General features: G+C 42.9%; 3 protein-coding genes and 1 long non-coding RNA gene across 8 annotated transcripts; 3 read left to right on the plus strand and 1 right to left on the minus strand.

Moving 5' to 3' along the window:
• The first annotated feature begins 31,124 nt into the window (after positions 1 to 31,124).
• LOC125518747 (zinc finger CCCH domain-containing protein 13) lies at positions 31,125 to 37,410 on the plus strand. 4 transcript variants are annotated; one of them, XM_048683600.2, is made up of 11 exons: positions 31,143 to 31,431; positions 32,364 to 33,039; positions 33,263 to 33,394; positions 33,543 to 33,576; positions 33,707 to 33,842; positions 33,934 to 33,990; positions 34,584 to 34,681; positions 34,806 to 34,877; positions 34,999 to 35,207; positions 35,676 to 35,854; positions 36,917 to 37,410. In XM_048683600.2, the coding sequence occupies exons 2-11, from the start codon at positions 33,012 to 33,014 to the stop codon at positions 36,953 to 36,955; spliced, it is 984 nt and encodes a 327-aa protein (XP_048539557.1). In that variant the 5' UTR covers positions 31,143 to 31,431; positions 32,364 to 33,011; the 3' UTR covers positions 36,956 to 37,410. The 4 variants fall into 4 exon arrangements, with proteins under 4 accessions (XP_048539555.1, XP_048539557.1, XP_048539556.1 ...); XM_048683598.2 differs by lacking the exon at positions 32,364 to 33,039 and having other exon boundaries at positions 31,125 to 31,431; XM_048683599.2 differs by lacking the exon at positions 31,143 to 31,431 and having other exon boundaries at positions 31,458 to 33,039.
• A 1,259-nt stretch (positions 37,411 to 38,669) lies between these two features.
• On the plus strand, positions 38,670 to 44,395 carry LOC125520100 (SWAP (Suppressor-of-White-APricot)/surp RNA-binding domain-containing protein). The gene is made up of 3 exons (XM_048684924.2): positions 38,670 to 39,668; positions 42,547 to 42,812; positions 43,349 to 44,395. Exons 1-3 carry the CDS (start codon positions 38,752 to 38,754, stop codon positions 44,056 to 44,058), a joined length of 1,893 nt encoding a protein of 630 aa, XP_048540881.1. The 5' UTR covers positions 38,670 to 38,751; the 3' UTR covers positions 44,059 to 44,395.
• A 2,018-nt stretch (positions 44,396 to 46,413) lies between these two features.
• Positions 46,414 to 47,934, plus strand: LOC125521531 (putative glycosyltransferase 4). Its single transcript, XM_048686586.2, has one exon. It carries the CDS (start codon positions 46,492 to 46,494, stop codon positions 47,797 to 47,799), a length of 1,308 nt encoding a protein of 435 aa, XP_048542543.2. The 5' UTR covers positions 46,414 to 46,491; the 3' UTR covers positions 47,800 to 47,934.
• A 15,336-nt stretch (positions 47,935 to 63,270) lies between these two features.
• On the minus strand, positions 63,271 to 67,676 carry LOC147961030 (uncharacterized). 2 transcript variants are annotated; one of them, XR_015611031.1, is made up of 4 exons: positions 66,776 to 67,676; positions 66,568 to 66,660; positions 66,269 to 66,441; positions 63,271 to 66,192 (listed from the first exon to the last, which is right to left on the minus strand). It is a non-coding gene; the product is annotated as an uncharacterized LOC147961030 (long non-coding RNA). The 2 variants fall into 2 exon arrangements; XR_015611030.1 differs by having other exon boundaries at positions 66,269 to 66,660.
• Positions 67,677 to 72,089: the final 4,413 nt, after the last annotated feature.

Genomic DNA, 72,089 nt, shown 5'->3' on the forward strand with positions numbered 1-72,089 from the left:
AAAACACATATCATGTGGTGAATAAAAATATAGCTCCAAGTAAAGTTACCGATAGGAGTAGACGAAAGAGGGGATGCCTTCCGGGGCATCCCCAAGCTTTGGCTTTTAGGTGTCCTTAGATTATCTTGGGGGTTCCATGGGCATCCCCAAGCTTAGGCTCTTGCCACTCCTTGTTCCATAATCCATCAAATCTTTACCCAAAACTTGAAAACTTCACAACACAAAACTTAAAGTAGAAAATCTCGTGAGCTCCGTTAGCGAAAGAAAACAAAAGAACACTTCAAGGTACTGTAATGAACTCATTCTTTATTTATATTGGTGTTAAACCTACTGTATTCCAACTTCTCTATGGATTATAAACAATTTTACTAGCCATAGATTCATCAAAGTAAGCAAACAACACACGAAAAACAGAATCTGTCAAAAACAGAACAGTCTGTAGTAATCTGTAGCTAGCGCAAGATCTGGAACCCCTAAAATTCTAAAATAAATTGCTGGACGTGAGGAATTTATCTATTAATCATCTACAAAAATAATTAACTAAATATCACTTTCCAAATAAAAATGACAGCAGTTCTCGTGAGCGCTAAAGTTTCTGTTTTTTACAGCAAGTTCAACAAGACTTTCCCCAAGTCTTCCCAACGGTTCTACTTGGCACAAACACTAATTAAACACAAAAAACACAACCAAAACAGAGGCTAGATAAATTATTTATTACTAAACAGGAGCAAAAAGCAAGGAATAAAAATAAAATTGGGTTGCCTCCCAACAAGCGCTATCGTTTAAGGCCCCTAGCTAGGCATAACAAGCAAGAATAGATCTAGGTATTGCCATAATAGTAAGATAGATTATTAAAACTCATTTCATATTCTCTACGTTCGGCAGAAAGTTTTCTTTGAGGCAAGCAAAATTAATCAAAAGGGCCAAATTTAACGAGACAAAAGTCCCCAAGATCAACCTTGGGAGGTATAGGTTCCTCCTTTGGTCCTTCATAATGCACAACCAATTCATCATTATAAGCATTCTTTTGACAGAACTTTGTGAGCCTATATTCAAGAGAATATCCTAGTTCATTATTTCGAATAGCCAAATCATCATTAAGTTCAGAAATTCTATCAACTAAAACATTGGTAGGAACCCTTTTTCTAAGATTTTCATTGAAAGCAACATAGTCTAGAGATTGAAAACGCATTATTTCTTCTTGATCAAAGAGGATAGCCTCTATGGGAGGACGGCAAGCGTCCACCCTATAATGCGCAAAGATTTCTTTGGCTTCTTTTATTATGAATCTAAACTCATGAGCCAAAAAGATAGTAGTGGCACGCTTAACAGAAGAATGCTCAATATTAGAAAATTCCAGAAAAATCCTTTGTATGGAAGGATGCATGTGCATGAATTGTCTTTCAAGTTCAACTACAAGCATGGCAATAGCGTCCGCAAGAATACTAGTTCTGTGAAGGATAGAACTACCCATAGAAGGTAAAGCACCAGCACAAGTAAAGAAATCTTGAATAACTCCTTTTCCAATAATATTACCACTACCAACACGGAATTTTTTTGTATGAAAGATGGTAGGTTCTTTAGCAGCAGCATCAGAATTTTTCATGATATTATTATTGTCCATATCAACAATAATTTCCCCAATTTCATACATAGAGGCAGAAGGTAAAGGACTTGACATAACGACAAGCTAGCAAACTAACACACGAGCAAACAAAAAGCAAACGGGCAAAAAGAGGCAAATAGAGAAAGAGAGGGAGGATAGAGAGAGAGGGCGAATAAAACGGCAAGGGTGAAGTGGGGGAGAGGAAAACGAGAGGCAAATGGCAAATAATGTAATGCGGGAGATAGGGATTGTGATGGGTACTTGGTATGTTGACCAATCATACATAAAAGAATTCAGAGAAGATTCAAATATTATTCATAGATAGACTTGATCATAAACCCACAATTCATCGGTCTCAACAAACACACCGCAAAAAGAAGATTACATCGAATAGATCTCCACAAGAGAGGGGGAGAAAATTGTATTGAGATCCAAAAAGAGAGAAGAAGCCATCTAGCTACTAACTATGGACCCGTAGGTCTAAAGTAAACTACTCACACTTCATCGGAGGGGCTTGGATGATGATGTAGAAGCCCTCCGTGATCGATGCCCCTTCCGGCGGAGCTCCGGAACAGGCCCCAAGATGGGATCTCGTGGATACAGAAAGTTGCGGCGGTGGAATTAGGTTTTTGGCTCCGTCCCCGATCGTTCGGGGGTACGTAGGTATATATAGGAGGAAGGAGTACGTCGGTGGAGCTTCGAGGGGCCCACGAGGTAGGGAGTGTGCCCTAGGGGGGCGCCCTCCACCCTCGTGTCCGCCTCGTGGATTTCTTGACAAAGGGTCCAAGTCTCCTGGATCTTATCTGATGAGAAAATCATGTTTCCGAAGGTTTCATTCCGTTTGGACTCCGTTTGATATTCTGTTTCTCCGAAACACTGAAATAGGCAAAAAAACAGCAATTCTGGGCTGGGCCTCCGGTTAATATGTTAGTCCCAAAAATAATATAAATGTGGAAAATAAAGCCCAATATTGTCCAAAACAGTAGATAATATAGCATGGAGCAATCAAAAATTATAGATACGTTGGAGACGTATCACAGAACAGGATTACCATACCACTCTGGTGCGGATCTCACTCTGGTTTACCTACGAGGTTCGGTAGTAACTTGATCTGAAGTTACATGATCATCATCATTAGCTTCCTCACTAATTGGTGTAGTAGTCACAGGAACAGATTTCTATGATGAACTACTTTCCAATAAGGGAGCAGGTACAGTTACCTCATCAAGTTCTACTTTCCTCCCACTCACTTCTTTCGACAGAAACTCCTTCTCTAGAAAGGATCCATTCTCAGCAATGAATATCTTGCCTTCGGATATGTGATAGAAGGTGTACCCAACATTTTCTTTTGGGTATCCTATGAAGACGCACTTCTCCGATTTGGGTTTGAGCTTATCAGGTTGTAACTTTTTCACATAAGCATTGCAACCTCAAACTTTAAGAAACGACATCTTAGGTTTCTTGCCAAACCATAGTTCATACGATGTCGTCTCAACGGATTTAGATGGTGCCCTATTTAACGTGAATGTAGCTATCTCTAATGCATAACCCCAAAACGATAGTGGTAAATCGGTAAGAGACATCATAGATTGCACCATATCTAATAAAGTACGGTTACGATGTTCGGACACACCATTACACTATGGTGTTCCAAGTGGCGTGAGTAGTGAAACTATTTCACATTGTTTTAACTGAAGGCCAAACTCGTAACTCGAATATTTTACTTCTGCGATCATATCGTAGAAACTTTTATTTTTGTTACGATGATTCTCCACTTTACTCTGAAATTCTTTGAACTTTTAAAATGTTTCAGACTTGTGTTTCATCAAGTAGATATACTCATATCTGCTCAAATCATCTATGAAGATCAGAAAATAATGATACCTGCCGCGAGCCTCAATATTCATCGGACCACATACATCAGTATGTATTATATCCAACAAATCTGTTGCTCGCTCCATTGTTCCGGAGAACGGAGTCTTAGTCATCTTGCCCATGAGGCATGGTTCGCAAGCATCAACTGATTCATAATCAAGTGATTCCAAAAGCCCATCAGCATGAATTTTCTTCATGCGCTTTACGCCAATATGACCTAAACGATAGTGCCACAAATAAGTTGCACTATCATTATTAACTTTGCATCTTTTGGATTCAATATTATGAAAATGTGTATCACCGCGATCGAGATCTAACAAACCATTTTCATTGGGTGTATGACCATAGAAGGTTTTATTCATGTAAACAGAACAACAATTATTCTCTAACTTACATGAATAACTGTATTGCAATAAACATGATCCAATCATATTCATGCTCAACGCAAACACTAAATAACATTTATTTTAGGTTTAACACTAATCCCGAAAGTATAGGGAGTGTGCGATGATGATTATATCAATCTTGGAACCATTTCCAATACACATCGTCACTTCACCCTTAACTAGTCTCTGTTCATTCTGCAACTCCCCTTTCGAGTTACTATTCTTAGCAACTGAACTAGTATCAAATACTGAGGGGTTGCTATAAACACTAGTAAAGTACACATCAATAACATGTATATCAAATATACATATGTTCACTTTGCCATCCTTCTTATCCGCCAATTACTTGGGGTAGTTCCGCTTCCAGTGATCAGTCCCTTTGCAGTAGAAGCACTTAGTTTAAGGCTTTAGTCTAGCTTTGGGCTTCTTCACAAAAGTAACAACATGCTTGCCATTCTACATGAAGTTCCCTTTCTTTCCCTTTGCCCTTTTTATTGAAACTAGTGGTCTTGTTAATCATCAACACTTGATGCTCTTTCTTGATTTCTACCTTCATCGATTTCATCATCATGAAAAAGCTCAGGAATCATTTTCGTCATCCCTTGCATACTATAGTTCATCACGAAGTTCTATCAACTTGGTGATGGTGACTAGAGAATTCTGTCAATCACTATTTTATCTGGAAGATTAACTCCCACTTGATTCAAGCGATTGTAGTACCCAGACAATCTGAGCACATGCTCACTACTTGAGCTATTCTCCTCCATCTTTTAGCTATAGAACTTGTTGGAGACTTCATATCTCTCAACTCGGGTATTTGCTTGAAATATTAACTTCAACTCCTGGAACATCTCATATGGTCCATGACGTTCAAAACATCTTTGAAGTCCCAATTCTAAGTCGTTTAAGCATGGTGCACTAAACTATCAAGTAGTCATCATATTGAGCTAGCCAAACGTTCATAACATCTGCATCTGCTCCTGCAATAGGTTTGTCACATAGCGGTGCATCAAGGACATAATTCTTCTATGCAGCAATGAGGATAAACCTCAGATCACGGATCCAATCCGCATCATTGCTACTAACATCTTTCAACTTAGTTTTCTCTAGGAACATATCAAAAATAAAACAGGGGAGCTAAACGTGAGCTATTGATCTACAACATAGATATGCTAATACTGCCAGGACTAAGTTCATGATAAATTAAAGTTCAATTAATCATATTACTTAAGAACTCCCACTTAGATAGACATCCCTCTAATCATCTAAGTGATCACGTGATCCAAATCAACTAAACCATAACCGATCATCACGTGAAATGGAGTAGTTTTCAATGGTGAACATCACTATGTTGATCATATCTACTATATGATTCACGCTCGACCTTTTGGTCTCGGTGTTCCGAGGCCATATCTGCATATGCTAGGCTCGTCAAGTTTAACCTGAGTATTCTGCATGTGCAAAACTGGCTTGCACCCGTTGTAGATGGACGTAGAGCTTATCACACCCGATCATCACGTGGTGTCTGGGCACGACGAACTTTGGCAACGGTGCATACTCAGGGAGAACACTTTTATCTTGAAATTTAGTGAGAGATCATCTTATAATGCTACTGTCAATCAAAGCAAGATAAGATGCATAAAAGATAAACATCACATGCAATCAATGTAAGTGATATTATATGGCCATCATCATCTTGTGCTTGTGATCTCCATCTCCGAAGCACCGTCATGATCACCATCGTCACCGGCGCGACACCTTGATCTCCATCGTAGCATCGTTGTCGTCTTGCCAATCTTATGCTTCTACGACTATCGCTACCGCTTAGTGATAAAGTAAAGCATTATAGGGCGATTGCATTGCATACAATAAAGCGACAACCATATGGCTCCTGCCAGTTGCCGATAACTCAGTTACAAAACATGATCATCTCATACAGTAAAATTCAGCATCATGCTTTGACCATATCACATCACAACATGCCCTGCAAAAACAAGATAGACGTCCTCTACTTTGTTTGTTGCAAGTTTTACGTGGCTGCTACAGGTTGAGCAAGAACAGTTCTTACCTACGCATCAAAACCACAATGATGGTTTGTCAAGTTGCTGTTGTTTTAACCTTCGCAAGGACCGGGCGTAGCCACATTCGGTTCAACTAAAGTTGGAGAAACTGACACCCGCCAGCCACCTGTGTGCAAAGCACGTCTGTAGAACCAGTCTCGCGTAAGCGTACGCGTAATGTCGGTACGGGCCGCTTCATCCAACAATACCGCCGAACCAAAGTATGACATGCTGGTAAACAGTATGACTTATATCGCCCACAACTCACTTGTGTTCTACTCGTGCATATGACATCTACGCATAAAACCAGGCTCAGATGCCACTGTTGGGGAACGTAGTAATTTCAAAAAAATTCCTACGCACACGCAGAATCATGGTGATGCATAGCAACGAGAGGGGAGAGCGTGTCCATGTACCCTCGTAGACCGAAAGCGGAAGCGTTAGCACAATGCGGTTGATGTAGTCGTACGTTTTCACGATCCGGCCGATCAAGCACCGAACGCACGACACCTCCGAGTTCTGCACACGTTCAACTCGATGACGTCCCTCGAACTCCGATCCAGCCGAGCTTTGAGGGAGAGTTCCATCAGCACGGCGGCGTGGTGACGATGATGATGTTCTACCGACGCAGGGCTTCGCCTAAGCACCGCTACGATATGACCGAGGTGGATTATGGTGGAGGGGGGCACCGCACACGGCTAAGAGATCCAAGGGATCAATTGTTGTGTCTATGGGGTGCCCCCTAGCCACGTATATAAAGGAGTGGAGGAGGGGAGGGACCGGCCCTCTCTATGGCGCGCCCTAGGGGAGTCCTACTCCCACCGGGAGTAGGATTCCCCCTTTCCTAGTAGAACTAGGAGCCCTTCCAAGTAGTAGGAGTAGGAGAGAAGGAAAGGGAAAAGAAAAGAGAAGGAAGGAGGGGGTGCAGCCCTTCCCCCTAGTCCAATTCGGACTAGGCCTTGGGGGGCGTGCGGCCTGCCTCTCTCTCTTTCCCCTAAAGCCCAATAAGGCCCATACACTCCCCGGCGAATTCCCGTAACTCTCCGGTACTCCCGAAAATACCCGAATCACTCGGAACCTTTCCGATGTCCGAATATAGTCGTCCAATATATCGATCTTTACATCTCGACCATTTTGAGACTCCTCGTCATGTCCCCGATCTCATCCGGGACTCCGAACTCCTTCGGTACATCAAAAACACATAAACTCATAATATAACCGTCATCGAACTTTAAGCGTGTGGACCCTACGGGTTCAAGAACTATGTAGACATGACCGAGACACGTCTCCAGTCAATAACCAATAGCGGAACCTGGATGCTCATATTGGCTCCTACATATTCTACGAAGATCTTTATCGGTTAAACCACAAAACAACATACGTTGTTCCCTTTGTCATCGGTATGTTACTTTCCCGAGATTCGATCGTCGGTATCTCAATACCTAGTTCAATCTCGTTACCGGCAAGTCTCTTTACTTGTTCCGTAACACATCATCTCGCAACTAACTCATTAGTTGCAATGCTTGCAAGGCCTATAGTGATGTGCATTACCGAGTGGGCCCAGAGATACCTCTCCGAAAATCGGAGTGACAAATCCTAATCTCGAAATACGCCAACCCAACAAGTACCTTCGGAGACACCTGTAGAGCACCTTTATAATCACCCAGTTACGTTGTGACGTTTGGTAGCACACAAAGTGTTCCTCCGGTAAACGGGAGTTGCATAATCTCATAGTCATAGGAACATGTATAAGTCATGAAGAAAGCAATAGCAACATACTAAACGATCGATTGCTAAGCTAACGAAATGGGTCAAGTCAATCACATCATTCTCCTAATGATGGAATGGGTCAAGTCAATCACATCATTCTCCTAATGATGTGATCCCATTAATCAAATGACAACTCTTTGTCTATGGCTAGGAAACATAACCATCTTTGATTAACGAGCTAGTCAAGTAGAGGCATACTAGTGACACTCAGTTTGTCTATGTATTCACACATGTATCATGTTTCCAGTTAATACAATTCTAGCATGAATAATAAACATGTATCATGATATAAGGAAATAAATAATAACTTTATTATTGCCTCTAGGGCATATTTCCTTCAGATAATACTTAGATCTATCCTTGCTTTTATGCCTAGCTAGGGGCGTTAAATGATAGCACTTGTTGGGAGGCAACCCAATTTTATTTTTAGTCCGTGCTTTTTGTTCCTGTTTAGTAATAAATAATTTATATAGCCTCTGTTTTGGTTGGGTTTCTTGTGTTTAATTAGTGTTTGTGCCAAGTAGAACCGTTGGGAAGACTTGGGGAAAGTCTTTTTGATCTTGCTGTAAAAAATAGAAACTTTAGCGCTCATGAGAATTGCTGCCATTGTTTTACTGGAGAGTGATATTTAGTTAATTCTTTTTGCAGCTGATTAGTAGATAAATTCCTCACGTCCAGAAATTTATTTTAGAATTTTTGGGGTTCCAGAAGTATGCAAAACCTACATATTACTACAAACTATTCTGTTTTTGACAGATTTTATTTTTCATGTGTTGTTTGCTTATTTTGATGAATCTATGGCTAGTAATAGAGTTTATGAACCATAGAGAAGTTGGAATAGAGTAGGTTTAACACCAATATAAATAAAGAATGAGTTCATTACAGTACCTTGAAGTGGTGGTTTGTTTTGTTTTACTAACGGAGCTCACGAAGATTTTCTTTTAAGTTTTGTGTTGTGAAGTTTTCAAGTTTTGGGTAAAGATTTGATGGATTATGGAACAAGGAGTGGCAAGAGCATAAGCTTGGGGATGCCCAAGGCACCCCAATTAAAATCCAAGGACAACCAAAAGCCTAAGCTTGGGGATGCCCCGGAAGGCATCCCCTCTTTCGTCTTCGTCCATTGGTAACTTTACTTGGACCTATATTTTTATTCGCCACATGATATGCGTTTTGCTTGGAGCATCTTGTATGATTTGAGTCTTTGCTTTTTAGTTTATCATAATCATCCTTGTTGTACTACCTTTTGGGAGAGACACACATGAATTGGAATTTATTAGAATACTTTATGTGCTTCACTTATATCTTTTGAGTTGGATAATTTTTGCTCTAGTGCTTCGCTTATGTCTTTTAGAGCATGGCGGTGGTTCTATTTTATAAAAATAATTGAACTCTCATGCTTCACTTATATCATTTTGAGAGTCCTTTAGAACAGCATGGTAATTCACTTTGGCTATAAATTTTAAATGCTAAGAGAAGTTGGATGCTTGATAGATGGTTTTGAGATATAAAGGTGGTAATATTAGCGGTGTGCTAGTTGAGTAATTGTGAAATTGATGAATACTTGTGTTGAAGTTGGTAAGTCCCGTAGCATGCACGTATGGCAAACGTTATGTGACAAATTTGAAGCATGGGGTGTTCTTTGATTGCTTTCGTTATGAGTGGCGGTCGGGGACGAGCGATGGTCTTTTCCTACCAACCTATCCCCCTAGGAGCATGCGCGTAGTGCTTGGTTTTGATGACTTGTAGATTTTTGCAATAAGTATGTGAGTTCTTTATGACTAATGTTGAGTCCATGGATTATACGCACTCTCACCCTTCCATCATTGCTAGCCTCTTTGGTACCGTGCATTGCCCTTTCTCACATTGAGAGTTGGTGCAAACTTCGCCGGTGCATCCAAACCCCGTGATATGATACGCTCTATCACACATAAGCCTCCTTATATCTTCCTCAAAACAGCCACCATACCTACCTATTATGGCATTTCCATAGCCATTCCGAGATATATTGCCATGCAACTTTCCACCGTTCCATTTATTATGACACGCATCATCATTGTCATATTGCTTTGCATGATCATGTAGTTGACATCGTATTTGTGGCAAAGCCACCATTCATAATTTTTCATACATGTCACTCTTGATTCATCGCAATCCCGGTACACCGCCGGAGGCATTCACGTAGTCATATTTTGTTCTAAGTATTGAGTTGTAAGTAAAAAGAAGTGTGATGATCATCATTATTAGAGCATTGTCCGAGTGAGGAAAGGATGATGGCGACTATGATTCCCCACAAGTCGGGATGAGACTCCAGATGAAAAAAGAAGAGAAAAGAGGCCAAAAGAAAAAAAAAGGCCCAAATAAAAAAGTAATAATAATAAAGAGATAAAAAGAGAGAAGGGACAATGTTACTATCCTTTTTCCACACTTGTGCTTCAAAGTAGCACCATGATCTTCATGATAGAGAGTCTCTTATTTTGTCACTTTCATATACTAGTGGGAATTTTTCATTAAAGAACTTGGCTTGTATATTCCAATGATGGGCTTCCTCAAATGCCCTAGGTCTTCGTGAGCAAGCGAGTTGGATGCACACCCACTTAGTTTCTTTGATGAGCTTTCATACATTTATAGCTCTAGTGCATCCGTTGCATGGCAATCCCTACTCCTTGCATTGACATCAATCGGTGGGCATCTCCATAGCCCATTGATTAGCCTCGTCAATGTGAGACTTTCTCCCTTTTTGTCTTCTCACACAACCTCAATCATCATATTCTATTCCACCCATAGTGCTATGTCCATGGCTCGCGCTCATATATTGCGTAAAAGTTGAAAGAGTTTGAAAAGGCTAAGTATGAAACAATTGCTTGGCTTGTCATCGGGGTTGTGCATGATGAGAGCATTTTGTGTGACGAAAATGAAGCATGGCCAAACTATATGACTTTGTAGGGATAAGTTTTCTTTGTCTATGGTATTTTGATAAGACATAATTTCTTGATTAGCATACTTGGAGTATTACTATTTTTATGTCAACAATAAACTTTTATCTTGAATCTTTCGGGTCTGAACATTCATGCCACTGCTACCTCTTGAGCACTGTGTTGGATTTCCTTGAATAGGAAAGGATGATGCAACAAAGTAGCGTAAGTATTTCCCTCAGTTTTTGAGAACCAAGGTATCAATCTAGTAGGAGCTACGTGCGAGTCCCTCGTACCTGCACAAAGCAAATAACTCCTCGCAACCAACGCGATAAGGGGTTGTCAATCCCTTCACGGTCACTTACGAGAGTGAGATCTGATAGATATGATAGGATAATATTTTTGGAATTTTTGTGATAAAGATGCAAAGTAAAATAAAAGCAAAGTAAAAGGCAAAGGAAATAACTAAGTATTGGAAGATTAATATGATGAAGATAGACCCGGGGGCATAGGTTTCACTAGTGGCTTCTCTCAAGAGCATAAGTATTTTACGGTGGGTGAACGAATTACTGTTGAGCAATTGACAGAATTGAGCATAGTTATGAGAATATCTAGGTATGATCATGTATATAGGCATCACGTATGAGACAAGTAGACCGACTCCTGCCTGCATCTACTACTATTACTCCACTCATCGACCGCTATCCAGCATGCATCTAGAGTATTAAGTTCATGAAAACAGAGTAACGCCTTACGCAAGATGACATGATGTAGAGGGATAAATGTTGGGGAACGTAGTAATTTCAAAATTTTCCTACGCACACGCAAGATCATGGTGATGCATAGCAACAAGAGGGGAGAGTGTTGTCCATGTACTCTCGTAGACCGAAAGCAGAAGCGTTATAACAACGCGGTTGATGTAGTCGTACGTCTTCATGATCCGACCGATCCAAGTACCGAACGCACGGCACCTCCGAGTTCAGCACACGTTCACCTTGATGACGTCCCGCGAACTCAGATCCAGCAGAGCTTCACGGGAGAGTTCCGTCAGCACGACGGCGTGATGACGGTGATGATGTTGCTACCGACGCAGGGCTTCGCCTAAGCACCGCTACGATATGACCGAGGTGGAATATGGTGTAGGGGGGCACCGCACACGGCTAAGAGATCAAGAGATCAATTGTTGTGTCTTTGGGGTGCCCCTGCCCCCGTATATAAAGGAGTGGAGGAGGGGGAGGGCCGGCCCTCTCTATGGCGCGCCCAAGGGGAGTCCTACTCCCACCGGGAGTAGGATTACCCCTTTCCTAGTAGAACTAGGAGCCCTTCCAAATATTAGGAGTAGGAGGGAAGGAAAGGGAAGGGAAAAGGAGAAGGAAGGAAGGGGGCGCCCCACCTCCCTAGTCCAATTCGGACCAGCCCATGGGGAGTGGTGCGGCCACCCTTTGAGGCGTTTCTCTCCTTTCCCGTATGGCCCATTAAGGCCCAATACGAATTCCCGTAAGTCTCCGGTACTCCCGAAAATACCCGAATCACTCGGAACCTTTCTGATGTCCGAATATAGTCATCCAATATATCAATCTTTACGTCTCGACCATTTCGAGACTCCTCGTCATGTCCCCGATCTCATCTGGGACTCCGAACTCCTTCGGTACATCAAAACACATAAACTCATAATATAACCGTCATCGAACTTTAAGCGTGTGGACCCTACGGGTTCGAGAACTATGTAGACATGACCGAGACACATCTCCGGTCAATAACCAATAGCGGAACCTGGATGCTCATATTGGCTCCTACATATTCTACAAAGATCTTTATCGGTCAAACCGCAGAACAACATACGTTGTTCCCTTTGTCATCGGTATGTTACTTGCCTGAGATTCGATCGTCGGTATCTCAATACCTAGTTCAATCTCGTTACCGTCAAGTCTCTTTACTCGTTCCGTAACACATCATCTCGCAACTAACTCATTAGTTGCAATGCTTGCAAGGCTTATAGTGATGTGCATTACCGAGTGGGCCCAGAGATACCTCTCCGACAATCGGAGTGACAAATCCTAATCTCGAAATACGCCAACCCAAAAAGTACCTTCGGAGACACCTGTAGAGCACCTTTATAATCACCCAGTTACGTTGTGATGTTTGGTAGCACACAAAGTGTTCCTCCGGTAAACGGGAGTTGCATAATCTCATAGTCATAGGAACATGTATAAGTCATGAAGAAAGAAATAGCAACAAACTAAACGATCAAGTGCTATGCTAACGGAATGGGTCAAGTCAATCACATCATTCTCTAATGATGTGACCCCGTTAATCAAATGACAACTCATGTCTATGGCTAGGAAAATTAACCATCTTTGATTCAATGAGCTAGTCAAGTAGAGGCATACTAGAGACACTCTGTTTGTCTATGTATTCACACATGTATTATGTTTCCGGTTAATACAATTCTAGCATGAATAACAAACATTTATCATGAAATAAGGAAATAAATAATAACTTTATTATTGCCTCTAGGGCATATTTCCTTCAATAAATTCATGCAATATGATAAAAAAACCATCTTGTTATCCTCGATGGCAACAATACAATACGTGCCTTGCTGTCCCTACTGTCACTAGGAAAGGACACCGCAAGATTGAACCCAAAGCTAAGCACTTCTCCCATTGCAAGAAAGATCAATCTAGTAGGCCAAACCAAACTGATAATTCGAAGAGACTTGCAAAGATAACCAATCATACATAAAAGAATTCAGAGAAGATTTAAATATTGTTCATAGATAATCTTGATCATAAACCCACAATCGGTCTCAACAAACACACCGCAAAAAGAAGATTACATCGAATAGATCTCCACAAGAGAGGGGGAGAACATTGTATTGAGATCCAAAAAGAGAGAAGAAGCCATCTAGCTAATAACTATGGACCCGAAGGTCTGAGGTAAACTACTCACACTTCATCGGAGGGGCTATGGTGTTGATGTAGAAGCCCTCCATGATGGATGCCCCCTCCGGCGGAGCTCTAGAACAGGCCCCAAGATGGGATCTCGTGGATACAAAAAGTTACGTTGGTGGAATTAGGGTTTTGGCTCTGTATCTGATTGTTTGGGGGTACGTAGGTATATATAGGAGGAAGGAGTACGTCGGTGGAGCAACAGGGGCCCACGAGGGTGGAGGGCGCGCCTAGGGGGTAGGCGCGCCCCCTACCTTGTGGCCTCCTCCTTTATTTCTTGACGTAGGGTCCAAGTCTCCTGGATCATGTTCGGTGAGAAAATCACGTTCCCGAAGGTTTCATTCCGTTTGGACTCCGTTTGATATCCCTTTTCTTTGAAACCCTAAAATAGGCAAAAAAACAGCAATTCTGGGCTATGCCTCCGGTTAATAGGTTAGTCCCAAAAATAATATAAAAGTGGATAATAAAGCCCAATAATGTCCAAAATAGTAGATAATATAGCATGGAGCAATCAAAAATTATAGATACGTTGGAGACGTATCAAGCATCCCCAAGCTTAATTCCTGCTCGTCCTCGAGTAGGTAAATGATAAAAACAGAATTTTTGATGTGGAATGCTACTTGGCATAATTGTAATGTAATTCTTCTTGACATAAAAATAATAATACTTCAAGCATACTTACTAAGCAATTATGTCTTCTCAAAATAACATGGCCAAAGAAAGTTCATCCCTACAAAATCATATAGTTTAGTCATGCTCCATTTTCGTCACACAAGAATGTTCTCATCATGCACAACCCCGATGACAAGCCAAGCAATTGTTTCATACTTTAGTAATCTCAAACCTAAAAACTTTCACGCAATATATGAGTGTGAGCCATGGACATAGCACTATGGGTGGAATAGAATATGATGATGGGGGTTATGTGGAGAAGACAAAAAGGAGAAAGTCTCACATCAACAAGGCTAATCAATGGGCTATGGAGATGCCCATCGATTGATGTTAATGCAAGGAGTAGGGATTGCCATGCAACGGATGCACTAGAGCTATAAATGTATGAAAGCTCAACAAAAGAAACTAAGTGGGTGTGCATCCAACTTTCTTGCTCACGGAGACCTAGGGCACTTGACGAGGCCCATTATTGGAATATACAAGCCAAGTTCTATAATGAAAAATTCCCACTAGTATATGAAAGTGACAAAACAAAAGACTCTTTATCATGAAGATTATGTTGCTACTTTGAAGCACAAGTGTGGCAAAGGATGGAAACATTGTCCCTTCTCTCTTTTTCTCCCCCTTTTTTTGGGCCTTCTCTTCCTTTTTTATGGCCTTTCTCTCCTTTTGGGGGGGGGGCTTCTCTTCTTTTTTATGGACTTTCTCGCCTTTTTTAATTCCTCACTTGGGACAATGCTCTAGAAAATGATGATCATCACACTTCTATTTATTTACAACTCAATGATTACAACTCGATGCTAGAACAAAATATCACTCTACATGAATGCCTCCGGCGGTGTACCGGGATATGCAATGAACCAAGTGTGACATGTATGAAAGGATTATGAACGGTGGCTTTGCCACAAATACTATGTCAACTACATGATCATGCTAAGCAATATGACAATGATGAATGTGTCATGATAAACGGAATGGTGGAAAGTTGCATGGCAATATATCTCGGAATGGCTATGGAAATGCCATAATAGGTAGGTATGGTGGATGTTTTGAGGAAGATATAAGGAGGTTTATGTGTGAAAGAGCATATCATATCACGGGGTTTGGATGCACCGGCGAAGTTTGCACCAACTCTCAATGTGAGAAAGGGCAATGCACGGTACCGAAGAGGCTAGCAATGATGGAAGGGTGAGAGTGCGTATAATCCATGGACTCAACATTAGTCATAAAGAACTCACATACTTATTGCAAAAATCTACAAGTCATCAAAAACCAAGCACTACGTGCATGCTCCTAGGGGGGTAGATTGGTAGGAAAAGACCATCGCTCGTCCCCGACCACCACTCAGAAGGAGGACAATCAAAGAACACCTCATGTTTCAAATTTGTTGCATAACGTTTACCATACGTGCATGCTACGGGACTTGCAAACTTCAACACAAGCATTTCTCAAATTCACAACTACTCAACTAGCACAACTTTGATATTATTACCTCCATAACTCAAAACAATCATCAAGCATCAAACTTCTCTTAATATTCAAAACACTCATAAGAAATTTTTTACTAATCTTGAATACCTAGCATATTAGGATTATTTAAGAAAATTACCATGCTATTTAAAACTCTCAAAATAATCTAAGTGAAGCATGAGAGATCAATAGTTTCTATAAAACAAATCCACCACCGTGCTCTAAAAGATATAAGTGAAGTACTAGAGCAAAACTATATAACTCAAAAGATAGAAGTGAAGCACATAGAGTATTCTAACAAATTCCAAATCATGTATGGCTCTCTCAAAAGGTGTGTACAGCAAGGATGATTGTGGTAAACTAAAAAGCAAATACTCAAATCATACAAGACGCTCCAAGCAAAACACATATCATGTGGTGAATAAAAATATAGCTCCAAGTAAAGTTACCGATGGAAGTAGACGAAAGAGGGGATGCCTTCCGGGGCATCCCCAAGCTTTGGCTTTTAGGTGTCCTTAAATTATCTTGGGGGTGCCATGGGTATCCCCAAGCTTAGGCTCTTGCCACTCCTTGTTCCATAATCCATCAAATCTTTACCCAAAACTTAAAAACTTCACAACACAAAACTTAAAGTAGAAAATCTCGTGAGCTCCGTTAGCGAAAGAAAACAAAAGACCACTTCAAGGTACTGTAATGAACTCATTCTTTATTTATATTGGTGTTAAACCTATTGTGTTCCAACTTCTCTATGGTTTATAAACTATTTTACTAGCCATAGATTCATCAAAATAAGCAAACAACACATGAAAAGCAGAATCTGTCAAAAACAGAACAGTCTGTAGTAATCTATAGCTAGCGCAAGATCTGGAACCCCAAAAATTCTAAAATAAATTGCTGGACGTTAGGAATTTATCTATTAATCATATGCAAAAATAATTAACTAAATATCGCTTTCCAAATAAAAATGGCAGCAGTTCTCGTGAGCTCTAAAGTTTTTGTTTTTTACAGCAAGATATCAAGACTTTCCCCAAGTCTTCCCAACGGTTCTACTTGGCATAAACACTAATTAAACACAAAAAACACAACCAAAACAGAGTATAGGTAAACTATGTATTACTAAAGAGGAGCAAAAGGCAAGGAATAAAAATAAAATTGGGTTTCCTCCCAACAAGCGCTATCGTTTAACACCCCTAGCTAGGCATAAAAAGCAAGGATAGATCTAGGTATTGCCATCTTTGGTAGGCAATCCATAAGTGGCTCTCATAATAGATTCATAAGGTAATTTAATTTTCTTTCTAGGAAAGTGTTCCATGCCTTTCCTTAACGGAAATTGGAATCTAATATTTCCTTCCTTCATATCAATAATTGCACCAATCGTTCTAAGGAAAGGTCTACCAAGAATAATAGGACATGAAGGATTGCAATCTATGTCAAGAATAATAAAATCTACAGGCACATAATTCCTATTTGCGATAATAAGAACATCATTGATTCTTCCCATTGGTTTCTTAATAGTGGAATCTGCAAGGTGCAAGTTTAAAGAGCAATCATCAAAATCACGGAAACCTAACAAATCACACAAAGTCTTTGGAATTGTGGAAACACTAGCACCCAAATCACATAAAGCATAGAACTCATGATCTTCAATCTTAATTTTAATAGTTGGTTCCCACTCATCATAAAGTTTTCTAGGGATAGAAACTTCCAACTCAAGTTTTTCTTCATAAGATTGCATCAAGGCATCAACGATATGTTTAGTAAACGCTTTATTTTGACTATAAGCATGAGGAGAATTTAGCACGGATTGCAACAAGGAAATGCAATCAATCAAAGAGCAATTTTCATATTTAAATTTTTTTTTGAAATCCAAAATAGTGGGTTTAGCAACATCTAGGGTTTTAATTTCTTCAGTCCCACTTTCATCAAATTTAGCATCAGTAAGAGGAGCAATCGGAGTGCTAATAAAATCATTGGTGTTGGTATTGGTAAAGTCACACAATTTAGTGTTATCTTGAGCCATCGTGACAAGCAAGCAATCCAACACACAAGCAAACAAAAAGCAAGCTGGCAAAAAGAGGCAAATAGAGAAAGAGAGGGAGGATAGAGAGAGAGAGAGAGGGCGACAAAAGGGCAAGGGTGAAGTGGGGGAGAGGAAAACGAGAGGCAAATGGCAAATAATGTAATGCGGGAGATAAGGGTTGTGATGGGTACTTGGTATGTTGACTTTTGCGTAGACTCCCCGGCAACGACGCCAGAAATCTTCTTGCTACCTCTTGAGCACTGTGTTGGATTTCCTTGAAGAGGAAAGGATGATGCAGCAAAGTAGCATGAGTATTTCCCTAAGTTTTTGAGAACCAAGGTATCAATCTAGTAGGAGGCTACGCGCGAGTCCCTCGTACCTGCACAAAGCAAATAACTCCTCGCAACCAACGCGATAAGGGGTTGTCAATCCCTTCACGGTCACTTACGAGAGTGAGATCTGATAGATATGATAGGATAATATTTTTGGTGTTTTTGTGATAAAGATGCAAAGTAAAATAAAAGCAAAGGAAAAAGCAAAGGAAATAACTAAGTATTGGAAGATTAATATGATGAAGATAGACCCTGGGGCCATAGGTTTCACTAGTGGCTTCTCTCAAGAGCATAAGTATTTTACGGTGGGTGAACGAATTACTGTTGAGCAATTGACAGAATTGAGCATAGTTATGAGAATATCTAGGTATGATCATGTATATAGGCATCACGTTCGATACAAGTAGACTGACTCCTGCCTGCATCTACTACTATTACTCCACTCATCAACCGCTATCCTGCATGCATCTAGAGTATTAAGTTCATGAAAACAGAGTAACGCCTTAAGCAAGATGACATGATGTAGAGGAATAAATTCATGCAATATGATAAAAAAAACATCTTGTTATCCTCGATGGCAACAATACAATACGTGCCTTGCTGCCCCTACTGTCACTGGGAAAGGACACCGCAAGATTGAACCCAAAGCTAAGCACTTCTCCCATTGCAAGAAAGATCAATCTAGTAGGCCAAACCAAACTGATAATTCGAAGAGACTTGCAAAGATAACCAATCATACATAAAAGAATTCAGAGAAGATTCAAATATTGTTCATAGATAATTTTGATCATAAACCCACAATTCATCAGTCTCAACAAACACACCGCAAAAAGAAGATTACATCAAATAGATCTCCACAAGAGAGGGGGAGAACATTGTATTGAGATCCAAAAAGAGAGAAGAAGCCATCTAGCTAATAACTATGGACCCGAAGGTCTGAGGTAAACTACTCACACTTCATCGGAGGGGCTATGGTGTTGATGTAGAAGCCCTCTGTGATGGATGCCCCCTCCGGCGGAGCTTCGGAATAGGCCCCAAGATGGGATCTCGTGGATACAGAAAGTTACCACGGTGGAATTAGGGTTTTGGCTCCGTATCTGATTGTTTGGGGGTACGTAGGTATATATATGGGAGGAAGGAGTACGTCGGTGGAGCAACAGGGGGCCCACGAGGGTGGAGGGCGCGCCTGGGGGGGTAGGCGCGCCCCCCTACCTCGTGGCCTCCTCTTTTATTTCTTGACGTAGGTTCCAAGTCTCCTGGATCATGTTCGGTGAGAAAATCACGTTCCCGAAGGTTTCATTCCGTTTGGACTCCGTTTGATATTCCTTTTCTTCGAAACCCTAAAATAGGCAAAAAAACAGCAATTCTGGGTTGGGCCTCCGGTTAATAGGTTAGTCCCAAAAATAATATAAAAGTGGATAATAAAGCCCAATAATGTCCAAAACAGTAGATAATATAGCATGGAGCAATCAAAAATTATAGATACGTTGGAGACGTATCAGCCACCATAGAGAAAAATACATTGAAGAATATTCTAGAAAGCATTCCAGATCAAAAATTCCTTTTTTATCATTTACCTACTCGAGGACGAGCAGGAATTAAGCTTGGGGATGCTTGATACGTCTCCAACGTATCTATAATTTTTTATTGTTCCATGCTATTATATTATCTGTTTTGGATGTTAATGGGCTTTATTTTACACTTTTATATTATTTTTGGGACTAACCTATTAACCGGAGGCCCAGCCCAAATTGTTGTTTTTGCCTATTTCAGTATTTCGTAGAAAAGGAATATCAAACGGAGTCCAAACGGACTGAAACCTTCAGGAGCGTGATTTTTGGAACAAGCGTGATCCAGAGGACTTGGAGTGGACTTCAAGAAACCAACGAGGTGGCCACGAGGCAGGTGGCACTCCCTCCCCCCTCGTGGGCCCCTCGTGGCTCAACCGACCTACTTCTTCCTCCTATATATATCTACGTACCCCCAAAACATCCAGGAGCACCACGAAATCCTATTTCCACCGTCGCATCCTTCTGTACCCAAGAGATCCCATCTTGGGGCCTTTTCCGGAGCTCCGCTGGAGGGGGCATTGATCACGGAGGGCCTCGACATCAACTCCATGGCCCCTTCGATGATGTGTGAGTAGTTTACCTCAGACCTTCAAGTCCATAGTTATTAGCTAGATGGCTTCTTCTCTCTCTTTGGATCTCAATACAAAGTTCTCCTCGATTCTCTTGGAGATCTATTTGATGTAACTCTTTTTGCGGTGTGTTTGTTGAGATCCGATGAATTGTGGGTTTATGATCAAGATTATCTATGAACAATATTTGAATATTCTCTGAATTCTTTTATGAATGATTGGTTATCTTTGCAAGTCTCTTCAAATTATCAGTTTGGTTTGGCCTACTAGATTGATCTTTCTTGCAATGGGAGAAGCGCTTAGCTTTGGGTTCAATCTTGCGGTGCTCGATCCCAGTGAAAGAAAGGGAAATGACACGTATTGTATTGTTGCCATCGAGGATAAAAAGATGGGGTTTATATCATATTGCATGAGTTTATCCCTCTACATCACGTCATCTTGCTCAAAGCATTACTCTGTTCTTATGAACTTAATACTCTAGATGCATGATGGATAGCGGTCGATGTGTGGAGTAATAGTAGTAGATGCAGGCAGGAGTCGGTCTACTTGTCACGGACGTGATGCATATATACATGATCATACCTAGATATTCTCATAACTATGCTCAATTCTATCAATTGCTCGATAGTAATTTGTTCACCCACCGTAATACTTATGCTACCTTGAGAGAAGCCACTAGTGAAACCTATGGCCCCCGGGTCTATTTTCCATCATACAAGTTTCCAATCTATTTTATTTTGCAATCTTTACTTTCAATTTATATCATAAAAATACCAAAAATATTTATCTTATTATTATTATCTCTATCAGAGCTCACTCTTGCAAGTGGCCCTGAAGGGATTGACAACCCCTTTATCGCGTTGGTTGCGAGGCTCTTATTTGTTTGTGTAGGTATGAGGTGACTCGCGCGTGGTCTCCTACTGGATTGATACCTTGGTTCTCAAAAACTGAGGGAAATACTTACGCTGCTTTGCTGCATCACCCTTTCCTCTTCAAGGGAAAATCAACGCATGCTCAAGAGGTAGCAAATATACAAGCCAAGTTCTATAATGAAAATTTTCCACTAGTATATGAAAGTGACAACATAAGAGACTCTCTATCATGAAGATCATGGTGCTACTTTGAAGCACAAGTGTGGAAAAGGGATAGTAACATTGTCCCTTCTCTCTTTTTCTCTCATTTTTTTATTTGGGCCTTCTCTTTTTTTTGGCCTCTTTTTTTTCTTTCTCTTTTTTTATTCGTCCAGAGTCTCATCCCAACTTGTGGGGGAATCATAGTCTCCATCATCCTTTCCTCACATGGGACAATGCTCTAATGATGATCATCACACTTTTATTTACTTACAAATCAAGACTTACAACTCGATACTTAGAACAAAATACGACTCTATGTGAATGCCTCCGGCGGTGTACCGGGATATGCGATGAATCAAGAGTGACATGTATGAAAAATTAAGCATGGTGGCTTTGCCACAAATACGATGTCAACTACATGATCATGCAAGGCAATATGACAATGATGATGCGTGTCATAATAAACGAAACGGTGGAAAGTTGCATGGCAATATATCTCGGAATGGCTACGGAAATGCCATAATAGGTAGGTATGGTGGCTGTTTTCAGGAAGATATAAGGAGGTTTATGTGTGATAGAGTGTATCGTATCACGAGGTTTGGATGAAGGAAATATGCCCTAGAGGCAATAATAAAGTTATTATTTATTTCCTCATATCATGATAAATGTTTATTATTCATGCTAGAATTGTATTAACCGGAAACTTAGTACATGTGTGAATACAAAGACAAACAGAGTGTTACTAGTATGCCTCTACTTGACTAGCTCGTTAATCAAAGATGGTTATGTTTCCTAACCATAGACATGAGTTGTCATTTGATTAATGGGATCACATCATTAAGAGAATGATGTGATTGACTTGACCCATTCCGTTAGCTTAGCACTTGATCGTTTAGTTTTCTGCTATTGCTTTCTTCATGACTAATACATGTTCCTATGACTATGAGATTATGCAACTCCCGATTACCGGAGGAACACCTTGTGTGCTACCAAACGTTACAACGTAACTGGGTGATTATAAAGGTGCTCTACAGGTGTCTCCGATGGTACTTGTTGAGTTGGCATAAATCAAGATTAGGATTTGTCACTTTGATTGTCGGAGAGATATCTCTAGGCCCACTCGGTAATGCACATCACTATAAGCCTTGCAAGCATTGTAACTAATGAGTTAGTTGCGGGATGATGTATTACGAAACGAGTAAAGAGACTTGCCGATAACGAGATTGAACTAGGTATTGAGATACTGACGATCGAATCTCGGGCAAGTAACATACCGATGACAAAGGGAACAACATATGTTGTTATGCAGTTTGACCGATAAAGATCTTCGTAGAATATGTGGGAGCCAATATGAACATCCAGGTTCCGCTATTGGTTATTGACCGGAGACGTGTCTCGGTCATGTCTACATAGTTCTCGAACCCGTAGGGTCCGCACGCTTAAAGTTTGGTGACGATCGGTATTATGAGTTTTTGTGTTTTGATGTACCGAAGGTAGTTCGGAGTCCCGGATATGATCACGGACATGACGAGGAGTCTCGAAATGGTCAAGCCATAAAGATCGATATATTGTACGACTATATTCGGACACCGGAAGTGTTCCGGGTGGTTTCAGAGAAAACCGGAGTGCCGGAGGGTTACCGGAACCCCCCCCCCCAGAGAAATAGTGGGCCTTATGGGCCTTAGTGGAGAGAGAGAGGGTTGGCCTAGGGCAGGCCGCGCGCCCCTCCCCCTCTGGTCTGAATTGGACTAGGATAGGGGGGCGGCGCTCCCCTTTCCTTCTCCCACTCCCCCTTCCTTTCCCCCTCCTAGTAGGAGTAGGAAAGAGGGGAATCCTACTCCTACTAGGACGAGGATTCCTCCTCCTAGAGCGCCCTCTAGGGTCGGCCGGCCTCCCCCCTTGCTCCTTTATATACAGGGGCAGGGGGCACCTCTATACACACAAGTTGATCTATTGATCTATTCCAGCCGTGTGTGGTGCCCCCTCCACCATAATCCACATCGATTATATTGTAGCAGTGCTTAGGTGAAGCCCTGCGTCGGTAGCATCATCATCACCATCATCACGCCGTCGTGCGGACGAAACTCTCTCGTGAAGCTCTGCTGGATCAGAGTTCGTGGGACGTCATCAAGCTAAATGTGTGCTGAACTTGGAGGTGTCGTGCGTTCGGCACTTGGATCGGTCGGACTGTGAAGCTGTACGACTACATCAACCGTGTTGTGCTAACGCTTCCGCTTTCGGTCTATGAGGGTACGTGGACTCACTCTCCCCTCTCGTTGCTATGCATCACCATGATCCTGTGTGTGCGTAGGAATTTTTTTGAAATTACTACGTTCCCCAACAGTGGCATCCGAGCCAAGTTTATGCGTAGATGTTATATGCACGAGTAGAACACAAGTGAGTTGTGGACGATACAAGTCATACTGCTTACTAGCATGTCACACTTTGGTTCGGCGGTATTGTTGGATGAAGCGGCCCGGACCGACATTACGCGTACGCTTACGCGAGACTGGTTCTACCGACGTGCTTTGCACACAAGTGGCTGGCGGGTGTCAGTTTCTCCATCTTTAGTTGAACCAAGTATGGCTACGCCCGGTCCTTGAGAAGGTTAAAACAACACTAACTTGACACACTATCATTGTAGTTTTGATGCGTATGTAAGAACGGTTCTTGTTCAGCCCGTAGCAGCCACGTAAAACTTGCAACAACAAAGTAGAGGACGTTTAACTTGTTTTTGCAGGGCATGTTGTGATGTGATATGGTCAAGACATGATGCTATATTTTGTTGTATGAGATGATCATGTTTTGTAACTGAGTTATCGGCAACTGGCAGGAGCCATATGGTTGTCGCTTTATTGTATGCAATGCAATCGCCCTGTAATTGCTTTACTTTATCACTAAGTGGTAGCGATAGTCGTAGAAGCAATAGTTGGCGAGACGACAACGATGCTACGATGGAGATCAAGGTGTCGCACGGTGACAATGGTGATCATGACGGTGCTTCGGAGATGGAGATCACAAGCAAAAGATGATGATGGCCATATCATATCACTTATATTGATTGCATGTGATGTTTATCTTTTATGCATCTTATTTTGCTTAGATCGATGGTAGCATTATAAGATGATCTCTCACTAATTTTCAAGGTACAAGTGTTCTCCCTGAGTATGCACCGTTGCGAAAGTACGTCGTGCCGAGACACCATGTGATGATCGGGTGTGATAAGCTCTACGTTCACATACAACGGGTGCAAGCCAATTTTGCACATGTAGAATACTCGGGTTAAACTTGACGAGCCTAGCATATGCAGATATGGCCTCAGAACACTGGAGACTGAAAGGTCGAGCGTGAATCATATAGAAGATATGATCAACATAGTGATGTTCACCATTGAAAACTACTCCATCTCACATGATGATCGGACATTGTTTAGTTGATATGGATCACGTGATCACTTAGATGATTAAAGGGATGTCTATCTAAGTGGGAGTTTTTTAATAATTTGATTAACTAAACTTTAATTTATCATGAACTTAGTACCTGATAGTATTTTGCATGTTTATGTTATTGTAGATAGATGGCCCGTGTTGTTGTTCCGTTGAATTTTCATGCGTTCCTTGAGAAAGCAAAGTTGAAAGATGATGGTAGCAATTACACGGACTGGGTCCGTAACTTGAGGATTATCCTCATTGTTGCACAGAAGAATTACGTCCTGAAAGCACCGCTAGGTGCCAAACCTGCTGCAGGAGCAACACCAGATGTTATGAACGTCTGGCAGAGCAAAGCTGATGACTACTCGATAGTTCAGTGTGCCATGCTTTACGGCTTAGAACCGGGACTTCAACGACGTTTTGAATGTCATGGAGCATATGAGATGTTCCAGGAGTTGAAGTTAATATTTCAAGCAAATGCCCGGATTGAGAGATATGAAGTCTCGAATAAGTTCTACAGCTGCAAGATGGAGGAGAATAGTTCTGTCAGTGAACATACACTCAGAATGTCTGGGTACCATAACCACTTGACTCAACTGGGAGTTAATCTTCCTGTTGATAGTGTCATTGACAGAGTTCTTCAATCACTGCCACCAAGCTACAAGAGCTTCATGATGAACTATAACATGCAAGGGATAGATAAGACAATTCCCGAGCTCTTCGCAATGCTAAAGGCTGCAGGGGTAGAAATCAAGAAGGAGCATCAAGTGTTGATGGTTAACAAGACCACCAGTTTCAAGAAAAATGGTAAAGGAAAGAAGAAAGGAAACTTCAAGAAGAACGGCAAACAAGTTGCTGCTCAAGAGAAGAAACCCAAGTCTGGACCTAAGCCTGAGACTGAGTGCTTCTACTGCAAACATACTGGTCACTGGAAGCGGAACTGCCCCAAGTATTTGGCGGATAAGAAGGATGGCAAGGTGAACAAAGGTATATGTGATATACATGTTATTGATGTGTACCTTACTAATTCTCGCAGTAATGCCTGGGTATTTTATAATGGTTCTGTTGCTAATATTTGCAACTCGAAACAGGGACTACGGATTAAGCGAAGATTGGCAAAGGACGAGGTGACGATGCGCGTGTGAAATGGTTCCAAAGTCGATGTGATCGCGGTCGGCATGCTACCTCTACATCTACCTTCAGGATTAGTATTAGACCTGAATAATTGTTATTTGGTGCCAGCGTTGAGTATGAACATTATATCTGGATCTTGTTTGATGCGAGACGGTTATTCATTTAAATCAGAGAATAATGGTTGTTCTATTTATATGAGTAATATCTTTTATGGTCATGCACCCTTAAAGAGTGGTCTATTCTTTTTGAATCTCGATAGCGGAGATACACATATTCATAGTGTTGAAGCTAAAGGATGCAGAGTTGATAATGATAGTGCAACTTACTTGTGGCACTGCCGTTTAGGTCATATTGGTATAAAGCGCATGAAGAAACTTCATTCTGATGGACTTTTAGAATCACTTGATTATGAATCACTTGGTACTTGTGAACCGTGCCTCATGGGCAAGATGACTAAAACGCCGTTCTCCGGAACTATGGAGCGAGCAACAGAATTATTGGAAATCATACATACTGATGTATGTGGAATATTGACGCTCGTGGCGGATATCGTTATTTTCTCATATTCATGGATGATTTGAGCAGATATAGATATATCTACTTGATGAAACATAAGTCTGAATAGATGTCGGGTCAGTTAATTTGGTCATGATCGTCTAGAGCACTACACTCTGACCTGCGAACTAGATTCATATGACCATGCGTTATTGATCAAAACAACCTCTTAAGGATCGCTAGAAAGCAAGCCTCCGGCACACAAGGGATTCTAGTTACAAGCTAACAACTTCTTAATTAAGATAGCTCCGCATTAATCTAGCTAAGTGACGTGACAAAAAGGGCATGGAAAACCATACATTGTAGGGTATTGCTTGGGGAGGCTGTCTATTCCTTTCGGAGACAGATGCATATTTCTTGAGAACTTGACTAGTACAAGATTACAACACACCTAGATAGTATGGCGCCCTCTGTTGCGCTCACTATAGTTGTGTTTGACATCTACATGTTTGTCCATGTAGCGTGCATTAATGCGTAAGAATAATTGTGTGTTTGTCTCTAATATGTCTCCAATGTATCTATAATTTTTTTGTTCCATATTATTATATTATCAATCTTGAATTTTTATATGCATTATTATACTATTTTATATTATTTTGGGAGACTAACCTATTAACTTAGAGTCCAGAGCCAGTTGCTATTTTTCCTTGTTTTTGCCTTTACAGAAAATCAATATCAAACGGAGTTCAATTGGAACGAAACTTTTTGAGAATTTTTCTTGCACCACAAGACACCTAGAAACCTTCGGAAGGAGGTCGGAGGAACCACAAATTGGCGACAAGCTCGGAGGGCGCCCCACCCCCCAGGCTTGTGGGCCCCTGTGGCACCTCTAACCCTAATCTTTCTTTTATAAATACACAAATATTCCCCATAGACTAGAAGGCACACCAAAAAAATCCGACGTCGCAAGTTTCTGTCCTCGTGAGATCCCATCTTGGGGCCTTTTCCGGTACTCTGCTAGAGGGGGTTCGATCACGGAAGGCTTCTACGTCAACCTTGCTGCCCTTCCGATGATGTGTGATTAGTTTACCACAGACCTACGGGTCCATAGCTAGTAGCTAGATGACTTCTTCTCTCTCTTTGGTCTTCAATACAATGTTCTCCTTAATGTTCTTGTAGATCTATTCAATGTAATCTTCTTTTGCGATGCGTTTGTTGAGATCCGATAAATTATGAATTTATGATTAGATTATCAATGAATATTATCTGAGTCTTCTCTGAACTCTTTTATGCATGATTTATATAGCTTTGTATTTTTTGTCCGATCTATTGATTTGATTTGGCCAATTAAATTGTTTTTTCTTGCAATGAAAAATGTGCTTTGTAATGGGTTTAATCTTGTGGTGCTTATTCACAGTGACAGAAGGAGACATGACACGTATTTGTATTGTTATCATTAAGGATAAAAAGATGGGGTTTGTTCATATTGATTGGATCTATCCCACCACATCATGTCATCTTGCTCAAGGCGTTACTCCGTTTTTATTAACTTAATACACTAGATACATGCTGGATAACGATCGATGTGTGGAGTAATAGTAACAGATGCAGGCAGGAGTCGGTCTACTTGTCATGGACGTGATGCCAATATACATGATCATTGCTTAGATATCGTCATAACTATGCGATTTTCTATTAATTACTCAACAGTAATTTGTTTACCCAACGTATGCTTTCTTTTAAGAGAGAATCCTCTAGTGAAAACTATGGCTTCCTGGTATATCTTTTATTATATTATTTCCATATCTATAAAATCAAAAACGCAAAAATATATTGCTGCAATTTATTTACTTTTATTTTGTTTTGTAATTTACTTATCTTTTATATCCATCTCTATAAGATCTCATCCTTGCAAGTAACCATGAAGGGATTGACAACCTCTTTATTGCATTGGGTCCAAGTATTTGTTTGTGTAGGTGCAATTATTGAAGACTTGGGTGTTCCTCCTACTGAATTGATATCTTGATTCTTAACCGAGGGAGATATTTTGTTGCGTCACTCTTTCCTTTTCAATGAAAAAACCAACGTAACCTCAAGAAGTAGCAGTCTCGCGCACGCGTGGTTTCTTATTTTTATCATTGTGTAGACCATAAAAGTGGCAAGTGGATATGTGCAAGAGTGCGTCGAATATAAGTGAAAACACCCACGATAGGGCGGCTAGTAGCGTCCATTCTTTTGTGTGTGTGTGTGGGGGGGGGGGGGGGGTGTTTGATTAACATGCCACACAGACTATTAAAAATATATATAAATTACGTACAAACATGCATGAAAAAAATGCTCATCGCAAATTAAATAATATTCATTGTGTATGTTAAAAATATTCATAACACATTTGTCACATGATTCAAAATGTTTGTTGTGTATTAAACATATATTTTTAGTTTGTATTTAAAAAATGTTTGTTGTGTGTTGTTTGCTGAAGAATGTTTGGGTTTGTGGTGTATGTAAAAAAATGTTAACCGTTAATTTTATAATGTTCGATGTATGTTTGGAAAAAAATTGTTGTATATCCAAAAATTCACCATGTCTTAACAAATATTTAATGTGTATTCAAAAAAATATTGGATAGACAAATATACTTATTAATAAAAATAATAAAAGTGAAAATATGTAAAATCCAAAAGAAGAAAAAAAGGAAAAGCTTGGACAAAAAAAGAAACGGGTGAAAAAACAATGAACACAAAAGAAAAAATTGGTTGAGATGAGCCAACCTGGAACATATATATCCTCTACATTTGAAAACATAATCAAGTAGGATTTTTCTGGTAAGAAAGTCCTATGATGACTAATAAATAAAAAATATATAGTATTAATGGATTTATGTGGATTTTTAAAATAATTTATGTGGACTCAGAAACAAACTATCTTGTGTGTATTTCCTTCTTTATTATTAATTTTGTTGAGAAAAAGTTTATGTGCATTATATAGTGGTACGTGGCAGATTGTTATTGTTAGTCTTGTGTGATTTATATGGTGGTACCTAGCCGTAGAGGGATAACTGAGTTGGCAGTGATGCAGGACAAAGTGGCACAGCTAGGCAAGTAACTTGTGTGTCAAACTGTCAATCAAAATAAAACAGCTAGTGTGTTGAGAAAACTAGACCAACTGCAAGTTGTGTGGTCGCAACACAACCAAAGGCCCACCTGCCAGCCACTTTAAATCTTAAGATGGCCTCAGTGTTCGTGTGGAGAGCCAGACATAAACCTAAAGAAGATACACATAACACTTTCTTCTATGCTTATGATAACGGCGAAGCTCGTGCCCCCCCTCCCCCCCAACCAAATGAAATTGTTGTTTATCAGGTAGTAGTGATCCTGCAGCTTTTGGCTAATTCAATTTCACATGCAAGCACAAGCCCATCTTGGCAAAATCATGCATGTTGTATGCACATGTTTCGATGCTTCGTCTCTGTTTCTATTTCCTGTCCACTCTCGGGCACGGCTGCTCCCTGCTCCACCCATGAACCAGCAAGCCCTTGCCGTCGAGGAAGAGTACGCCTCTGATCCGAGTGCACCCTTGGCAAACAACCCGCCGTCAAGGAGGGAAACAAGGGTGCGCCTGAGACCGTTGTTGGTCTTCTGCTCTTCGCCACTGCCCGGTTGTAATTGAGTCGATGGGCCGGTCGGCCACCCCGTCACAGTTGTCCGCCCCGCCTCGTATGAATTTAACTACGGAATTTTTGAAGTGCCCTGTGCTTGCAATGTGCAGCGGTGTTGCATGTAGGAGTTAAATTGGGGGCAACATAATTTGGAGTTTCTTGCTGTTTCCATGTATGATTTTGATTAGTAATTTAACAATTATTGTAGTATGCCTATTCATTTGATCTTTGGCCCGACCATATATTCTTGTCATACGATCCAATTGTTGATATTCTAACACTCCTCAAACTCATCTAAGCTATAAGACTGTTTTCAGGCTTCAAGATACCATACCAACAAAGGTTTGGTAAATTCGTTCGCCAGTTGACCACCAAATGATTGTACCGAATCTCAAGCAATTTGCTCGCCACATGCTCAACACAGAATGATAATCCACCCTAGTATGCTCAGTTTGAGCATGAAAGATTGAGTTGACTGACAACTATGATGCCCCTAAAATATCACACCATGACACTGTTGTTTGAGGATGAGGTACTCCCAACTCCTTGAGCAAAAACTTAGCGAGGGCACTTTAAATTATTTTTTGGCGAGGTCCCTTCGTTTCCCTTTTCCTTTGCAAGAGGGAAGTTCCTTCACCGTTGTATCGGCAATGTAACATCCTCTACGTTGGTTCGACCTTCTAGCCTTACTCGGGCATACATTGTTTCGCGAAGCGAAGGGCTAGTACACAAGACTTGTTTTCACCCCATGCCCTCCTCTCTCCCTCTTCCTTCCTCCTACATACTTTTCTCCTCGTCCGCCTTCCACCCTCAACCCTCCCAAATCTGATGAGGGAACCAAACAAACTCACTTTAGAAAAATGCCAAAACAAAAAAAACTGACCAGTTTATCCTCTCATGCTATGAAATCTTAGGACCAAATATATTAAATGTGAATTTTCAAATTATATTTTTTGAGACAAAATTTCCAAATTATATGATTTTTACAAAAGATACCTGACGAGATAAAAGTGGGCCGCATAGTAGCCTCTGCCCAGCCTCTTCACCCAGGCTGCAGGGCACTGTCCAGCCCATTTTTACCACGTGTCGGCTCTTCAGTTCCTGGGCCGAGCCGTCGGGCTTACTTGGGCAGGCGCTGCTCCGAGGCCTCTTCGGTTCGTCCGTCGTCGCCCTCGTGCCCTTCCTCCCTCCTCCATTCCTTCCCTCGCCTTCCTCCTCCCGCCGGCGCCGCCCGCCTCCCCGCCCCCGGATCGCCGGCGCGCGCTCGAGAGATGCGGGAAATGCTCGATCCTCCGCCGCGCCGCGGCCCGGCCTTCAAGACGAAGCTGTGCGCGCTGTGGAGGCGCGGCCCCTGCCCCCGCGGCCCCTCCTGCGGCTTCGCCCACGGCGAAGGCGAGCTCCGCACGCCGCCTCCCCACTCCACCTTCCCGCCGCGCGCTGGACCTGGTATACTCCATACGCATCTCCCCCCTCCCCCATCCCTCCCTCCCCCCGCCTGCTTTTCTATGTGCACTCGGTTAGGGATTTTTGCCTGCTTAGCGACTGTGGTGTGTCCAGAAAGCACCGATGGTTTCTGCAGTGTGGGTGGACAGTAAAATTGCCGCTGTTGAAGCTACTTGCGACACAGGATAAGTCTGGGTGGTCTGCTGCTAGTCCAAAAGGATGGTATTCTGTGACATTTTTAGGCAGAAGTATCAGTGATCCAGCAGAGGAGGAGCATTCTTTTCAAGAGATTCAAGTATTTATGTGTGTGTTGGATTTTGTTATAGCCGCGGACAGTTTGTTATTTGCGGGGGGCTGGGCAGACAGTGTAAGATTCTGGTTGTAGATGGAGGAACAAGAGGTATCAGATGCTATGCTTCCCGCTGAGAACCCTGAAAATGTTGTGGTGGGGAGTTAGCAGCGAGGGGAAATACTTGGAACAATAACTCCATTGTAGCAACTGACAGGAGCACCCTTACAAATTGGTATGCTTCTGCAATCATTGGAACAAGAGGTATCAAATGCCATATGGCTTCCAAGCTTCAGCAGAAAGCACTGGAAATCTTGTGTTTGGAGTTAGCAATGAGAGGATGTAATTGGAAGAATAACACAATTGCAGCAACTTAGATAGAAGAGCACCATTGGAGGTTGTACAAAGTGGCATCATTCTGCTATTTCTAGTTACTTGTGGTGGCTGAGGGAACTCTGCAGTCTGCTTCGCAAACTTGGGGTCATGTTTTAGTATGGAAATTTAGTACTATGATGATATTTTCTTTACATGTGCAGACTTCAGAGATTGAACTACCAGTTGTGTCATGTCTTGTTGTATTATCTTTCATATATGATCTCCTATCCTTTTGATATAGTAGTTGAACTGAAGTCAAAGCTTCTTGCAGAACAGCGTGGCATTCCTGCTGGTTATTCCATTGATTTTACCACCCAAATTAGCTGTCACCTGAGCAGATTTCTTAGGATTGATCACTTCCAGAGGATGACTCGTTCTATTTGCATTGCTTTCCTTTTCAGTCAGTGAACATATATTTTGTGGTCACTTGCATGGCCATCCTCTTACCAGAGAACTTTATTCAGGGATATCACGTGGTTCCTCATCTCAATCAGATGCATGATAAGTTCAGTTTGCAAAAACCATATTGTTCAGCTTTGCAACCAATTGTTCTTTGAATATGCTAGGAGTTCTGAGTTTTCTTCTTCGGCTTTATTCTTGCCTGTCATTCCAAGTGCTATCACTGAGCAAGAATAATTAAAGTCAATATGGAAATATCTGGACAAGTTAAATTAGATTTACTTGGCGGTATTGGAGTTGTGGAAGATCTTTATTCATGGTAATGAAAGCATGATGTCCAAATCTGGAGTATCAATCAATTTCACTTCAGATGACTGATGTTGCAAGTGCTGGATCTATTTTTAAGCGGTGCACCGCAATGTGTAATCATATGTTGGTATCTCTTCTTGCATTAGTCTTATTGGCTCTTCCATTTAATGGCCTTTGGGGTTATCCTGGACTCTCTACTACTTATTGCTAAATGACTAATCATATGGCTCAAGGTTGTGGTAAGCTTACATGTTTTGTGTGTTGCCTTGTCTCTATATAACTCCATCTTTTTTCGCAGTGGTGTAGTTTCTTTATATTATTGCCAATCGAATAGTCATATCGCTCAAGGTTGTGGCAAGCTTAAATGTTCTTCTGTTTTGCCTTGTCTCTGTCCATCTATATTTGTTGTGGTGTAGTTCTTTTTTATATTATTATATAAGCTTTTACATTCCTAACCTGTAGGGGGGCGAGATCATAGAATTCATGAATTTAGAGGCAGGCCTGAGAGAAGAAACTCACCCCGGCGGAGGTATTCCCCTGACAGAGATACCAGAGGCCATTTGTTTCGTAACAAGATGCCACCACATTCTCGAGGTAGGGATAATCTTTTTCTTTCCTGTGTGTGCACGGGCGCACGTGTCACATGGTTCCCATAGTTTTTTTTTACTTAAACTTGATAATTATTTTTGATAAAATAGAATCCCGGTGTATAATTTTGTTCCTATTTAAATCTTATTTGCAGGATCTAGTCAATCAAGATCTCCCATCAGGAAGAGGTATGTGACAAGGATCTCGGTGTATTCCATTCCAGTATATGGTCTTTGTTGTCCACTCAGTTAACTCTAGATGGACTTTGAGCAAATATACATGCATTGACCTTTCCAAGTGATTATGTGGATTTTCCAGTGACAGAAGGCCTAAGAAGAAAGTTGATGGTGATAAAAGTGATTCATCAGGAAGTTTCAACACCTCTGAAAATGAAGATAGAAAAAAAGATGACATACATTCCAGCAGTGATGAGAAGGATGACGGCGAAGCAAAGGTTTGAACTGTACAATCCATCTCATTAGCATATAGGTCGAGCTGTCTCCGTATTCCTGGACCTCTGTTATATGTTTATGTATGCTCTGCAGCTGAAACAAATTGCACTGGATATGAAAGCATTGCATGAAGATAAATCTAAACTACAGGTCAGTAATCAGTGTCTCTTAAGCATGTTATAGATGACACTCAATTATGAGTTGTAAATACAGATGCAACGGCCCACACTTATCAGTTATTAAGTTATATTTTGGTTGCATGTGTGGTTCCAACATTTTCTGCCTTAACTAGATAGTTGATGCATGCCAATTTTTATGATGGAGAAATTTAGACCTTCCAAGTTTAAAAGAGGTTCACTCCACTAAGCATGATCATACATTCATGCGGATGGTACTACCGATGTTTCTCTCTCCAAATTATGATGCCACAAACTACTCCCTCCGTTCGGAATTACTTGTCGCAGAAATGGATGTATCTAGACATATTTTAGTTCTAGATACATCCATTTTCGAGACAAGTAATTCCGAACGGAGGGAGTAATGAGTAATCATTCATGCTTGGGAAAATATTGACATGGGATCATGCTCTGATTGAACATGGAGATAACCAGTCGGCCGTCATAAGTGCCTGACAAAATGCTTTCTTGAACTTCTCTGGGATATGACGTTTTACTTTCATATAGTTGTGGTTGAGATTACTACAATCTATTTTCATTTATATCTATAAATACACATTATGACAGACGATATTGGACAAGAAAATCGACGAAGCAGGCATACTTTCTGGCAGAGTAGATGATCTTGAATCACAGTTGAACAAAGAGAAAGAAGATTGTGAAAGGTTCTCAATTTCTACAACATATGAGCATACTTCTATGTTATCCAAATTTTAGTAGGTGGACTCTTCAGTTCAGGAGAAGTTCTCCAAGTATTTGGTTCTTGATAGTACTGCTCTTTGGATGCAGGATGACCTCCAAAATAAAGAAACTCATCAAAGCATATGGGCGTTACGTGAAAGCACAGGATGATTTAAAAAGGCATGTTCCTTTTATATGAACTACTACGAATTTTTATTTCGTTTAGATCACCACATAATTGCACTCCTGATTTTAGTCTTGACATGACTTTCATAGCTATTGACTCATTGGTTATCTTCAGGTCTCAAGGCCGTTTTGAGAGGTTGGCTGATTCGCTTGCTTCTGATTCCTTGAAATCTGGTACCAAAGAACAAGGGTCGAGTGTGAATGCTGGTAATGACGACCCATATAATGCTTATGAAATGAGCCCAGATGATCAGCGACAGAAGAATGGTTCAGCAGCTAGAAAAAGATCTGCTGCCCTTTCAACAAGCGAAGAAGAAAAAACTGGTAACACCTTGACGAGAACTTGGGTGATACTACTTTATTTTGGTACACCAGCATTTTTCTAGCCATCTTAACGCCGTTAGCCTGTTAAACTCATTACTAGTATATAAAGATCGCATCTTACTACTCCCTCCGTTCTAAATTACTCGTCGCAGAAATGGATGTATCTAGAACTAAAATACATCTAGATACATTCATACCTGCGACAAGTAATTCGGAACGGAGGGAGTAGTTTATACTGACATTATAGAAGCTAACAGTCTCATGTGTCCACAAGGTATTCAAGTTAAATGGTACCCAGTTAATTTTTTTTAGATGTTGAACCCATTTATCCTTTAAAATGTGATATATTTCTTGTTCGGACACATAGGCCATTGTTGTCTTGAATATTTATGCATTCCCTGGGGCAAATGTGCCAACAAAGGAAAGAAACCATGTCTTTTGATTACAAACTGTTGTTACTTTTTTCAGGAAAGAAAAGGAGAGTGAATGGTGACGATATGATCCACGTGTCAGGGAAATATAGATCAGAAGATGCTCTGGAGTCTTTGAAAAATAGCAAAGGAACTGAATCTCTGAAGAAATTAGGGGATGATGACAATAATGACGAACTAAATGTCATTTCTTCTGGCAATGATTTTACAGACAGGGTGAGTATATTTCTCACAGCGGATCAGCCAATTATATTTATTAAACATACATGAACGTTGTTGGGCAGAGATAACTCAGTTGATGGCTCATTATCTTATTATCCTGTTGTGTGTATATCCTTTATTTCTCATTCACTGCAATTTTGTAAGTTACAGGCTACTTTTGGTTATTCCTTAGTAAAAGTAAGGTCTTGTTTCTCTTCAGGTTTGATTGATAGCTCATCTAGGTGTCGTTCATTTGGTTAGACTTATGGTTCAGCCATCTGCGTGTCATCTAGGGGTTATTGCTACTTACAGGTAGAATGTTCTGGAGTAAAGCATGTTCCGTTCTCCACTGATCTAGTTAACGTTGTAGTTGGTTCTGTTGAAATTGCCAGGATAGATTATAAATGCGGACAAATAGATGTCTATTTTGGTACAAATGGTGTGGGTTGTATGACTTTTTGTTTGTTTGTTTGTTTATGATGGCACCTCCAATGAGTCCAAAAGGCTTATGTATCTTCATTTTCCAAGCAATAACAAGCTTGATCATCTAAATAGTTGACGCAACTACTTTGCAATGGCTGGTGTACCATAGCAGAGAATCACGTACTCATTTTGTACAATTAATCTGTCAGCACAGCAGCTTAAGTTCGGCATGTCCTGTATAGTCATGTAGTCGTATGCATGTGCAAAGATTCCATTACTGATACTACCCTGGTATTTTCCTATTGTCTTTTAACTATGCAAGAATTTTGGTGTTCACCCCTCTAGTCGCCGGCTGGTCCTTGCAGTTTTATTTATGATCAGCATGTGGATCATTTTCATCTCTTGCCATTCAATGTTTTTAAAAGCACTCTGATAGTAAAATCAATTTGCATAAACTGATCGCCATTTACAGTTATTCCCGTGTTCTTTACTACTTTTGCCCTTCTCTTTTTGTCAACTTCTCTATTTTTAAATTCGCTATGTTCACACTGCAAATGCATCAATAGGGCTAGCAGCTACTTTCAGCCAGTACTATGTGCCTGCCGTCTGTTTAGCATTATGCTGACATTTTACGCTCTTTTTTTTTCCCCGCAGTACAATGGCAACGAGGAGGATGATCCTGTGGACTTGTAGACTTGGGTGGTGGGTGGCAGATTTCAGCACTAAGGAGTTAGATTGAAACATTGAATGGACGAAAACCTGGGTTGCTTTGAAACCCAGTGCTTTTGCTATATCATATCCAGTTCTCTATACATCGGGCGGTCGAAGCTCAGTGTCCCCGCAGCTGTGCTCTGCAGCAGTTAGCTTACGTGAAGACAGATATTATAGTATTGCCGAAACATATTTTGCCTCATGGGGAAGTTTTCTTCTTAATATCGCCGGATCTTGAAGTTGCTACCTGAGCTTGTATGGAGCCTATGACAGCCCTTCCTGATATTGTTTAGAGGTTTTGACACCCCTCACATGTTACACTGCTGCTATTTTAAAGGCCTACTTGTGCCTGTGGAAGTGAAATGCATTACTATATCACATGCCACCTATATTTGCAATGCAATGCCAATTTGGTCCCTGAACTTGAGGGTTACACATTTATGTCTCTTGTGCCAACCAGGATCCAAATCCTCCTCTATTCGGTAACTGGTGATGACTCAGAGTTTTCGCTTCGCTTTCTTTTGACCATGCGATTGTCATCATAAAATTATGTGTAGAGTATAGTTGATTCCTTTTGTGGTTGCCACATGTGGCCATGGCTTCTCACAAAGGCAACAAGACCACCATCCTCTTCTATTGTGCCTCCATTTCTTTTTCATATCCCTAGTGGAAACGCCAGCACTAAAATGTTGCGGGTTCAAATGCACTGAACTCTTTAAATTATGTTCTTTTTGCACAAATATGAATAAAGCCAAGGGTGTAATAAGAAAAAACTGACCCCACAACTTATGTGTAGAATTGTTGCTGCATGTCTCCATGCTTGCCAAAGCTACTAGGTTTGCTTGCTAGTGTTCCAACCTCGCTACCCCCACCTCCAATGGAGATCGATGGATTTAGGGTGTGGCAACGACGGATCCACCCGTTGGCTGCGCACATCACTTCCTTTCGGACTATGGCAGCCAAAAATCAACTACATCAACAACGTTGTGATCAAGTTCAACTATGGCCTGAGATACATGTCCAGCGAGTTCATCCGCCAGTACCCAGACTCCATGATCAGTTACTGTGATACATTTGAGAGTTCAGTTGACATTCTAGATAACCGTGACCACTATGGTGAGCAAATGCATCATCAATGCTGTATTTAAATTGTGTGCTATCCTTGAAAAGGGCTTCACATTTTGATGGAATTGCAGCATGCATGCTTTCTGACTACCACTGATGCTTGATGTGGGCTGGGCTAAGAGAATGATAGTGTGCAATGCTAAATGTGGCATGTCGATAACTCAATGCTAGAAACTTCGTCCAATGAGACGATAGAGGAGAAATGATGAACCACCATTGTCTATGGGTGGTAAGGCAATAGTTAGGGCCCCGGAGGGGGGAGGGGGGAGGGGGGAGGGGGCAAGAGGCAAAGACAAAGGATACGTGAAGTGGGTGATAGTTGAGGTTTAAGAAGACCGCGAGGATGAAAGACGGGTCTCGGTGCTTACCAACTCTCTTGTGCTCAACGTCGAGCACACTCTTTCTTCGAAAAATAATAATTAGAGTTGTAGTTGCAGACTAGAAGGCAAAATAATACAAATCCAGAACTCCACGGGGGCCTTTTGTAAAAAATCCTGCCAGCAGGGGCCTAGGGCTGTTTCTGTAATTTTCGCCCAAAGATACAGAAGAGGGTAGAAGCCTCTTCTCCCCTCCTCCTCCTCCGCCGCCGTCACCACCGGCGCAGCGAGCCCTACCCCACCCCACCCCTCCCCGCCTCCAAATCCCGCCGCCCCATGGACCGGCAGGCCCAGGACTACGCGGCGGCGGCCATGGCGTACGCGCAGGCGCAGCAGCAGCCTCCGCCGCAGTACGGCTTCCACCCGCAGGCGCAGCCGCAGTACCCGCACCACCCGCACGCCGGGCCGCCCTACGCCGCCCCGATGCCGCAGTACGCGCCCTACCCGCGCGCCATGCCGCCGCCGCAGCAGCAGCTCTACCCGCACCTCCCGCCGCACCAGCAGCCCTCCCCCTACCCGCCGCCCCACGCCATGCCGGGGCACGCCTCCCAGCCGCCTCATCCATACATGCACCCGCCGCCGTTCGAGTCCGCTCCCCCGGCCCCCGCCCCGCCCCCCGCCGACCCGGAACTCCAGAAGCGCATCGACAAGCTCGTCGAGTACATCGCCAAGAACGGGCCCGAGTTCGAGATCGTGATCCGCGACAAGCAGCACGACAACCCGGACTACGCCTTCATCTTCGGCGGGGACGGCCACGCCTACTACAGGTACATGCTCTGGGTCACGGGGCGGCCCCCCATGGCGCCCTACCCGCCGGGCTCCGTGCACATGATGCCGCCGATGGGCCCGATGGCGCACGGGCCGCCGCCCCCGATGCACCAGCCGGGGTACCCGCCCTTCTACGACCAGCACCAGCACTTTGGCGCCCACGGCCACGGGGAGTATGAGACCGGGGCGACGTTCAAGGGCCTCTCTGGGCCGCTCCCTGCGGATGTCGCCGCGGAGCTGCACGATGTGCTTACCAATCTTAATGGCACCAAGGAGTCGATAAAGGGTGCCAAGACATGGTTTATGCAAAGGGCTCCATTTGCGCCGGCTCTGGCGGAAGCTCTGAGGGAGAGAGTATTTGCCTTGGAGGATTCAGAGAGGCAGCTCCACATTGTTTTCCTGGTGAATGATATTCTTTTTGAAGGGTATGTTTTCATTTCGGCATCTATTTTGTGAATATAATTGCTTGCCTTATGACTTGTCAATTAAGTGTAGTTAATTTGAGCTACTTCCAAGCTGGTAGGAACCTGATTTAAGAAATGCATTAACTTTGATTCGATCGAAATACCGACATAGGAGGTGAATTGCAATTGACAGATCTTATTGCCATCTTAGCTTATTATGGGCCCCTTTTTCTTTGGAGTAGGAGTTTTATAAGATTCTAACCCATAGGGATTTTTCTTATAGAGGCCCTTTAGATTGCTTTCCCAAATCAATAGGAGTACTAGCCAGAGGCTAGACCTTTTGGAAATTTTCAGTTCGTGTATTGCATGCACTTTTCGTCTCTTCAAACCCCTGCAAAAATTTCTGGAGCATCCAAAAAGCATATGTGCAAATTCTTGTGTTCTGGTCTTCTTTAGGATTCAATAGGCCACCACATCCCAATCCTACATTTTTATTATTCCTACGTTTTTAGAATCCAGCGTTCCAAAGAAGCCATAAAAGATTGTCTAGAAAAATGCAGTAAAGAAGGTCCTTCCCATTTTTTAGTATCAAAGCCACTTTCTCTTCAAAATTTAAAGTGTCAAATGAATGCCATTTGTATGGCCTTACCTGACCCTGATTCATTTTGAAGACCAATGTATGAGTGAAGATAATAAAAATATAAACAAAATAACTGTTATAGGCTACTCCGATACTTTATTTATTTGTTGTACCAATATTAGATCTCGTATTTGATATTGATACCCTTTATGATATGTATTACCAAGTATCAAAATGATTTCCATTTAGAAGTTGTACTATGCATCTCCGCTGAGGGGCAATCACCTTGTCAATACAAGCGTTAACCCCAATAACCAATGCATTATCTACCATAGACCAGCCATAGTTCTTCCTTCCTCTCACATGTAATCATGCAGAACAACACCTTCCCGAGCACCTGCAACATAAACATCACGGTCCAATCGTCACTGGCAGGAACTGGATGATGCTATCTTGTTGCGTCCTTCCTTCCTCTTGTCTCTACTCCTTGGAGTCTTGATAGTATCTACTATATTGATGCATCCTTGTTTTGGGAAGATTTAGTATCGAGGCATCTGTATTGCATATCAGGGCACACTAGATCTTACTTGTCGTTCCTATTAGGGGGATATCCTGGGTGTCATGACTGTGACTTAATTGGGATTTTCTCGTTTAGAGATGAAAATGTTACTGCCAAGCCTAAGTAGGCCTCGGGAAAACTTGTGCTGCACTCATAAAGTTATTTTACTTTAGCTTTTGCCTCTATCCATTTGTTAGGAAGGCCACTCAGTATTAGTTTCCTCACAGATATGGAATGAAATTTTATAAGATTCTAACCCATAGAAATTTTTCTCACAGATGCCCTTTAGATTGCTTTCCCAAATCAATAGGAGTACTAGCTAGAGGTTCGACCTTTTGGAATTTCTCAGTTTGTCAGTTTGTGTGTTGCATGCACTTTCGGTCTCTTCAAACCCCTGCAAAAACTTTGTGGAGCATCCAAAGAGCATATGTGCAAATTCTTGTGTTTTGGTTTTCTTTAGGATTCAATAGGCCACCACATCCCAATCCTACATTTTTACTATTCCTATGTTTTTAGAATCTTGTCTAGAAAAATGCAGTAAAGAAAGACCTTCCAATTTTCAGTATCAAAGCCACTTTCTGTTCAAAATTAAAAAATGCCGAATGAGTGCCATTTGATATAACCTTACTTCACCCTGATTCATTTAAAAGACCAATGTATGACCAGAAGATCAAAATGTAAACAAATGATTGTTATAGGCTACCCTGATACTTCATTTATTTGTTGTAGCAACATTAGATCTTGTATTTGATACTGATACCCTTTATGATACGATTGTTATAGGCTACTCTGATACTTTATTTATTTGTTGTAGCAACATTAGATCTCGTATTTGATACTGATACCCTTTATGATACTTATCACCAAGTATCAAAATGATTTCCATTTAGAAGTGATACTATACATCTCCACTGAGGGGCAATCACCCTGTCAATACAAGCCCAGTAATCAATGCATTATCTACCATAGCCAGCCCTACTTGTTCATTCCTCTCGCATGTAATCACGCAGAACAACACCTTTCCTAGCACGTGTAACATAAACAGCATGCTCCGAACGTCACTGGCAGGAACTGGATGACGCTATCTTGTTGTGCCCTTCCTTCCTCTCGTCTCCACTCCTTGGAGTCTTGATACTATATTTGAAGTATATATGTATACTAGCATATTGATGTATCCTTGTTTTGGGAAGATTTGGTATCGAGGCATCTGTATCGCATATCAGGGCACACTAGATCTTGCATGGTGTTCCTATTAGGGAGATAGCCTGGGTGTCATGACATGACTTATTTGGGATTTCTCGCTTAGAGATGAAAATGTTACTGCTAAGACTAAGTAGGCCTTTGAAAACTTGTGGTGCACTCATAAAGTTATTTTACTTTAGCTTTTGCCTCTATCCATTTGTTAGGAAGGCCACTCAATATTAGTTTCCTCGCAGAATATGGAATGAGATTGATTTGGTGAGATATTAGCAATACCAAAATCAGCTTGTAAGAAATAATATACCAATAACAACATGAGAATGGTATTGAAAAATGGACTACTGTTTCATGATATCCGACATGTATGATGCATAGCAGAGTGTACTGCTGTAGCTTGTCCCACTCAATCTCTGTTTGGCTATGATTTTTAATAGTTTCATCTGGTTAAGCTGCTTATTAATCGAATCTATTATGTCACACCATCAAATTACACTGGACTTTAATTGTGCATATTTAATGTATTAATGGTACTTTTCTTAACACAATTCCATATCCTACAGCTTGCAGAGACGAGCTAATATTCAGGACCTTGACAATGAGGCTATTGCTTTTCAATCTGTGCTGGGCTCCATGCTTGTGAGGATTTATAATAATCCGCAGAATAAAGATGAAAATCAGACTCGCCTTGAGAAAATCCTGCAATTCTGGGGTTCAAAGGAAGTTTATGACCAGGAAACCGTTGCTAACCTTGAAAGAGAGATGAAAGGAGGCATTTCATATCCTTCGGCGCCACAACATGTTTCACCAGATCCCTCAACCTTCTCAGGTTTTTTTCTCTCCCCCTCTTCTACTAACTCTGCTTATACTGTTCTGTCTAGGTGGTTATTATCATCTTTTCTCATCTGTGTTTAGCTTTTAGGGTACCAGCATTTACATATAAGGTTTTGGTGTAAGTTTGGCGTATTTAACCTATAGATTTTAGTCCTATTATCATTTTGTCCTTTTGCTTTGATAACTCAAAGGTTGTAGTTATATGTTGATGCCCTGAAACTTTATAGGCTGGTTACTTTGAGATATGTAAACAGTTTGCCAGGCTATACAGTAAAGATAATAACCGAAGTTACTGCACCACTGAGATCTAGGCAGAAATTTTCTGGACTAAAATCCTTTTTCACCAATCAGATTTGTATACATAATATAACTAAAAATAATAATTTGACCATGCTTGATCACACGGGTTCTCTAAATTCTCCAAATTACTTGCCTGCTGTTACACTAAACCAAATATCTTTTATGATGCATTTCATTTATCTTTCGCTTGTTGGAGGCAAACCTAAGCACAATTGATGGATATCTTTTCAGGATCAGCAAAGCCCTCAAAATGGTCCTCTGCTCCGCCAGAGATGGAGAAGGCATCCCAACCTGCCCCTTCTGCACAATTTCCAGGAAACCAACATCCTGCCGGCGTTTACGGCCAAACTACTTTTCCAGGATCTTTGCCAGTGCAACCATCTTTACTCCCCCCTGCGCTTCCTCAAAGCACAGCACCAGCCAATGCAAATGATCCAACTCCACCTCCGTATCCACTATTCCCCCCTGGGCTCATTCCAGGAATGGTCCGGAAGATGCAGATCGGTAGTGGAGTTCCATACTCTCCCTTGAGCCCACTCGACATCCCCACGACCATCCCACCATCGACCGTTCCTGAGTCCGAGATCCTCGAGCGCGTGACGAGGTTCTTCAAGGAGATCGGGGAGGAGAACCCGTCAGAAGGTCCGATGAAGCAGGGCGAGCCCGGTGACTACGATGACTACGAGAGGGAGCTCCCTGCCCGCAAGGGAGGTGCGTGCATCCCTCCCCCTGCCAGCCTGCACGTGAACCCTGAGACCGGGATGCGCGCTGATGGCTCGTTCGATAGCAAGCCGGGGTCTAGCGGACGGTTGGGCCTTGGAGCCTCTGCTGATCCGAGTGAGGTGAGCCACCAGTATGGCGATGTGTATTCGTCATATCGCAAGCAGAGGAGCAGCAACTACCATTCTTCCATCAGTTCCCGCGCAGTAGCGCCGAGGTGAAAACGGCGGACGAGCGTTTCCATATCAATTTCTTCCTGCTGTGTGTAACTGCAAGAATGTACCTTAGTAGACAGAACTGAATTGTCAGATGATTGTGCAATGTAACATTTTCCTTTTTTTCACGGCAAAACTTTGAACCGCAGCTTCTTAGTTTTGGGAAGAGTAGCCTGTTGGTAGTTGCAAATGATTTTTGTTTCATAGATGTGATCCTTCAGTTTTGATTATTCTTCTTTTCTTTTTTTGCAATCAAATTGTAAAATTTGTGTCCTGGGAACATTTTGCGGTAGGAGCCGTATGGGCAACAAGATTTACATAGCATGGATTGCATTTGCAGCAATTCTACCCCGTGGTGTGCTTGTGCTGCGGTGCTGACAGGAGTATTCCACTGACGCAGAACACAGGCTCAGTGTTGTTTCATCAGAACATTGTCTTGTGAAGGCAGTGTTGGCACAAGAAGATCGCAACAGACAGAGAAGCATGCGTGCTGTATCTATCTGACCTTGGAAAATTTATTTTTTCAATGTACTAATTTTTATATTATGTCCATGGCAAAGAAAAAATAGACCATGGCCATCTTTGTAGACCATGACAAATTTTGTACAATGGCAAAAAAATTAAATCATGTAAAAAAAATTCTTACCTTGGGAAAATTTATTTTTTCAACGTGATTTTATATTATGACCATGGAAAATTTATTTCTTGGTGTCGAAACCATGTTAATCTTCCATAATTTTACACCAATTGCAAGCTTACTATCATGGACCATCGTTTCTTTTACCATCTCAAATTTTATACCAGGCCTATGGCAGAAAATTGTACTAGGCCTACGACATAATTCTGCTTTTTTTTTTGTTTGCTCTCTTAATTTGCTCTGCTTTTGAAGAAAAAATATTAGCTGATAGTAGAAAAGAAGGTACTCCCATCATTTATGTGTTGCAAGGTGCATTTGAACTAGAAACATCAACTAAGGAGGTTATAAGATCCAAGAGTGTCAATACGGGAATGACCCTGATTTAGCGTGTCTGTGTCAGTATTGGGTAGCTCAACCTCTTACTCCTTCCGGTCCTTTTTAGTTCGCATATAAGATTTGACTAAAGTCAACCCTCGTAAAGTTTGATCAACTTTATAGAAAAAAGTACCAACATTCACAATCTGAAATCAATATCAATAGATGTGTCATGACTTAAAGTTTCATATTGTATAACTTTAGCATGGCAGATGTTGATATTTTTTCATATAAATACGGTCAAACTTTATGAATTTTGACTTCAGAGAATTCTAATATGCAGAATAAAAAGAACCGGAGGGAGTACATGCCTTTGCATACGACTGATTAGTTTTAGATTGGGTTTTAAAGTTTATGGGGTTTGCTAGGAATCAGTGCTTCCCCACAAACTGGCCAAAACTGATAATGACAACCTTTGTCCGAATACTGTAGATGTGGTTTATTGAGTGTCTTCTGTTTGCATTGGGCCATTGAATGCTACTCTTCTGTGCTATCGGTGAAATACAGCAGCAGCTATTATATGTTCAACAAAACTAGTATGTGTTCTACATTCTTATTTTATGCATGTTGAAAAAACTTATACCATGGCAAATTTATTCTTCCAAATCTTGCCAACTTTATTTTTTCTGACATTGGAAAATTTATTTATTTTTCTTTTTGAGGGAAAGTAACTTTTATTTTTCAACATGTCGAATTTTATATTGCAAATTTTCAACCACGGAAAAATTTATATTTGGACCATGGAAAAAAATTAGACCATGGCAGTTTTTACTAGTTCAGCCATGATCATTTTATTTTTAGACCATGGCAAATTTAATTCATGTACGATGGAAAATTTCATTTTTTAAATCATGTCAACTTTATCTTTTTCTGACGTTGCAAAATTTTATTTTTTATCAACATGCCAAATTTTATTCCGACCATGGCATTTATTTCTTTGTGTCAAAACCATGTTAATCTGCCACGATTTCACACCGATCACAAACTTACTTTTATGGACCATTTTTTTTTACCATGGAAAATTTTATACTAGGCCTATGGCAAAAAATTCTACTAGAACCATGGCAAATTTTATTCTATTTTCCCTGGACATTGGCAAATATAGTTGTTTGAACATGGTCAATTATTTCTTTTTGGAACAAACCTTGGTAAATTCCTTTTTTTGTAAACTTACTTTTATATATGGCTTGGGTTGGCCGAGGGTGGAAGTTGGCAAATTGGTAAACGGTTGCTTTTCCTCTCCTGTAAGCGAAAACACAGCCGACCTTGCGAGTGAAGTCGAGATGCCACCGTCGCAACCTGCAGAGTGAATTTGAAATGCCACCATAGCTTGTCCTCGATTAATTCCCCACGGTGTAGCTATAACAGGTGCAGCCGCGTACGTTTTGTAGCGCGTGCATGCATGCCTCTTCCGTCCTCAGCAGTCCATGGCGGAGGAACAGCGAGTGGCGGCGGAGAGGCGAGCACGGCGCAAGCTGCTGTTCGCCGTCCCCATCATTCCGATCGTGTTGCTCATCGTCGGGTCATGCGCGCTCTTCTTGTTCACGGCCGAACTCCCGCGCATCCGCATCGAGTACGCCTGCCTCGATGGCGCCCGTGACGCTCCGGCCACGAATTCGAAGGAGCCGCCGGAGGCCGTGGTGGTGCAGGCTGTTCCCGGCGAGGAGGAGGAGCAACCGCTGCGCCAGCTGAGCGACCGGCCGTACTCGCTGGGCCCGAACGTGTCCGACTACGACGCCCGCAGAGCGGCGTGGCTGGCCGCGCACCCTCGATTCCCGGCCTTTGTCGCCCCGGGGCGGCCTCGGGTGCTCATGGTCACCGGCTCGTCGCCGCGCCAGTGCAAGGAGGCGGAGGGCGACCACGTGCTCCTCCGCGCGTTCAAGAACAAGGCGGACTACTGCCGCGTGCACGGACTGGACATCTTCTACAGCAACGCGGTGCTGGACGGCGAGATGACGGGGTTCTGGACCAAGCTGCCGCTGCTGCGCGCGCTGATGGTGGCGCACCCGGAGGCGGAGCTGCTGTGGTGGGTGGACTCGGACGCGGTGTTCACGGACATGCTGTTCGAGCCGCCGTGGGGCAGGTACGCGGGCCACAACCTGGTGCTCCACGGCTGGGACGGCGAGGTGTACCGCGCCAGGAACTGGCTCGGCGCCAACACCGGCAGCTTCCTGCTCCGGAACTGCCGGTGGTCGCTGGACCTCCTGGAGGCCTGGGCGCGCATGGGGCCGCGCGGCCCCGTGCGCGAGCGGTACGGGAGGGTCTTCGCGGCGGCGCTGTCGAACCGAGCGGCCTGGGAGGCCGACGACCAGTCGGCGCTGGTGTACCTGCTGGTGACGGAGCGCGGCAGGTGGGGGGACAAGGTGTTTCTGGAGAGCGCCTACCACCTGCACGGGTTCTGGGAGGAGATCGTGGGGCGGTACGAGGAGATGCGGAGCAAGGGGCGGCCGGGGCTCGGCGACCACCGGTGGCCGCTGGTGACGCACTTCGTCGGGTGCAAGCCGTGCGGGGAGCCGGGCGCGACCTATGATGCCGTGGCGTGCCGTGAGGGCATGGAGCGCGCGCTCAACTTCGCCGACGACCAGATACTCGGCCTCTACGGGTTCCAGCACGAGTCGCTCGGCACCACGGCCGTGCGGCGCGTCAGGAACGATACCGGACGGCCGCTGGACGCCGACGACGAAGAGGTCGGCCGGCTCTTGCACCCAGAGTTCAGGGCCGCCAACCCATTGTGATCAGACATCAGAACACAAAGCACGTCATGTTTTACAGACAAGATTTTTTTTCCCTTTTCACTCGCTTTTCACCAGAACCGTTTGATTTACATCCAATGATCATCATCGCGCGCGCGTGTGTATGCTTTGCTTTAACATGTATATTTGCTTTCACACATATACACCATAATTATAAAAATAAATAGAGGAGGAAAGGCGGGAATTAAAAGTTTGAAACCCAAATTTTATTTTATTATCTTGAGCAACCATCATGCTAAATCATTTAATTGGAATCAGAAAATAAATTCATTGGTCATATGAAATTTCTATAACATTTCACACCATACACTTTAGGATGTGGAATTAAGATCAACAAAACGACCTAGTTAAGACAATTTGTTGCAGATCAAAGTATTAAATGGAAATTAAAGTACCATTTGCATTTCAATAACATAATAATAAATCCATTCAAAATGATGAACTATACAGCTAAATGAAAAAATAAAGTTTTCTAAAAAGAAAGAACTAGTGGCATTGGTATTACCTTTATAGAAAAAAGAAAATGAAAAAAAACAAACAATGAAAAAAACTTGCACATCATTTGCACCGAAAATCTACTATTTTATAATATACAAGAATAAACATATAGTAGCGAAATTTTTGCCTTCTAGTATAATTTACACACCTATTGTACAGTACTTGTACATGTGCACTTACACATACAACATCCAAAAAGTCACATAAAAAATAAAAACCAGAAAACGTAGAGAGGCAACCGGTAGAACCTGGAACCGTTCTCTAGCGACTCCCCTCCACTACTCTCTCGTAGTCTAGGTTTTTAAGCTGTTCATCGTCTTGGCTTCGGCGACGACGATGACGGCGCTGAATAAAGATTCTTCGGATCATTCCCTGACGAGGCCTATGGTTGGAGGTGGATTTGGAAACCAGTTTATTCAAGCAAGGATGGCGTGGTGGCGGCGGCATCCTCGTGGTGGACCTCTGTCCTCGAACTCCGTCATTGCGACGGCGTTTGCTCCAGCGTTGTCGTGGAGCTTGGGAGGTAGTCTAGGAACGAATGCAAATTATGGTCTGCATCAACAACATCTGAAAGACGGGACATGTGCTGGGTTCGTGGTTCATGGATAGCAGGTATGGTTTCTGTTAAGAATAAAGCGACATCATTAGCGCTAAGAGTCATCACATGTGTCCAAAGCGCCGTACGGACGCGAACGTCCGTGCGGGCGTCTTCTCGCGCCACGGGCGCCTGTTGTAAACGGACGCCTCTCCGGAGGCACCCCAAATCCTTGTATAAATAGGGCTTTGCCCAGAATCAATAGAACACAAGTTTTCATCAAATCTTTACACGTTATCAGCCACGCTAGCCTCGATCAACAGAGCACGAACAAGAAGAGACGAGAAGATTTCTACGGGAATCAATCCAATGGAGGAGGAAATGTGACTTGTGGACAGTGGCATCACAAACTCTATACTTAGGGAAATAAAGTATTTCCAAACTCTTACAAAATTGAATGGGGATATTTTAACAATTGCTGGACGCGATGCGGTAATTGTTGGCAAAGGACGTGCCATATTTACCCTCCCGATGGGTACACAAATTGTAATTGAGGATGCTTTATTGTATCCCGATTCAACTCGTACCCTCATAGGTTATAGAGATATCCGCAAAAATGGTTTCCACATTGAAACTTATGAAGATAACAAAGAGGAATATCTCCTCTTTACCAAAGACAACGGATATGGCAAACATATATTTGAGAAAATTCCCTCTTTATCATCAGGATTGTACTACACCTACATAAAACCTGTAGAGCACGTTGCGTATAAGGTAATTTTTCAGAATGTAAATGCATTCCAAACTTGGCATGATCGCCTTGGTCATCCTGGTATAGGGATGATGAGGAAAATTATCTACAATTCCAATGGTCATGACTTAAATGAAGCTAAATCCCCACAATCTTCAGATTTTATGTGCACTGCATGTGCTACTGGGAAACTCATTTTAAGACACTCATATCTTAAAATTCAAGCAGAACCACTACAATTCCTTGAACGAATTCAAGGTGATATTTGTGGTCCGATCCAACCATTGTCTGGACCTTTTAGGTATTTCATGGTTCTAATAGATGCATCTACACGATGGTCTCATATGTGTTTACTATCTACACGAAACCATGCATTTGACAAAATAATGAGACAAGTTATCAAATTGCAAGCTCATTATCCTGAGAATCGAATTAAATCAATTCGAATGGACAACGCTGCTGAATTCTCTTCACATGCTTTCAATGATTATTGCATGGCATTAGGCATTGAAGTTCAGCACTCTGTCCCATATGTCCACACTCAAAATGGATTGGCCGAATCTCTAATTAAGAGAATTAAGCTCATTGCACGCCCCTTACTAATGAATTGCAATTTACCAACTTCTTGTTGGGGTCACGCAGTTTTACACGTTGCTGACTTAATCCAATTGCGACCAACTGCATATCACAACACTTCCCCTCTGCAATTAGTACGTGGAAACCTACCAAATATTTCCCATCCGCGTAAATTCGGATGCGCCACATATGTGCCAATCTCACCACCGCAGCGTACATCCATGGGCCCACACAGAAAATTGGGGATCTATGTGGGGTACAAATCACCGTCGATAATCAAGTACCTTGAACCCCTCACGGGGGATCTGTTCACAGCCCGTCACGCTGACTGCATCTTCAATGAGGACCATTTCCCGGCATTAGGGGGAGACAACAAGTACCAAAAAGAATGCCCGGAAATCAATTGGAATGCCCAAGGCATTTCCTCCTCTGATCCATGTACTCAAGAAACTGAACTTCAAGTTTGAAAAATAATTAATTTGCAACACATTGCAAATAACCTGTCAGATTCATTTACTGACTATAAAGGTGTTACCAAATCCTACAATCCTGCTAAAAACGCGCGTGAAAGAGTGGAGGTACCAACAAAAACTACTCAACCCCCTGTTCAAAGGAAAAGGGGGAGAAGTACGGCCACGAAACAGGATTCAACTCCTCACAAGCAACAAAGGAAATAGAGAAAGAAACTCTCTGAACCAGTAAATCTAAACCAACCTAGCGTTGATAATCATCAAATGGGTAATATAAACCCAGTGGAAGAACAACCTCCACAACCCAGCTCAGTTGTGCACAAACTAACTGGGACATTGGAACACCCAGACTCAATCGTATTGGGAAATCACGAAGAGTCACTAAGGGTGCAGGAAATTTCTATCAACTACGTTGATTCTGGAGAATCATTTGACCATAAGACTACGACTGTCGACATATATTTTGCTGAAAAGATTGCAGATACCCTTCTCACTGATCATGATCCAAAGACCATGGCAGAGTGCAAGAAACGCTCCGACTGGCCTAAATGGAAGGATGCAATCCAAGAAGAATTAGCCTCGCTCAATAAACGAAAGGTATTCACTGAAGCAATACCTACACCTCCCAGAGTTTTCCCCGTGGGATTCAAATGGGTTTTTGTTCGTAAAAGAAACGAGAACAATGAGGTGGTGAGATATAAAGCAAGGCTCGTAGCACAAGGTTTCACGCAGAAACCCGGCATTGATTTCACTGAAACATATTCTCCTGTAATGAGTGCAACCACTTTCCGATATATTATATCTTTGGCAGTGCAAAATTGTCTATCTATGCAGTTGATGGATGTAGTGACCGCTTACCTTTACGGTTCACTTGATTCGGACATATACATGAAGGTTCTTGATGGAGTCCCAATCCCGAATCCAAACGCAAAACGCAACGCATATTGTGTAAAACTAAATAAGTATTTATACGGCTTAAAACAGTCGGGTCGCATGTGGTACAACCGACTTAGTGAGTTCCTTTTGAAAAAAGGATACTCCAATAATGATGATTGCCCATGTGTTTTCATAAAAAGTCCACAACTGGATTTTGCATTATTTCTGTGTATGTTGATGATCTGAACATCATTGGAACCACACAAGATATTGACGAAGCACGCAATCACCTAAAGACGGAATTTGAGATGAAGGATTTGGGTAAAACCAAATTTTGCTTAGGATTGCAACTTGAGCACCTTCCCTCGGGTATTTTGGTTCATCAAACCGCCTATATCCAGAAAATATTGGAGAAATTCAATATGGACAAATCCTATCCATCCAAAGCTCCTATGGTAGTTCGATCTCTAGACGTAGAGAAAGATCAATTTAGACCAATGGATAATGGACAAGAGATATTAGGACCTGAAGTTCCATATCTCAGTGCCGTTGGAGCACTCATGTATCTTGCAAATTGCACCAGGCCTGATATTGCATTTGCAGTGAATTTACTATCTAGACATAGCGCAGCTCCTACTAAACGCCATTGGACGGGAGTTAAGAATATCTTTCGATATCTCCAAGGCACAAAGGATCTTGGCCTATTCTTTCAATTTCAGAGAAATTTGGACATTGATATGATTGGGTATGCTGATGCTGGCTACTTATCTGACCCCCACAATGCCAGATCACAAACCAGTTTTGTGTTCCTACATGGTGGGACAGCCATATCATGGAAGTCTTCCAAACAGACTCTAGTGGCTACATCCACCAATCATTCTGAAATAATCTCTTTATTTGAGGCAACACGTGAATGTGTATGGCTTCGCAGAATGATAAACCACATACAAAAATCATGTGGTAAAGGTTCTATCGAATCTCCAACCATTATCTACGAAGATAATGCAGCTTGTGTTGCTCAAATGCAAACAGGTTACATAAAAAGCAATATCACTAAGCATATTTCTCCTAAATTATTTTTCCCCATCAATTACAAAAGAAAGGGAAGATAAACATTTTGCAAGTCAAATCATGCGATAATCTAGCTGATCTATTCACAAAGTCGCTCCCAGTTTCAACATTTGAAAAATATGTTCATGGGACTGGTATGCGACGACTTCGAGATTTGCAAAGATCAGGGGGAGAGCCTCTCTGAATCATAACCTATTCAAACATTATATTGCACTCTTTTTCCCTTTATGAGTTTACTCTCATGGTTCTCATCAAGGTTTTTAATGAGGTAATATCAACATAAGAATATATGTCATACATCCTATTTTTTCCCACCGGGGTTTTTAATGAGTGTATACAAGACATATTAATTGTCCTCTAAACTTACCAATGAGTTTTATCCTCAAGGTTTTCTCATATAAGTTATCAAAGAGACGATAACATATGTTGTAACATTTTCTTCTTATTTTTCCTACTGGGTTTTAATGGAGTTTTAACAACACATCAAGTTCTATTCTCTTCATATTTTTCCCACAGGGTTTTTGAAGGAGTTATTCAAGATCATATACGCTTGTGATTAAGAGCAATATTCTCAAAGTTATACAAGGATGCAAGACATAGAAGAAGCAGCTTTGTACAAGGGGGAGTGTTAAGAATAAAGCGACGCCATTAGCGCTAAGAGTCGTCACGTGTGTCCAAAGCGCCGCACGGACGCGAACGTCCGTACGGGCGTCTTCTCGCGCCACGGGCGCCTGTTGTAAACGGACGCCTCTCCGGAGGCGCCCCAAATCCTTGTATAAATAGGGCTTTGCCCAGAATCAATAGAACACAAGTTTTCATCAAATCTTTACAGTTTCCTCCTTCAGCGTCTTAGTCGTGGTGGAGTGCCAGATGTGAAGTTCGATGGCGTGTCCAGGGTGTTGTCCCGGTCTGATTCGTTCAACGACAAAGGCTTCACTTTTGGTGAGACACCTTGGAAGTCCGCAAAGCTGCATATCAGCGACTGAGCCGCGTCGAGCTCGGGTGAGGAGGTGTTCCGTCATTTTTTTCTTCGGTGGCTGCTATGGTGGTGTTAGAGGCAGGTGACGGACATTGGTGTCAAGCTTAGAGATGTTCTGTTATCTTTTCAGTTTTATTATGTCGGTCCTTACGTAGCTTGTACTTTGATGTTTTATGATATAAATGAGACATGTATTACCATGCAAGAAAAACGGCTCAAAACAAGAAAGAAAGAAAAACTGTCGTGTAATCATTATGCACCTGAAATATCTATGCTAATTGATTTTTTTTCTGCGCCGGCCGTTGCCAATTCCTGTCAGCCGGTCCCATACCTAGGTGAATGTGGTTACTCTGTGACATCCTAAAGGTCAAAAATTAGGTAGGAGACCTATCAAATCATATATAATAATGGAGGTTTTGTAAAAGTGAAATTTTCTAAGAATAGATGAACTAGTGGCACTGGTATTTTACCCTTATAGAATAAATAAAATATAAAACATAAAAGAAATTATGAAAAGAAACTTGCACACAATTTGGACTTTTAAATATATTAGTGTAATTTTCTACCAGTATAATTTACACCCATATTGTATAATATGTACGTGTGTACACACAAAAAAAAATTCATTCATAGACATAAAAATGATTAAAAGGGAAAATAAACAAACATACATAAATAGGAAGAAAATGAATGTACAAAAAAATCAGGTGACTGTCAAATAATAAAACATAAACATAAATAAAAATAAAAACAAAATATTCTAAAAAGAATGAATCCATGGCATTGGTATAAAAGAATAAAGAAATGAAGAAAAAATGAAAAAAAAAACTTGCACACAAAATACGTAAAACTTACGGTGATCCATAATATGTAGAGAATAATCATATAACATTGTAAATTGTACATATACGTTCATGTTATATTCACTGTTCAAAAAAAAATAACAACATAAGAGATTAATCATCTCTCTAGGACTGGAGAAAATAATGCATTTGCACACGCTACACAACTCTACCAATTTAATCGATCCGGTGGAACGTGTGTGCTGCTCAGTCAAAGAATTGATCTTAAGGCCCAATGGGCTGAACAGAAAGAACAAAAAGAGAGGATAATTAAGTTAACGTGAGGGAAGAGAGTAACGAACCAACGATCGTCCCCTCGACCCCAACTAAAGCGCCGTGATCGGGGGAGATCCAAACCAACGTAGTAGTTTAGTTCCCGTGATCGATCGGCTGATCCTTTTACGTGGGCTGCTTTAGGCCACATGAAAAAATATCTACTGGAACTTAAAAAAAAACTAGAAGATACCACAAGCGTTGCCGCGGGATTTTTCAATAACTTTTTGGGACATGGTGGTATATGAGAAATAGATTAAATTTAAAATGAATGCCGTGTGGAGAATATATATAACCATGCCATAGAGAATTCAGATGCATGTTTGATAGTCATAATAGCTGAAAGTATTGGAGAATGGGATTTTGGAGCTTGGCCTCCATGGAGGCCGATTTTTTTTGTTTTGAAAAAATTCTGAAAAAATTGTACAAGTACACAAGGATGTGATGTGTGTAAAATTTCAAAATAAAATACCTTGAGATGCGATCTGTGCAAAAAGAACAAATTCATGGACTTGGGATGAATAGTATCTTGTGTAAAAGCCACATATTTGTCTTTTTTACACAATCCTCATTTCAACGTATTTCATCCTGAATATGTACGCACATGTGTTTTATGCCTCCATGTATGTCTGTATTTTTCAGATTTTTTTGAAATGTAAAAATATGAATTTTATTGAATTTTGAATTTTTGAAAACCCGGCCCGAGCTCCAAAAGCAATTTTCGAAAGTATTGCCCCCCCTAAGACAACATAAAAATCCTCCCAATCGCATGGACTCCATATTACTCGTAGAGCTAGTACCGCATGAAAGCAGAAGGGGCTATCTAATCTCAATTCCATGGAAATTGTACCGTGTTAAATATGTTGATTAAAAAAACCACACTCTGAGGTAAATTGAATGAGTAAATTGTAAAAAAAAACAGCATTGCCATTAACACCAGAATTCTTCATTTCAAAAAATCAAGTATGTGTTTTTCAAGTCTTCATCCTGTCCCAACAATGAATCGTGAACTTGTGTAAGAAAGAAGGGGAGGCGGATCCTCTAACTTAGAGAAGCAAAGTCACTGTGCTACAGTGTAATCATAATGTAAAATGAAGAAGGAATGTTAGAGACGTTTAGCGAATTATTTACTATTAATATTTACTGTAGATATAAATAATTTATAATTGATTTTATTTCACCATCAAATTGTTTGTATGTAATGATTATGAATGTAAATATTAAATCTGCAATTTGTATATTAATTTAAATCATTTTAGCCTTAATCATATGGATTGCAAGAAGAAAAGTTAGAGGATTGTAGCTTCTCTAACTTTCCTTTTTAATATTAGAGGATCTGGTTCCGAAAGAAGGCAGACCTTTGAGGCTGAGGGCGAGCAACCACTTGGTAGATGCTGCACTGGGGAAGGGCCTCTCAAGTCTCAATCCACCAACAACTCTCTCCCAGCATCTCATTCCCACCCCCATCGTCGCGGGCAGGCAGCCCTTCTCAATATAATCGATATGGTATTGCTTGGTAGCCTGCAGCAATCTGATGTGCCTACATATACGGAAATCCATTTTACAAATCCCCGCGTGCACAGGTATTTTTGCACAGGTCAAAATACCGCCAAAAATGAATTTTACAAGTGTTAAAAAATAAAAATAAAAATAGATGTGTTCATTGTCACGTCCAAATGGTACATGCAAAATTTCCAAGGGGAAAACTTGAGCATTTTGACCTGCGCAAAAAAAAAGTTAAACGGCAAATATTACACTTAGTAGATTGAGATTGATGTTAAAGATTTGTAGCGTCATCGAGTCAAGGTTCAGCAGAGTTCACTGCTGAGAACGAAACAATTGCAGATCTTCAACATTAGAAACGTAAATACGTAATTAGGCTACTTGCATCAAAGAGAAAAGGACTTTCTGAGATTTCAAATTCAGCAAAAAGAAATGATTCTCCTCTACGAATACAGCCTCTTTTCCATTCAGCTGTATTCACCGAGACTTCAACTTCCATTCTTTTGTTGAGTTTCGGAAGAAAATTTTCGTTCACCGTTATGGAAGTGCCCTCCTGTTTGATCATTTTCAGATAAAAAGATGGTAGAGGTAATTAATTGGTCTAAGCGCCTCCATATCATTGTAAGGGGTAGCTCAGGGTCTTTTACTTGCACTAGAGAAAACCCTATACACAAAATGTTACCAGTAGCACTTATTAAAATGAGGTGCTACTGCTACTTAGCAGTAGCGCGTCTGCTAGAACGGCGCTACTGTTACCCGCTTAGCAGTAGCGCGGCAGGAACAGAACATGCTACTATTATAATTGCCATACCGTTCCCGACGTGCTAGGTATAGTAGTAGCGCCCTTCTACGAACAGCGCTACTACTATGGATTTTAGCAGCACCGCGTTTTGCCTCCCCACGCTATTGTTAAAGCTATTTTCACCTAACCCCCCGCGCGGCCTGATCCCCTCTCCTCTGCTTCCTCCCCCAATTCTCCTCTACTATTCCTCGCCGCCTCCGCCTCGCCGCCGTCTCCCCCGACCCCGCCTCGCCGCGCCTCGGTGCCGCCGTCCCCCCCGACCCCATCTCTCTGCCCGCCCTCTGTAAGCACTCTCCCCTTCCAATCCCTCTTCTATGCTTAGTATGAACCCTAGCTATTTAGTGCTAGTTAGTATGAACCCTAGGCTATTTTTAGTGCTAGTTAGTTAATTACTTATATGGTAATTAGGGCAGTAGTTCCTAGGTACTAATTAGTTAGTAAGAACTAGGTACTAATTAGGTATTAGTTTATTTTTATTTATAGTAAGTTTATTTTTAGTAAGAACTAATTCAATTAATAGAACTCGTTAGTAAGAACTTGTTGCTATTTTTTTAGTTAAAGCAATTTTTCTCGCATCGACGTGGACGATGCCTATCCCGCATCCTCGTCGTCGAGTCGGCGGAGGACGACACCTGCTTGACCAGATGGGCTATGTCCGGGACTGGGCTCCGCCGGGGTGGTACTGGGAGGCGCTACCTACCGGGGGTGCAGGTTGGTGAGGAGCCAGCCTGTCGTTGACCCGAACCTTTTTTGGTGGCGGTCGCGTGGGCCAGTGACGGTTCAGAGGCTCGAGGACTCCGCGGAGGTGGTGCGCCACCGTGTCAGTGAGGAGGACGCGCACGTCCGTCGCTACTTGTTTGCGTTGGAGCACAGGTTCTCCAATACATGGCAGGTTCTCCAGGGATCTCACTGAAGCTATGATCCCGTGATGGTTCCTTCTCTGTGGGTGTCCACCGCCCGCGCCGATACCCGCCGTGTGCTAGGGTTTTAGTTGTATTAGTGATGTTATATGTTTGACACTATTTGGGATGTATTAGTGATAATATTCGACGATGTACGGACGCATGAGATGATTTACTTTTGCTTATTGAATGCATGCTAATTTGAGTCCTATAAGATATTTTGAAACGTATATCTTGTGTTGCTCAATATCCAAGTGGCCGGTCATGTTTGCAGGTTACACCTCTGAGTGGCCTATGTTTTGCCGGAGTGTTGATTCATTTCCGTTCCGGCAAATTTCAGGCGCTCAATATGTCCTATTTTAGCAAAGGTCATGCCGGATTTTTCCGTGAATTTTGGCATGACTTGTGCCAGAATATGTAGGAAATATCGAGTGCCCCGGATTTGTGTGTTGAGTATCCTGGTAATTGTCTTCGATCGATTTTCAATTAATGTTTTAACTATGAACATAGGAAATGTCTGATGACGAAAAGGATTTCGGTATTTGCAAATATTGCGAAGACGAGCGCGGCCTGTGCGACGGAATCTTCCTAGATGATGATAGGTGCTTCAGCATCAAGCTGGACGAGAACTTCGAAGTGGATACAGTAAGTCACAATGACAAGTCTTTTTTTGTAATTAAGCATGACATCTGCTTCATTTGCTTCAACTTATTTTTTTTACTATTGTACTAGCGTATCCCCTGCCATGCAAGAGTCTTTGTATTGGATAAGATAGGTTTCAGTCATACTATGGAGGTAAAAAAAGTTTACTTGAAGACCGAGCATGGTTATATTTTCCACGTAAAATTATACAATTCAGACGACTACACCTATTTTGGATGCAAAAAAGGCGAGCACTATGCAAGACTTATGCATTTGAGCCTGATATGGTTATCACCTTTGATATTCGTCCGGAAGATGATATTGAAGGTAATATCGACATCTGGGTCGATGTGCAGACGCCTCCAGTTATACCATTATGTAAGTTTCTCAACCATATTTATGTCTTTGATATTGTTTATTCAAAAATAGTTGTTCGGTGCAAGCAAACATGTCCGGGGCTTGATAGACAGGACCTACTACTGTCCCGAGGCTGAACTCAACTGCGAGGAGCTAAGTCATTATGTTTCATGGCTTGAGGATCTTGATACTGTCAAGACAAATTTTCTTCCTGCATTTAGAAATGTTAGTACTGAAAATGTGCGACCAATAGTGTTCGTAATGAACTACGGTCACATCTATTTAGGAAAGATGGTAAGATTTTTACTATTTGTCCTCAGTGTATCTTTTCCATACATTATTTTTGAAGCTAAACTTCATTGCTAAGTATGTTACCATACGATGTTCTTCAACAGGGACTCCCGATGAATGTTGTGCCTTATGGGATCGAGACTAAAGGTACCATGAGTATTATTAGCTTACGACTAAGATATCCTACAGATTACTTTAGTGCATTAAAGATTAGCGACGGATGCTTAATAGTGCAAGACTGGACCAAATGTGTGATGGAGAAGCGCAGAGAAGCACTAGGGGGCAGCAAACAGATGCGCTACCCACGATTAGGAGACAGGTTCATCTACATGCTCCAACTTGATCAAGGAGGAGAGCTACACATGTTTTATGCTATTTTACCTAAGAGAGAGCAGCAGGAGTGATTAGCTAGCTAGAAATGAGTTTGAGGATGATGATGTGCTACACTATTACTATGATGATAAAATAGCTAGTGTTGGTGGTAATGACTATGATTATTATTATTAGCTAGTGTTAGTGGTGATTAAATAAATACTATTGGTGGTAATGACTATGATGATGATTAAATAGCTTGTGCTGGCGGATTAGATTCAAGTGGAGGCAACATGTGGCGCACATCGAAAGTACTACTAGTCCAAACTAGATCAAGTTTGGATTAGTAGTATACTTTTGACATGCATCACATATTGCCTCCACTTGAACCTAATCCACCTTCATTTGACACACTGTTATGGACATAATAATGTAAACCTCATAACTAGTATTGTATCAATATTTGTCCTATGGCACATAAATACACTAAAAATAAAAAAAATAAAAAAGAATACTAGTAGCGATGGCGAGAAAACACGCTGCCAGTAGTTACATTAGCAGTAGCGCGGGAGTGAACAAACGCTGCAGCTATTTGCCCTAGCAGTAGCGCGTGCGGGCACGCGTTACTGCTAAGCAATAGCTGTAGCGCCTTATTAGTAGCGCGCCTATCCACGCTACTAGTGAGCACAAAACCCGCGCTGCTGCTAGCCTTTTCCCTAATAGTGTAGGATCATACGCTGGCGTTGAGTTTGACGACAGAAGTGTACTCGGTATGGTAAGTCCTCTTGACCCGCTGAAAGGAAAGAGAGTACTTTCCCCGCAAAAAAAAAAGAAAGGAAAGAGAGTACTTAATGGATTGGTAAAAAAGGAATGTCCATGAGAAGAAGCACAGCAAAAAGAAGCATCAAGTTTGTTGGTGAACCCACGCGTCAGGGAAGATGCAAAAGAATTCAGGAGGACACGACACGAGGAGGCGCAAGAGTCCAAGCGTCTCCTAAGTAGGGTCCCCTGTCAGCGAGTAGAGCCCACACCGATCCCCCTGATCTTTTTTACCTGTGCTTTTATGCAGTCTGGTCCATTTTTATTATTGCCTGCCCTCTTTGGTTTTTGGAACCTTGTCGAGAGTGGTGGATCATGGACGGGCGAGACGACGGTACGCCACTTTGGTTGTGCGAGGGAGGGAGGCAGTATTCAAAATTTGAAACTGAACCGAAATTTCTCCAGCACACGAGAAAAAGAGTTTCTCTGACGCGCGCACAGCCCAGCCCAGCCCAGCCCAGCCCAGCCCAGCCGTCTCCTCGAAGCAAAAGCGAAAGCTTCTTCTCAAAAAAAAAGGAGAAAAAAGCAAAAGCGAAAGCAGCAGAAACCTCATCGCTTGCATGTCATTGCATGCATGGGCATCCTTCTTTTGACCGCCCGCTTTATTTATGCAACCTCTTTTGAATTTTGGGTTTGGCGTTTTGGGAGGGGAGAGAGACGTGTGCGCCCCGCTGACAGTGGGCCCGGAAGCTTCCTGGATCGTGCGCGGGAGGGTGTGTGAAATGCTGCATGAAATTTGAATTTGAAACCAAGCTCGAGTTTCTTCCGAGACAAGAATCTCTGACACACTCACCGCCACCCTGCTGCTGCGTACGTCCCTCTATATCAGCCGACGACGTATCCCCAACCCCGCCCATTCGTATCCTCAACCCCTCCGTCCTCCCACCAACTTCCGGGAGGTAGGCGAGCACCCATCCCCATGGCGAGTCTCCTTTCCTCCTCCGTGCTCCTGCCCGTCGGCCACCCCACCTCCCGCTGCAGCGCCAAGGTCTGGGGCCTCCTCTCCTTGGCCGCGCCGGAGGACACCAATCAATCGTGTTGACAAGATTGGCACCATCAATAGCTACGCCCTTTTTGGGCACGCCGACATCCTGGAGGTTGCGGCGGAAGCCGCCGGGAGGTGCATCCAGGTGGTTGACCTACTTCAACCAGTGCTGGTGGATGAGTTCGCGAGCCGCCCTCGAGCATTGGGGGTCACCACAACCCTGAGCGTTGGCCTGCTCGAACATTGCCGGATCGTCTTGTCCGAGTGTGAGGAGGGTTACGTCCGGGAGCATCCGCTGCGCGAAGCCTTTTACGGTCTCAATGCCCTCAATCGAAGGGGCTACCCCAAGCCCGCCCTCGTCACCGCGTCCCGGACAGAGGCGGACAAGGTGGCCTACTTCAAGCATCTGGCGGATGAGTTCAAGGAGCTGGCCCTCGAGGTAGAGGCGTCCGTCAAGGAGTGGATCGACTCTGACTCTGGCAAGTCGGCTAGGTGGTTCGACGACTAGATCGAGGTGCCTCTGCATGCCCCGCGAGCTCCATTCACTCCAATGTTTCATGCTCTTCTTTTTGTATCCGCTCGTCTATTAGTCCTTGCTGATCCGCATTTTTATCCGTTCGTGTACTGGAACTATTATTAATTAGCTACCCCTTTCATTTCATTTTGAATCCCATCATGTACTGGGAACTGGCTACTCGTCCGTCCTTTTGTGTCTCTTCATTCATGTACTGGGAACATGAACTACTTAGTGATTTGCAAGATGTTAGTTCAGACTTTTTTTTTTTGAGGTATCCCTTCATGTATGATCCAACAGGTTGGGTGACGTGCAATTTTAGTTATTACTAGTATACTTGAGGGTATGATCCAACAGGTTGGGTCTTGGGTGGGTTGCTTTCTGCTGTCAAGATGAAAATGCTATAGTTGATATGTATGTGAAGATGTTAGAGATTGAGTCTGCCTATAACATGTTTGGTATCATGCCAACTCAAAATGTCCTTAGCACAGCTAACTTACTCCTAACTGTTTTCTACCAAGCCTCGGTCGACGTTATGTTGTGATCCACAGATGTAAGAGGTTGAGTTTGCAGGTTGTGCGGTGTACTGGTGCTAGATACAGTACACACCTTCGATCAATACAACAAATTGATGGCTTTATTAGGAAAAAAACATTTCATATATATATAGTACATTTGCTGCAACATATCTCATTTATAAGCTCTGCATACACAAGGATCTTCTTTCGCTAGACTAGTTCTGTTACATCTGTATCCATGGTGTGGTTGACAAATTTCGTTACAGAGACATGGCCTATCTCTGAACTTCTTGGCCTGCTGTAATTTTGCTGGTTCAAGTGAACTGTCAGTGCATCATGAAGCAGAAAACCCGAGTCCTCATTTCCATGTGATGCATACTCGATTGTGGCATGAAAAATATTCAGTCAAAAACAGAGTATATGATAGCTTTCGGTGTTTGGAAACTACATGTCCAATATGTTCCAAAAACATACGACAAAAAACTAATATAATGATAGAAATATTCAAATTGATCACACATAGACTTAGGCATTTCTCGTTTTGACAGTGAAGAGAGAATTTTGAAAAGAGATAGTATACAATTAACAAAAGGATCTCATTGCACCAGTCTGATATGAATATAACTAGAAGGGTAAAGCACGCCTTGCAGCGCCGTTTGTTCTCTTCGTGCTAAGGGATCTTTTTTTCTTTACAGCCCAACGAAGAGTTTTTTTTTGAAAAAGAGAGTTTCCTCTCCAATTTCCACTATCAGAAATCACCAAGTCTTACAAACTACCAGGCCTATTACAGGCCCAACGAAGAGTTATATTAAGGATAAGGCTAATGCTTTATGAAAGTATGTTGTTCTCGTTGTGTTGTCCATTACACACCATCAAACCATCGGTATGGAAACTAACTAAGTTTTGGTACAATCAATGTTGCAGAAAACAAAAGGCATTTCAAATGCAAATTAAATCTGTAGTTGTTTATCCCCTTCTCAGCAATATACAACAGTGATTAACAATAACATGTGTGACATGAAAGCCAACAACCTCCAAATTCCATTCTCTTGAAAGATTGTCGCATGATGCCAGTGTGGACCTTGTTCATCTCCCATCTTGCTCTCCCCCAGTCAAGTAAGGTTGTGTTAACGTTTTGAGGATGGTTAAGTATCATGGACCATGATGAGACTTGGAGGAGCTTTCATACACCAGAAGCTTTTATTTTCCTCGAAGTTCCTGCGAGGCAAACCGATATTGTTTTGGAAAATGACTCGAGTCTGGCTAATCAACCTATTCTGTAACACTTTAGTAGCTAGACTATTCATAAACTAATGCCTTTTGTTTGCCAAACCACAACCCAGCTTCCGATTCACAATCAACTGAAACATGAATATGCGATATCTAATACTCCCTCCGTTTCTAAATATTTGTCTTTCTACAGAGTTCAACAAGTGACTTCATACGGAGCAAAATGAGTGAATCTACACTCTAAAATATGTCTATATACATCCGTATGTGGTAATCCATTTGAAATCTCTAGAAAGACAAATATTTAGGAACGGAGGGAGTAAATCTTACACGACATGTGTTAGCTATATCATAGATTCAGAGCAGAATGTACAGGTATTTGTGCAATCAGTGTGACGATATGCATGTAACAGCCTACGATTATAAGTGATCATACACGTGTATGATAAACTGAAACTGAAGCTATCTAATAAGTAGTAACATACAACACAAGAATAAAGATGTAGTTCCTGCAAAGAAAAGAATAAAGGTACAAGAGGTACTTACATGCTCAATTAACCAAAGTACCCAAATCGTCATCACTCATCACATCACATAGTGTCAATTTGCATCGTAATTTATCTCTTTGTCAACAAATCTGACAACACTAAAACTGTGAGAAACCACCTACACCACACAACGCTTTCTAGCATGGCTGACATAGCAAAAGCAAGTGATACAACCATAGTTTTCAAAACCAACTACGATGATCCAACAGAAGCTTTCTAGCATGACTGACATAGCAAGAGCAAAGCTATGCAAATACAACACCCCGCGACCTACCTTTGTTTTGTATAAACGGGTTTACATTTTTTATGTACAGCTAACATAAGCATTGAGGTGATTGTTGTAGCATTAATCTCTCCAGGTTATATGCATATATAGTAGCAGGAAGCAAGTCCAATTTAAGTATTTATTTGGTAAGCATGTCACCATAAACATACAAAAGCAAGGGGGAATCAGACGTTAGACAATTAGATTTTAGAATGAAATAAGAGACTACAGTTGAAGCACACCTAATCATCAATTATGTAATCTTGCTAAACACAACAAGATGTCTAAATGTTGACAGATCCATACATTGAACATTTATTCGAAGTTATTGTGTTCTAACATGCACACTCGCACCGAGTTTTGCCACTCTGAGAATTGTATGAACTTTTATTCTGAACTAAATTATTTTTCTTATGATTCTTTTGTGGCTCACGAATTCATAAACACATCAACTTTTAAAAAGTAACATTTCTATTTTCTAGAACTACCAAGTAACAGTTCCAGCCATCTTGAGGAATTGGGGAAGATAATCCAACTATAACAACATAAATCTTTATGAATCTAAACCTTGGCAGCCAAACTTGTGATTCACTATAGGTAAAAACTATCTTGGACAACTGTCCCTACATACTGGATGGCAAAAGGTCAGTGTGATTGCTATATTGTTTTAATGATAAGAGGCTTTGAAGACAATGCAGCAACGCACCAAAACAAAAGCTTTTGCAACCCAAACTTTGTCTTGAGCTGAACCAGAAGTGTCGCCAAAAAATGAAATCGTAACATCAGGTAAAAGATGACAGATCGGCCAGAACCTTGCAAAATGAAGAGACACATGTAAAGATTGAATCTCCTGTTAAAATTATATCCAGAGAAAAAAAAGGTAATATGACACATCGACACAAGAAATCATAGTATCTATTTCTCAAACACTAATTAACAACACTTAGATCAGGACATGATGTTATACTATTCTTTAGCCAACAAAATATTACCAATCAATTTCACCAAGGTCGCAAGGGGATGTGGTTGGCAAGTGAAACTGAAACCATCTATTTAGTCGCAAATCCTGCAACACTCTATATATTACTCCCGTGAGCTAAACTATGAACTGGAATCAGTACAGAGCTAGTGCTATTTTTAGAATTAATTTTCCCTGTTTTAGTTTGCTAGCTTCTTGAGTTTAAAGCAAACTGCACCTATAATTATTTATGTAACAAGTTTTGGTTCTTGTTCACATTGTGCACATGCCTCTACTTGTGGACACAAGCCTTATTGATCTACATTACCAGTACCATGCATGATTTCTTACAGTGTAGTGGCATCAGGAAATTAAGTCTGATTTGAATGCTAAAATACGGTAACTTCACCTTTTTATGCTTGCCAAGAAAAAAAAACACTTTCAGCTAGTAAAGAAGCAAACTAATGCTAAAATATGGTACAATGTTTACTCAAACTGTTCAATCCTAAGTTTTATTTGATATGGGCCATGGTCAACTCCGACAACTTAAAAGAGTTATCTTCAATAAACAATTATACAAACGTCACACCGTATCCTAATCAACACACGTATGCTCTATACAATATTATGGCTTTTAGATATTGGGCTGAGCTATACTGCTGAACAATAGACACTAAGCGGAAGAAATAATAATGAACACATTAGTTTTGACATGATGTTATGCAGATTAAGCAATCTAACTTGCAATTCCAGAGATAGTAGCTCTATTAATTTTACTTTCCGCGATACCACGAAAGCTTGTCATTGTGGCCGCGGTGGTGCAGGTAGGTGACAAAAGTCCAGCCACATAGCAAAAATCTGCAGGAAAATTCATATCAGAACTTTGGGCAGGAAGTAAGGCTACAAATGCAACAAGAGCAGATACTACACACACATGCCCAGTAGGGGACGGCGTATAGCTTGAGTATCTAAAAAGGCCTTATCACGACGGTGAGCCCAGCGAGGAGGTCAGCCATGGCAAGCCATCACATCCGTCTTCTCATTCAGCTGGAACAAATCGCTGCACGGGTGTAACTGCGATCCTGACTTCCCTGGACTGCTCGACCACTGGACAGGTTGAACAGAAACAGTATAGTCAGCAATCACATTACCAAGCATATGTGACCTCATGAACAAAAATTAATCTGCAGAAGTAAGCACAATCAAAGATCATGTTGGCTTATTTGGCATCACCAAGTAGAATGGGTACACGAGCATTAGGAACGGTAGCGCAAATCAAAGCTTCCGGGTGGCACTGTCCAGGCTCCTATACAGCTTCTGGGGAAGCTGAAATTTGCAGCAACAATTGATTCAAAACAAGATGACACCAGGTTAATCAAATTCCTCAAGAACATGAGCAAAGTGAGCAGCCACAAATTTGGAATCTATGTAGCCCACGTACCGGATACCAGGACTCGTCCTTCTCAATGTGGCCATGGTTCTGGTGGTGCGTCCAGTGGCTAATCCGGAGGAGTGGAGGATGTGTCTGTTGACGCTGTTCAGTTTGGCGTTGTTGGAAGCTCACAAGGCCGCTGCGGCAGCAACCATCCACGGTGAGAGAGATGGCGAGCTCACAAGCCGGAGACGCACCAGTTGTGTCTTAGGACGAAGAGCGGCCAGAACATGGTGTCCTGTGCGACGCAGTAGACTGGCCAGGCAGGCGGCGGCGAGGGCGACAACGACACAGAGCGACGGCAGGGCAACCTGAAGCCGACGCCTCCTCTCTGATGACCACCGATGCCCTCACCACCTCCCCTGATGCAATGGCCGCCCCGAACCAACCACCAAACGCGAGCTCTGCCGCACCGCCGTCGTCCATCCCCGGAGTCGCACACCGCTCGCCAAAGCCACCGCAGCCGAGCCCAGCCGGCCAGATGTGACCAGAATGGGCACACACGCAGCCAACCACAATGAAGCCTCCACTTCCACTGACAACACCGGCCCGATCTGGAGCATCGAGCCCCCGCATCGGCTGCCGCCACCGCCGCATATCCACCCACCGTAGACACCCACGCCGCCGGCAGCACCACCGTAGGCAAGGCCGCAAACCCTATCGCGCCGGGCATCTTCAGCTGCGAGATTCCCGTGGCGGCCCCCACGAGGCGGAGAGAACGGGTCCCGCCGCTGCCGGCTCCGAGCGGGCTTTGCCCGCCGGAGGCTACCGGTGACGGGGAGAGGAGGGAGGAGTCGAGGGGGCTGCTGGCCGGAACGGAGTCGTCGCCGCCCGTGGCGTCGGGAGGAGCGACGTTCGCGGTTGAGCCTCCCCGGGGTCCGCCTCCCCGCTGGAAATAAAATCTGATACGACCGGGTCGCACGAGGCCAAACGGGAGACCACCTCGCGCGCATGACATCTGGCAGTACGAATCTCAACGCAGCGTTCGCCTGGCTTCCAGGCCATAGTCCTAGCCATCTCCGGCCCGGCCCCGTAGGTCCATCCAGGCCCGGCCCTAAAATCCAGGGCCTATACCCGATGGGCTTGCCCGTGGGCTGGGATTAGGCCTAAGTTTTGAGCCTACCAGCAGGGCCTGGACGGGCTTGGACTTGGCATATTGGCATTTTAAAGAAGCGGCCCGGCCCACAGCCCTAAGGGCTTCTAAGGGCTTTTTACCAGATGAGCTGGGCTTGGGCTTGCAAAGTAGGCCCGATGGTAGGGCCTGGGAGGGCTTGGGCCTTAATTTTCTGCCATGGGATTTTTAAGGCCCGGTCCATGCCCGGCCTGGCCCATGGCCAGGTACACTAGTAGAAAAATGGTCATTTGTCCCGGTTCATAAGGTTCATTTGTCCCGGTTGTGGAACCGGGACTAAAGGGCCGTTACTAATGTCCTGTACCTTTAAGAACCGGGACAGATGGGCCTCCACGTGGCCGCTGCGGCGAGCCCAGGCAGGAGGCCTTTGGTCCTGGTTGGTAGCACCAACCGGGACCAAATAAGCGTCCACGCGTCAGCATTTCAGGGGCTGGGTTTTTTTTGAAAGGGGGGGTATAGGGGGTTTTCGGGGGTTAGTTTAGGTGTTTCATATATTATGTTAGCTAGCTAATTAATAGAGAGAAGTACGTGTCCTTTCTTATCTCCTTTGCTTGGTCGACGCTACGTACTATACGTATAGAGAGGACTCGACACACTAGCTACTAAGTAAATGAAGGAAACAGAAGATCGTCATGAACGTACGTATGCATACAGAGAGAAGTGATATCGACCTCTTCTTCTCCGAGAGATTGGTCGAACAACAAGTTTTCGTATCTCTTACAATATAATCCCCTAATTATATACGAACTTAGGGTCCACATGGTATTCTCCGTCTTTAGCGATCACGTGGTCAAGAAAGAATGCCATCAATTCCTTTTGAATTGAATGCGATCTGGTGGTAGAAATTCATCCCGCATCCGAAACACCTAAATTTGAAAAAGGGGATCAATAGATATATATGAATGAATGAAATCAACACAAATGATGGTAATAAAATAAAATTGTGAATATTATTGCTTACGCACTTCATATTGTTTGTCAGAGTAGCCCCGCTCACAGGTCATGTGGCGGATGCACTCGCAAACGTAGTATCCACAGTAATTAGTCCCGGCTTCCTGCCACAACCACTTTACAAGAAATAGAGGTCAATCGAACTGATAAGCAAGCATACTAAATGGTATTGATGAAACTAGCGCTTGAATCATTAGGAGATGCGCAGAACTAGGTAGTAGTACTTACTTTCGGGTGTTTAAATTGCAGCTTCTTCGGCAGTCCCGGAGTTTTTGAGGTGATTTTTTTTCCAAACCCCGCTAGACAAAGAAAACAATTACTTGATATCAGGAGATGAACAAAGTTTAATATCATGGTGCGATAATGGTCGATTTAACTTACTTCTCGAGCATTTCAGTCATGTCCGCATATTCCTGGGGATCTTTTCGTCTCGAGTCGAAAACGGTTACTAGTCCCTGCTCAAGCTTAATCTCCAGGAGAATATAGTGGAAGCTGCGCACGCATGCATAAGGGCATCTCCAGCCGCGCCCCCAGGAAGGCCTCCCCAGGCGTTTTTTTTTGCGCCGGCACCGAAAAATCGGCCCAGTCGCGCCCCCAGGAGCCCGATTTTCGCCGGCTTGGGCCGAAAACAGCGCCGGCGGACTCAGGCCGAACCCGACGTGCTGGGGGGCGCCCGGGGGCGCCGGGGCGAACTGTTTTGGCGCGAAACAGCCGCGGGCCCGCTGCGTCAGCGACTCTACCCTCTTCTCGCCCCTTCGTCGTCCTCATCGCCTCGTTTCCCGTGGCGAATCAATGCCAAAGTTGCCGCGCTGCCGTGCCGGTCAGCCTGCGCCATTGATGCCTCACGGGCGGCGCAGTGAAGACCGGATGACGCGCGTCCCCCGCCCTCCCTCGCCCGCCACGCATACTCACGGCGGCTCGTGCACGGGCGGCGCCTCGGCCTATATAAGACGCGCCCCAGCGCACTCGGCGACTCGTACTCTCTCGCCGTCGTCGTTCCTCCCTCTCCTCTCTCTCGCCGTCGTCGTTCCTCCCTCTCCTCTATCTCGCCGTCTCCAGCACCCATGGCCGAGCACTTCCCAGGCGACGGCGCGGCGGCGAACGGCTTCGGCCGCCGCCATCTTCACGAGAGCGAGGCTCGCCTCCTTTTTGAGGCCGAGTACCCGGTCCCGCCGGACATGCGGGTACCCGGGGCGTGGAGGATCAGCGCCGGCGGCGTGCCGGTGCCCCCGATACCCACCGGCGCGGCGCGGCATGCGGAGATCGCACGCATCCGCTCATCCCTGCCGTGTGCGGCGAGGAAGGGGCCACGGTACGTCCCCGACAACCCGCTCTGGGAGCCCTACTTCCGCCGCCGTCACGCCGAGCAGCTCGAGGCCACCAACGGCGTCGAGCCCTCCGGCAGGCTCAACGCCGTCGGCCGGCATCAGTGGTGGGGCGTGCCCGGGCGCACGTTGGAGGTCGTCCTCGAGTACATCGAGGGCGGCAACACGCCGTGCCTCGAGTACCCCGCTCCCCCGTCCTTCACACGCCGCCGGGGAAGCTCCTGGACCCCGAGGCGCATGGAGACCGGGGGGTCCTCCTCCTCGTTCGGCGGCTCCCCCTGCCTCCACCTCCGCCCCGTCAAGCCGGAGCCCCAGGGCGCGCCTGTCAGCGCGCGCACCCGCAGCTCCGGCGTCCGCATCGGCGACAACGCCTCCCCCACCGGCCGCTTCGTCCTCGTCGAGCCCAAGCCGGAGCCCGGCCTTCCCGTGGAGTATGAGGAGATAGCCCGGCGTGGCTTCTCCGACGAGGACGCCCTGCGGTGGGCGCGGGACGACTACCTCCGTGACGAGATGGTCCGGCAGCGCCGGGCCCTGGAGGAGATCGCCGCCCGCAAGCGTGGGCGCGAGGACGAGCACGGCGTCGTGGTCCTCAGCGACGACGACGACGCCGCCCCCGGACCATCCAACCCGCCGCGCCAACCGGGGGAGGGATGCAGCAGGGACGTCGGAGGCGTCGGCGAGGGCGACGACGACGACGGCGGCGGCGGCGCTGACTATACGCGGTTCTACCGCCTCCTCGGCATGTAGAACCGCGTGGGCGGGCGGCGAGGGAGACGGCGGGGGTAGCCTGCGGTAGTTTTTCCCTTTTTTGTAAAGTATGTTTGAATTTGAACGAACTCGCCGATGTTTGCGTTAAATTTGAGTCGTGTTTGCGCTGTATTTGACTTTTTTAAAAACCCGTGGGGGGCGCGACTGGGGGGCATCACGCCCCCAGTGCGCGGTTTAGCGCCGGTGCGCCCCCAGGGGGCGATTTTTTGCCCCTCCTGGGGGGCCAACGGCTGGAGATGCCCTAACTCATCAATTACTCCCTCCGTCCCAAAATTCTTGTCTTAGATTTTGTCTAGATACGGATGTATCTAATACTAAAACGTGACTTGATACATCTGTATTTAGACAAATTTAAGACAAGAATTTTGGGACGGAGGGAGTACATTACTATAACCTCGAGTAATAAGGGAAAGCGAATATGCAAAAGACAGTAGCACTCATTTGAAATTGTAAGGAAAGAATATTATATCTTTGTTTTGATTTAATACCAACGATCGTAGCAAGTTGGCCTCGGCCTCTTTGTCATGTTTATCAACCTGATGAGCATCTATGAGAATTGTGTTAATGAACCCAATATCATCGATTTGTTTTTTCTTCAATTCGGCGATCTTCAACCTGCATAATATAGTGAGGATAATTATATATACATGCAATGAAAGAGCTGACCTGTATATAGAGACTTAATGACAGAAGTAGTACTTACAGACAGTAGTAAGTGACTGTTAATTTATCGAGGGTCTTTTAATTGAAAAACTCGAAGAACTCCTCAAATGGCATGCCACGCTGCATGCATGCATGCATTGCATTGCCAGGAGCAAAGTGCAAGGCAACTCATCCAAAGTGCAGGGCAGGGCCACCAAAGTCGTGTCACAAACCTAGTCACCGCACGGGAAACACACACGTTCGCAGCCGAGGGAGGAAGGGAGGGAAACAGCGTTGCTATACACACGACGTATCTGTGCCCGACGCCTGGACGATCCAACGTGGCAGCACCTACAGCAAGCATGCACGCTTCACGTAATTAAAGCTGTTGCCCAGCGTTCTTGGGATGGAAGGTGTCGTCTGTAGAGATCGTGTGGTTTTGTCGTGCATGAAGCAATTTCGGGAGGGAAAAGCTGAGGGGACAAGAGCATGCAAACCGCATATG

The sequence above is a fragment of the Triticum urartu genome, chromosome 7A, assembly GCF_056163025.1.
Source record: "Triticum urartu cultivar PI428250 chromosome 7A, HENAU_Tu73, whole genome shotgun sequence".
NCBI classification, from domain to species: Eukaryota; Viridiplantae; Streptophyta; class Magnoliopsida; order Poales; family Poaceae; genus Triticum; species Triticum urartu.

Excerpts from the sequence above, each read along its gene's own strand:
- LOC125518747 (XM_048683598.2), top strand. The coding sequence starts at position 31,257 with ATGCGGGAAATGCTCGATCCTCCGCCGCGCCGCGGCCCGGCCTTCAAG. Across the intron at positions 33,577-33,706 it reads AGATCTCCCATCAGGAAGAG|TGACAGAAGGCCTAAGAAGA; the intron begins GTATGTGACAAG and ends TGGATTTTCCAG. Across the intron at positions 33,843-33,933 it reads AGGATGACGGCGAAGCAAAG|CTGAAACAAATTGCACTGGA; the intron begins GTTTGAACTGTA and ends TATGCTCTGCAG.
- LOC125521531 (XM_048686586.2), top strand. The coding sequence starts at position 46,492 with ATGGCGGAGGAACAGCGAGTGGCGGCGGAGAGGCGAGCACGGCGCAAG.
- LOC125520100 (XM_048684924.2), top strand. The coding sequence starts at position 38,752 with ATGGACCGGCAGGCCCAGGACTACGCGGCGGCGGCCATGGCGTACGCG. Across the intron at positions 39,669-42,546 it reads AATGATATTCTTTTTGAAGG|CTTGCAGAGACGAGCTAATA; the intron begins GTATGTTTTCAT and ends CATATCCTACAG. Across the intron at positions 42,813-43,348 it reads AGATCCCTCAACCTTCTCAG|GATCAGCAAAGCCCTCAAAA; the intron begins GTTTTTTTCTCT and ends ATATCTTTTCAG.